The following is a 63447-nucleotide window of genomic DNA, read 5'->3' on the forward strand; positions in this document are numbered from 1 at the left end:
GCTAGGTCTACCTTTCCTTTCCCTTTCCCTTTTCCTCTTTCGTTCCTTCAATGTTCTCTCTTTTCCCTGTTTCTCCCCCTCTTCTCTTCCCTCAGCAGATCTCCCTATTTTGCCCTCTCCATTTTTCTCCTCTCCACTATTTCTTTCTTATCTGTCCCCTTCTTCTCCTGTTCCTTACAGTTCGCACCTCTCTCTTCTCTTCTCCAGTTCATTTTTCCTTTTATTCATTCTTCTTCTTTCCTTCTTTTCCTTTTCCTTTCCCCTTTCCTTTTCCTCTTTCGCTCCTCCAATGTTCTCTCCTTTCCCTGTTTCTCCCCCTCTTCTCTTCCCTCCCCAGATCTCCCTTTCTTCTCCTTTTTTCTCCTATCCTCTCCACTATTTCTTTCTTATCTGTTTCCTTCTTCTCCTGTTCCTTACAGTTCTCATCTCTCTCTGCTTCTCTTCTCCAGTTCGTTTTTCCTTTTCTTCATTCTTCTTCTTTCCTCATTTTCCTTTCTCTCTTCTACTACCCTCCTTTTCTCTTTTTTCCTCTCTCTCTCTTTTTCTCTCTCCTCTTTCTCTCCTCCCCTGCTCCATCTCTTGTTCACTTCTTTTCTTTTCATACATTTTCCTTTCCCTTGTTTTCTCTCCTCTTCTATTCCTTTCATGTCTGTCACTTGCTCTCCATTTCCTGTCCTGTCTCTTACCACCCTCTCCTCTTCCTTCTTCTTCCCTCTTTCTCCTTTATTTCCCTTTCTTACCTCTTTGTCTAACCTCTGCTTCCTTTCACTCCTGTCTTGTGCCTTTCACTCCTCACTTCTTTCTTTCCCTTATTACCTTTCCCCTTCTATTCCTTTCTCTCTACTATGATTCTTTCCTCTACCCTTTCTCTGCCTCTCCTCTTCTCCTCTGTTAAGTCCTCTCCTATCCTCTCTCTTTCCTTTATATCCTTTCCTCTCTCTTTCCTTCATCTCCTCTCCTCACTTTTCCGACCACATTCCATCCTCTTCTCTCATGTATCTTTACTTCCTCTCCTCTGTTTACCTTTCCTCCCCTCTCCTCCCAAATTCCTTCCTCTTCTCCCCCCTCTCTTTCCTTTATCTCCTCTCCTCACATCTCCTCTAACATTTCATCCTCTTCTCCTCTCTCTTTACTTCATTTCTTCTCCTTTCCTCTCTTCTTCTTTTTCTTCCTGTGCACTCCTCTGTAATGTTTTAAATGCTCTCCTTTCAATTTCCTTCCTCTTTTCCCTTCTCTCTTTCCTTCATCTCATCTCCTCACCTTTCCTCCAACATTCCTTCCTCTTTTCTTCTTTATTTCCTTCATCTCCTCCTCTCCTTTCCTCTCCTCCCTTTTATTTCCTCTTCTCTCTTTTCTTCTTCACTTTCCTCTCCTTACCTATCCTCCAACATTCCTTCCTGTTCTCTCTCTTTCCTTCATCTCCTCGTCTCACCTTTTCTCACACTTTCTTTCCTCTCCTCTTTACTTCCTCTCCTCTGCTTTTCTTTCCTTTCCTCCTCTCTCCTCCCAAATTCTTTCCTCTACTCCCTTCTTTCTTTCCTTCATCCCCTCACCTCACCTCTCCCCCATTTTCCTCCATTTTATTTTCTCTCTTTCCTTCATCTCTTCTTCTTTCCTCTCCTCACCTCACCTCTAACATTCCTACCTCTTCTCTTCTCTCTTTCCTTAATTTCCTCTCCTTTCCTCTCTTCTTTTCCTTCCTGTTCACTCCTCTATCATTTTTTTCAACGCATCTCCTTCCCTCCTCTTTCAATTTCCTTATTCTTTTTCCTTTCTCTCTTTCCTTCATCTCCTCTCCTCACCATTCCTCCAGTATTCCTTCCTCCTCCTTTCTCTCCTCTCTTTTCTTCATCTCCCCCCTTTCCTCTCCTCACCTCTCCTCAAACATTCCTTCCTCTTCTCCTCTCTCTTGCCCTTATCTCCTCTCCTTACCTTTTCTCACCTCACCTCACCTCATCTCACCTTTCTTTTCTTTCCTCTTCTCTCTTTTCTTCATCTCCTTTACTTTCCTCTCCTCACCTATCCTCTAACATTGCTTCCTCTTCTCCTCTCTCTTTCTTTAATCTCCTCTCCTTCTCCCCCACTTTCCTTCATCTTCTCTCATCTGTCTTTATTTTCTCTCCTCTGCTTTCCTTTCCTCTCCTCCCAAATTCCTTCCTCTTCTCCCCTCTCTCTTTACTTCTTCTCCTCTCCTCATCTCTTCTCCCATTTTCCTATTTCTTCTCTTTGTTTCCTTTATCTCCTCTCCTCACCTCTCCTCACCTCTCCTCTAACATCCCTTTCTCTTCTCTTCTCTTCTCTTTGCTTCTCTTCTTTTTGCTTCTCTTCACTTCGCTTTTCTTCTCCTCTCTTTATCTCCTCTCATCCCTTTATCTCCTCTCATTTCCACTCCTCATCTTTCCCTAAATATTCTTTCCTCTTCTCTTCTCTCCTCTCCTTCAACATTCCTTCCTCTCCTCTTCTCCATTTCCTTAATTTCTTCTCCTTTCCTCTTCTCATCTCTCCTCCAACATTCTCTCTTTCCTTCACCTCCTTTCCTTCCTTCTTCTTTCCTCATCTCTTTCCTTCATCTCCTCTAGTTTTCTCTCCTTCCTTTTTCCTTTCTCATCTCTCTTTTCTCTTTCCTTCATCTCCCTCCCTCTCTTCCTCTCTCTATCTTCTCTTCTCTCCTTCCACTCACTTCCAGGTCTCCATGTCAAAATGAATCCTGGCTCACCCCAGTCCTAAATGTGGGTGCACATCCTCCATGAAGAGTAGTGAGATATATTGACACCATATGAATGATTTTCAGTACCAGCTAGCAGCTCTTTTCCCAGGTTCATCTTAAGTGCCTTTATGATTGGCAAATTGTTTGAAAAGCCAAGCTTAAATTAGATCTCATCAACAGGCCTTGACGTATGCAATATTTAAGGCACGACAAACATATGGAGCCCACGATGAAAAAAAAAGAAAACCTGTAAAGAAAAGATGGTGTTTATGTAAATCAAGAGAAAATGTACTCGGAAAATGGCAACTAATTACGAAATAGCTGTCAACAAGTTACAGATTTTGCTGTTGTGTTAATAGGAGCCTACAATTTTATCTCCGTGCACTTTATAATTGTGAAAGTGAGCAGCTTGAAGAGACCCTGTCACCAAAATTTGCAAAAAAAAGCACATAAAAATCAAGCATTTTAAATGCTTACTAGCAATGTTTTTCCTTTTTATTAATGATATATTCTCTTGCATCGTGCCTCTAGAAAATTTGACCACTCCCTAGCAGGGGCGGACTGACAACTCATGGGGCCCCCGGGCACTAAGGGATCATGGGGCCCCTGTGTCCTTGCCCAAACTCAAAAAAGCCTATGAAAAAGGTACCAGGGGCATCTCATGGGGCCCCGTACTGACCCCGGGCCCTCGGGCAGTGCCCGCGTTTCCAAATGATCAGTCCGCCCATGCTCCCTAGCATTGTCCCCTCCTAACTGCCATGTTAAAGCTCTTATGAAATGTCTAATTACTGTTTGTGCTGACCCAGCTCCACTGCCCCTCCTTTCTCCTTCCTACATAAACCTCTATGTAGCTGCCGAGGAAAAAGTAACAGTTCTGATTCAGTTGGGGCTGCTGACTTCACATCCAAGATGGCGGCATCCAGTAGCAGCTTTGGGTCTTTTGGATGTGTAAGCAAAGGAAGCTTTTAAAGGCACCTAACATCCATAAAATATGTTAAAATATTTTTATTCACATCCAATGTCCCTGAACTTGCTAGAAAATTTGACCACTTCAAAAGGGTCAGTTCCCTAGTGTAGTGCACCCCTGCAAGAGCCACTTGTGCTGTTCCCCTGGTTAGAGAACTCACAACCAGGCGCACAGCATTTTCTTCACTTTTCCACGGGCTCAGAAGAATAGTCCAGGGGTGTCTTCTTTAGGTTTTATTGGAGCTTAGAACTTGGATGAGGATGAGGAGAGCACTGGATACCACAAAACCGAAGAACTGGACAACTTGAAGACTAACTATCTTGCTGAACTGTGGAAAGGGAATGTCTCACAGAATCTCTATGCTGACGGTGACTGGTAATCCTAGAGACAAAATCTATACACCGAGATTGACTTTCCAGCACGTGGGTTGTTTATTCACACAGCCTCAGTGTAGGCAGGTGCAGTCTACTTTCTCCACTGTAGGTGGCACTCATCGCAGCGGCAATGCAGATGGAGGAGGAAATCCAGAGGAACCTAGTTTCTCTATGGTTTCCTTGGTCACAGGGAGAAAGCTATCCGATTGGATGCTGGAACCCCATGTAACTCTGCAGAGCAAGGGCTAAATGGTTAGCACTTCTGCCTGGCAATAGTAGGGTCATTGGTTCAAATCCCAACAACAACACTACCTGCCTGGTGTTTGAATATTCTTCCTATCAGGGCTGTGGATAAGGGGGTAGCACCAGTCCTCCAGCAGGGGGGCCCAGGTTGAATGGGATGTGGGCAGGGAGGGTGATTAGCACAGTGGGGGGCAATTACAGCCAGCTGATAGTTGGCTTCTTCTCCTCTCCCCTTCAGCTGCAGTAGAGAGAGCCATAGAGGGGATTGATAACACTAATTGCCCCCAACCCCCACACCACACTCATCACCCTCCCTGTGCACAATACATTTCCCCTGGTGCCTAGGCCCCCCACCCTTACAATGCTGCTGACTTCCCTCCTCTTCTTCCCACAAATACACTGCATGCTGTAATAGGATCCTTCAGGATGCAGACTGGAGGAAGGGTTCAGTTACCAGCCCCTTCCTTTCCTGAATGAACATAATGAGTGAACAGTACCCATCGCTCACTGTGTTCATCCATACCTGAAGCAGAGCAAGCTGGGTTTTTTTTGTTGGGGAAGGGGGCTCTGTCAGGTTGGCTGTATGGGGCCCCATGATTTCTAACAGCAGCCATGCTCCCTGTGCCTGTGTGGGTTTCCTCTGGGTACTCCGGTTTCCTCCCACACGCCAAAGACATGCTGGTAGGTTAGCCCACTTTCTCCACTGCAGGTAGCGTTCATTGGGAGGAACCTTGTTGCTCTGTGGTTTCCTCAGTCTCAGGGAGGCAGCCATCTGATTAGATGCTGGCACCCCATGTGATTCTTGTGGCCATTTTGGGTCAGGCAGAGTCTAAGACCCTGGCTCTCATTTTGCATTTTGCTAGTGGTCAGAGCAGGGATAGGTCATCCATCTGTCAGGGACAGTGCTTAGCATCAGGGAAAGGTTTTGGAGGCGTAGGGCCATCCCTCTTGGAATCCTCCCCTATTGGGTGCAGACCGGCCACGTTGCATTAAGCTCCTCAAGACAGACACTGTTGGTACTTTTGGTCTACTACTCTACTACTGCTTTGCTGTTCCCAGTTGGGTTGCTTTTCCACTGGGCCTGCTAGTTTTTGTTGTTGGACTTCTGTTATAATAGATTTTTGATATTGCACCTGGACTCTGTATTTTCTGCTGCCGCATCATGCTGTACCTTCCCAAACAAGATTATCAGTTGCCTCTTGCCGATATCCACCAAGCTCTTCTCAGTGAGGGAGATGTAGACTCACACCACCATAGGACAGCTGGACTCTTTGTCACCAACTTCCCCCTGGCTCTCTCCAGTGAGCTCCTCCAGACCCAACTTGATTCTTCAAGATTGAGAATAGACCCCCCAGCTAAGCCTGAGACCTCGATGTCTTACTGATGGCTCCTTCTAGTGTTCTGCCCAAGGGCACAGCCCCCTGAACAAGGGTCTCCTCCAGCAGGACTGGACCCAGAAACTCTCTCCTTCTGCTTAAGGAGTCAGACAATTTATGAGCTCTCCCACCACCTACTGGGCACACCTCCCCAGGGATTGGCTGGATTCCCATAAAAATTCAGACTGCCCACTCTTCTTCCTACCACTAGAATTTCAGAATCTCCTAGAATACAAGGGAAGTAATCAGAGCAGCAGTCTTTGAGACACTGAGCAGGCCTAAGCAATCAACCCCGATCCACTGACTACAGAAGAGCTAGCTACATTTTCCTAATAGAAAAAAACTGATCATCTGCCCAGGTCTATAACTGGCTTATTAAACAGTGAACATGGAGGGGCGTCACTATGTGGCAATTCAATAATAAAAGGTATCCAGTTCAGCTTGCCAGCCTACCCCAATCTAATCACGGCTATAAACGGCAAGGAACATGGATATATACAACCTTATCAATGAAGGGGGATAAGGAAAGCCAGTTCAAACTGTCAGCCAGTCAGCCAACTATAAAAAACCAAATTAACCTATCTAAAAACATGCGTTTAAAAACAGGGGTTTAGTTAGCACACATTTGCAAATACATACGTAAGCCACAGAGCCGCGCCACGGCACCCTGAGTATCTGTGGTCCTAACTCTATGAATCTAGAGAGTCCTCACAGTGGAGGCACATGCATTTAAATGGATAGAAACAAGGGCAGATAAACTTGAGGGTGCCCCACCCCTCATTAGACAGGTATTAGGAGTGCACCTGACACCCAGCATATAGCACAACGGCAGCCTGGGAGTCCAGCGCACCCACTGAACCTCAGCACATATACAGAAAGAAACTGATCATCTGCCCAGGTCTATAACTGGCTTATTAAACAGTGAACATGGAGGGGCGTCACTATGTGGCAATTCAATAATAAAAGGTATCCAGTTCAGCTTGCCAGCCTACCCCAATCTAATCACGGCTATAAACGGCAAGGAACATGGATATATACAACCTTATCAATGAAGGGGGATAAGGAAAGCCAGTTCAAACTGTCAGCCCCTTCATTGATAAGGTTGTATATATCCATGTTCCTTGCCGTTTATAGCCGTGATTAGATTGGGGTAGGCTGGCAAGCTGAACTGGATACCTTTTATTATTGAATTGCCACATTTTCCTAATAGCCTACTTTACTCTAGGAGGGTGATTACACCAGCATAGACCTCTCCTTTCTGCCATGTCATAGCCCTGTAATCTCTGAAAGTGTCTAATTACTGTCTGTGCTGACCCAGCTTCCTTGCCCCTTAATTCTCAGTTCAGAGTCTGCTGGGGCTGCTGCATTCAAGATGGTGACACCTAGCAGCAGTCTCAGGGCTATTGAATGGCTAAACAATGGAGGATTTTACCCTTTTACTGCCACAGTCAAACACTCTACAGGGGTTTTACTTACTCTCGGTGGCTGCAGTCATCGTGATTGTTTGTAAATCTGACAAGCAAATGTTGGTGATCAGATGGAAGTGATCTGATGGCGGATCGTTTCCACATATCTCGGTAACTGCATCCAGCGCATGTCCATGCCATCTTTTCCAGGCTCCACACGGCTATTGGCAGACCCAGGACTGGCATGACAGGTGCCACTGGGTAGAGGGGGGGGGGGAGAGATTGGCAAATGTCCTTTCACTGATCTCCCTTTTCCTGCTAATGACCTGGAAGCGACGTGTAAAACATCACTTCCAGGTCCTAGTGTCACTTTCCCCAGTGAGCATGGCCGGGGAATGGGGGAGAAACGAATGGGGTGCAATCTGCATTTTAGACCCCTGATTTCTCATTAAAGAGAACCTGTCAACAAATACATCACATAAGTACCTGTTCTCCCTTATGTGATAAAAAAAAAAAAAAATTTAGTAGAACAAAAGAAAAAAAAATAAAAGTGTAAAATATTAAAGTTGCACCCAAGCACTATAAATCCTCTCCCCTAAATGTTTTGAGCCCCTCTCCACTCCCAAATCCACGCATGTACAAACGTAAATGCAAGCATCAAGGGTGCCTAAGCACAAAAACATCAATACGCAAACAATTGAATAACTATAACTTCCCTTCCATTCATTTTAAATTTTGAACAGATTCAATCAAATTGAGTCGATTGGCCAGGGTGGAAAATGATCAATCATCAACACAGATATACGATCATATTTCGATTGATCAAATTAGGAGATCATATTTATTTATTTCAGGTACTTATATAGCGCCATCAATTTACACAGCGCTTTACACATATATATTGTACATTCACATCAGTCCCTCACCCTCAAGGGGTGTGCAATCTAAGGTCCCTAACTCACATCATACATACACATACTAGGGACAATTTAGACAGAAGCCAATTAACCTACCAACATGTCTTTGGAGTGTGGGAGGAAACCGGAGTACCCAGAGGAAACCCACTCAGGCACAGGCAGAACATGCAAACACCAAGCAGGTGGTGCCGTGGTTGGGATTTGAACCGGCGACCCTAGTACTGCCAGGCAGAAGGGCTAACCACTTAGCCACTGTGCTGCCCTGATTTCCACATGGTGGAAACAGAGTCGATAGTTAATTGACAATTGTAAGTTACATTTATTTCTTAACTATCAATCAAAATCAATTTTCCCTGTGTGGCATATCAATTGAATGGGTTGTCAACTATAGATCGATTATTCCTATCAGAAGCCATTGATTATTTGCTGAAATGTCTATGGCCACCATAACTTTTTTTTTTTGGCTACCTCTGGATAAACTATGAATTGAGGGTTCTGTATCTGCAGGTTTTCAATGTACGTATTTATTCTTTTTGTTTCTATGGGTTGAACATGATGAATTTGTGTCTTTTTTTCAACTGAATGGGCTGTCAACTATAGATCGAATATTCCTATCAGAAGCGATCGATCAGAAAAGACATTGATTATTTGCTGAAATGTCTATGGCCACCATAACCTTTTTTTTTGCCTTCCTCTGGATAAATCATGAATTGAGGGTTCTGTATCTGCAGGTTTTCAATGTACGTATTTATTCTATTTGTTTCTATTTGTCGAACTTGATGAATTTGTGTCTTTTTGTCTTTTTTTCAACTGAATGGGTTGTCAACTATAGATCGATTATTCCTGTCAGAAGCAATCGATCAGAAAAGACATTGATTATTTGCTGAAACAACTATGGCCACCATAAGGTTTTTTTTTTTTTTGGCTTCCTCTGGATAAACTATGAATTGAGGGTTCTGTATCTGCAGGTTTTCAATGTACATATTTATTCTTTTTGTTTCTATGTGTTGAACATGATGAATTTGTGTCTTTTTTTCAACTGAATGGGCTGTCAACTATAGATCGAATATTCCTATCAGAAGCGATCGATCAGAAAAGACATTGATTATTTGCTGAAATGTCTATGGCCATCATAACTTTTTTTTTTTTGCCTTCCTCTGGATAAATCATGAATTGAGGGTTCTGTATCTGCAGGTTTTCAATGTACGTATTTATTCTATTTGCTTCTATTGGTCAAACTTGATGAATTTGTGTCTTTTTGTCTTTTTTTCAACTGAATGGGTTGTCAACTATAGATCGATTATTCCTATGAGAAGAGATCGGTCAGAAAAGACATTGATTATTTGCTGAAACGTCTATTGCCACCGTAAGTTTTTTTTTTTTGGCTTCCTCTGGATAAACTATGAATTGAGGGTTCTGTATCTGCAGGTTTTCAATATATGTATTTATTCTTTTTGTTTCTATGGGTTGAACATGATGAATTTGTGTCTTTTTTTTCAACTGAATGGGTTGTCAACTATAGATCGATTATTCCTATCAGAAGCGATTGGTCAGAAAAGACATTGATTATTTGCTGAAACGTCTATGGCCACCCAGGGGCGGAATGACCATTTGGAAACTTGGCCACTGCCCGAGGGCCCAGGGTCAGTAGGTGGCCCTGTGAGATGCCCCTGGTACCTTTTTCATAGGCTTTCTTGAGTTTGTGCAAGGACACAGGGGCCACATGATCCCCTATTGCCCGGGGGCCCCATGAGTTTTCAGTCCGCCCCTGTGACCACCAAAACTAAAAAAAATAAATAAATGTAGTCCATAGCAGGGCTGGACTGACCATTTGGAAACTCGGGCACTGGCCGAGGGCCCGGGGTCAGTAGGGTGCCCCACGAGATGCCCCTGGTACCTTTTTCATAGGCTTTTTTGAGTTTGGGCAAGGACACAGGGGCCCCATGATCCCCTATTGCCTGGGGGCTCCATGAGTTGTCAGTCCGCCCCTGTGACCACCAAAACTTTTTTTTTTCCTTGGCTTCCTCTGGATAAACTATGAATTGAGGGTTCTGTATCTGCAGGTTTTCAATGTACATATTTATTCTTTTTGTTTCTATGGGTTGAACTTGATGAATTTGTGTCTTTTTGTCTTTTTTTTAACTGAATGGGTTGTCAACTATAGATCGAGTATTCCTATCAAAAGCGATCGGTCAGAAAAGACAGATTACACTGTTCAACAAATTTTTATTTTTTGCCAGTTTTGGAAACAAAAGGATCCATTTCTTAATGAATTTCACATTCTGAGTTCAAATATAACAATGAAATTTGTCAATTGGCTCTAGTTTTTCTGTAAACGGAAAGTTTTCTACTATAGGCGTAATGACTACATAATGCACAATAATTATATAGATAGATGTCTTTCCACAAATATAAAGCAAGTGATATTGACTACATAACAGCCTAAATGGCATAATATATTGCATAGGATTACCAAGAAAAATTATAGCCATAAGCTAAGTTGAATCATTTTAATACTTAGGATTCTCACTAGTTTTGTCTTCAGTTTGTGTCGGTTTTGCTTCTCTTGGCTTTTCTCTTGTATTCGAGGAAAGGGCTATCTCTTACAACTGCACGTGACTACACGCTTCAGGTTCTTCCTCACTTGACTCAACCACAAAGGATTCTGGTGCTTTAGGAATTGGTAGCCCCTCTCCATGAGGAACTTGACGTATTGCCGATGGAATATTTGGATAGTGCACAGATAACTTTTTCTTCTTATTTAGCCCTTTTACAATTGGAGGCACCATACAAAAGTAACAATTACTAACATGATCTGTTGGCTCTCTCCAAATCATTGGCACAGCGAAAGGCATAGATGCCTTTTTTCCATTCAACCATTGCTCCAGTGCCGTCCCACAAGAATTGCAGCATATATGTGGTGCCCAGTTCTTGTCCTGGTCTCCTATCTTGCAGCCAAAATACAAGTTGTAGGCTTTCTTAATCATTCCTGTTATCCTCCTTTTTTGTGAGATAAAAGTTATTTCACCGCAGATATAGCAGAAATTATCTGCTTTATTCACACAAGTTCGAGGCATTACTGAGTAGCCTATATAAGCATAAAACGAAATGTAAAGACGCTGTCGAACTACAATCAGCTACAGATACTGCAGCTTTTATGCAGTGAAGTGATGCAATTAAAGGCTAATATTGCATCATCTCAGTATACATGCAATTTTCTATTGGTCACCAGTATCAATTGCGCAATATGCAGCTGAAGTTGCATCATAATTTTGAATGGCTTACGTCATTAGATGGGTGAATATATCATGAAAACTAGAGCCAATCAACATTTTTTAGGGTCATTTTCGTTTTCAGCACCCCAAAATTATGTAAGATTAGCTAATTTTATGCCCAAAACTTTTTACCTGTTGAACGGTGTTATTTGCTGAAACGTCTCTGGCCACCATAAGGTTTTTTTTTTTTTGGCTTCCTCTGGATAAAATATGAATTGAGGGTTCTGTATCTGTAGATTTTCAATGTACGTATTTATTCTATTTGCGTCTATTGGTCGAACTTGATGAAATTGTGTCTTTTTTTCAACTGAATGGGTTATCAACTATAGATCGATTATTCCTATCAGAAGCGATTGGTCAGAAAAGACATCGATTATTTGCTGAAACATCTATGGCCACCATAAGGGTTTTTTTTGGCTTCCTCTGGATAAACTATGAATTGAGGGTTCTGTATCTGCAGGTTTTCAATGTACGTATTTATTCTCTTTCTTTCTATGGGTTGAACTTGATGAATTTGTGTCTTTTTGTCTTTTTTTCAACCTCAGTATGAATTTTAATGCTTACCTTTATAAAAAAAAAAACCCTTTAATACATTTAATACAATAAGTAAGCCATCCGTAATCGTCTCAGTGATCTCCTTGTCGATCAGTGGGGGTGTTAGTGAATATGTCATGTGTGAGTCATCGGAGGTATAATGCGGTTGGAGGCTCAATCTGTTTTTCCTTTTAAGTTTACGAATCATTTAAACCTCCGCACGCCGTGATTTGGGGCCCCTGGGGGATTCTGAGCCGCCTCTGACAGGAGCCGGCCTCATTCGTGCCGAGGTGTCCTTGCTGTGCTGTGCAGCTTGCCTGGGGTCCTCCGAACTGACTCAGCGCTGGCATATGGATTCAGCTCTGTGGCTGCTGGGGGGGGGGGGGGGGATGATGGGATTTTTTTTTTCATTATTTAGGAAGGCACCTTATACATAAAACAATTTTAATTTGTTCATTTAAAGGGAACCTGTCACCTACCAAGGTTCACCTGGTAGGTGACAGGGATGTCAGCTTCCAGCAGCTGCTTCTATTGCAAAGTATTACTATGGACAAGGGGCAGACTGACAACTCATGGTGCCCCCGGGCAACAGGGGATCATGGGGCCCCCGGGCAACAGGGGATCATGGGGCCCCTGTGTCCTTGCCCAAACTCAAAAAAGCCTATGAAAAAGGTACCAGGGGCATCTCGTGGGACCCCCTACTGACCCCGGACCGTCGGCCAGTGCCTGAGTTTCCAAATGGTCAGTCCGCCCCTGCTATGGACTACATTTATTTTTTTTTAGTTTTGGACAGAGTGGAGATGGATTAGAACCCCTGTTTGGTTTTTACTGCTTAAAAAAAAATATACAAAAAAATGAGTGCGCTGTACACTAAATCATAAACAATAATACATCAAATAAATGCCGCTACATGAAAAATGTGCATAAATTAATTGAAATGATATAAGTCCGCATTCATATATTAAATCATTTCAAAGAATCTGGTTTATTGTACTATTTGAATGCAGCAAAGGGACTGATACCCAAGTATTGGAGGAGACGGGAGGTGCCGAAAATAAAGGACTGGGTGGAAAGGGTGGATCAAATATGTAAATTGGAGGAACTTTATCATTTGCATGAAGATAAGATGGAGAGTCCCCATACAAGATGGAACAAATGGGAGGAATTCAAAAAGTCAAGGCTAGCCTTATGCAGGCCATAGACGGGTCAAAAACCAGACGTTTTTTTACTTAAAAAAAAATAAATTTAAAATCAGTCGTTCGATCGGCCGACGTTACCACCAATGGTAAAAAAATCGGCAGATTTTTGTCCCGTCTACGGCCGGCATTTAATTGCTTCTGTCCCTTGCAGAGAGCTCTGCTATTATATTTGACATGAAAAAGTATTGCAGTTGCAACAATGTATTCATTTGTATCCATTTCGGATACAGATGTTTTTATTTGGATACAAATAGATACATTGTTGCAACCACAATACATTTTCATGTCAAATATAATGGCAGACTGGAATTCTTCTTCTTTTTCTTCTTCTTTCTTCTTTTACTTCTTCCTCTTCTTTTTTTCTTCTTTTATCTCTTCTTTCTCCTCTTTTTTCTGCTTCTTCTTTTTCTTTCTTCCTCTTCTTCTTTCTTCTTCCTTCTTCTTCTTCTTCCTCTTCTTCTTTTTTCTTCTTCTTCTTTCTTCCTCTTCTTCTTTCTTCCTCTTCTTCTTTTTTCTTCTTCTTCTTCCTCTTCTTCTTTTTTCTTCTTCTTCTTTCTTCCTCTTCTTCTTTTTCTTCTTCTTCTTTCTTCCTCTTCTTCTTCTTCTTTTTCTTCTTCTTCTTTCTTCCTCTTCTTTTTTCATCTTCTTTTTTCCCCCTTTCCTTTTTTTCTTCTCCTTTCTTCTTCTTCTACTTTTCTTCTTCTTCTTCTTCTTCTTCTTTCTTCCTCTTCTTCTTTTTTCTTCATCTTTTTTCATCCTCTTCTTTTTTCCCCCTTTCCTTTTTTTCTTCTCCTTTCTTCTTCTTCTACTTTTCTTCTTCTTCTTCTTCTTCTGCTTCTTATTTCTTCTTCTTCTTCTTCTTATTTCTTCTTCTTCTTCTTTCGTCTTCTTATTTCTTCTTCTTCTTCTTTCTTCTTCTTCTTTCTTCCTCTTCTTTCTTCTTCTTCTTTCTTCTTCTTCTTCTTTCTTCCTCTTCTTCTTCTTCTTTCTTCCTCTTTTTCTTCTTCTTCTTCTTTTTCTTCTTCTTCTTCTTTCTTCCTCTTCTTTTTTCATCTTCTTTTTTTCCCCCTTTCCTTTTTTTTCTTCTCCTTTCTTTTTCTTCTACTTTTCTTCTTCTTCTTCTTCTTCTTCTTCTTCTTCTTCTTCTTCTTCTTATTTCTTCTTATTTCTTCTTCTTCTTCTTATTTCTTCTTCTTCTTTCTGCTTCTTCTTCTTCTTTCTTCTTCTTCCTCCTCTTTTTTCTTCTTCTTCTTGCAGGTCACGGCTTATGCGCATATTTATTATCAGTAAAACGATCAGCCGATTTCCCCATCATTGCCGAGAAAATCGGTCGATCGTAAAAATCGTCCGTAAATTTTCGAACTTAACCGATAAAAAAAATGTGCCAAAACCCCGAAAAATGGCAGACCAATAAACCCACTAACGGTGCGAAAATCGGCCGATTTTCAACCCGTCTATGGCCTGCATTAGAGGGTATGGGGGATTAACATAGAATAATATGGAAACATATTTTGTAATTATAGGGATTACAATCTCCAGAAATGAACAGGAAAATGCAGAGCAGAAGGGGTTAGAAATTGGATGGGGGGGGGATGGGTGGTATATAGGGAGGGGGAGGGAAGGGATGAAACGATAATTGTTTTGATAATATGCTAAGGTTTTAATGAGTATGTTTGTATAACTTGTTTATCTGAAAAAATGTATAAATATTTAAATAAAAATAAATAAATAAATAAAAGTCCCAAAATCCAATAACACAGTGCTGTGTGGTAAAAAAAAAAATCATCCATAAATCATCCAACGGAAAAAAAAATCAGCCTCTTACCAGACACTTTGATCTCCAATCAAGAGATTAAATGAGAAGATGGTGTTCAGATCCCACACTAACACCCTAGTTATCTGTATCAAGGAGATGAATAGAAGATGAATGGACAACTGCAGGTTCGCTTGAACGAACCCATCACATCAGACAGCTCTCCGCATCACACAAGGAAAGGTTTAAAACAGAAGAAGAAAACTTCATAGTGCAACCCGATAAACCAGCAAATAATTTATTAAAGTATTCCACTTACATAGATAAGGTGCATAAAGGCAGTGTAAACATTTAAAGTTCCCGCTGTGTCAGACCACCGGCCGGAACGTGGTGACGTCACCAGGGGCAGACTGACAACTCATGGGGCCCCCGGGCAATAGGGGATCATGGGGCCCCTGTGTCCTTGCCCAAACTCAAAAAAAGCCTATGAAAAAGGTACCAGGGGCATCTCATGGGGCCCCTTACTGACCCCGGGCCCTCGGGCAGTTCCCGAGTTTCCAAATGATCAGTCCGCCCCTGGATGTCACAGAAAGCTCCCCATGCTGCTGTCTGTGTCCCCATTAGGGAGATTCACCTTCTCTATTTGTTCCGTTATCAAGGAAAATGAAAGAAAATCTCAAATTCTGGGTTGTCACCAGAACAGGAGTAGAAGGTAAATCTTCCAATGGAGACACTAGTGACAGCCAGGGTGACCCCATACTGCTGTCTCTGTCCCCGTTAGGGAGATTCTCCCTATTTGTTCTGTTATCAATGAAAATGAAAGAAAATCTCAAGTTCTGGGTTGTCACCGGAACAGGAATAGAAGGTAAATCTTCCAATGGAGACACTGGTGACAGCCAGGGTGACCCTGTACTGCTGTCTGTGTCCCCATTAGGGAAATTCACCCTCTCCATTTATTCTGTTATCAATGAAAATGAAAGAAAATCTCAAATTCTGGGTTGTCACCGGAACAGGAGTAGAAGGTAAATCTTCCAATGGAGACACTGGTGACAACCAGAAATTTCCCCTGTTTTGGCAATGGGACAGAGAAGGGAAGTTTTCCCAATAGGACACAAAAAACCTGACAGGGGTTATAACTAGGAAAGCATCAATATATTGGCGTCCGAAAAGCATCGGCCGCAAATAGTGTTTTGGCGGCAGGAGAAAAGGTGCGGATAATGGTGCCGATTAGAGATATGCTTGATCATTCAATATTGGGTGTTTTCTGCTGGGTTGATGATGGCATAAGGGGGCGGGGTCACCCAAGTGACATCACCAGATGGCCCCACCCCTTAGCACCCCCCCATGTTGAGGGCATATGTCCTCATATGGTGCAGGAGGGGGCACTCGCTCATCCCCCCCCCCTATCCTGACCTGCCGGGCTGCATGCTCGGATAAGGGTCTGGTATGGACTCTTTGGGGGGGACCGCCACTGTTTTTAAAAAAAATGTTGGCGTGGGGGTTCTCCTCAAAATCCATACCATCTGGTATGGATGCGGTAAGATGCGGTATAGGAGTATGGGATGCGGTAAGATACCGCTTAGTGACTTGTCCCCCGGGGTTGAAATTCACAGTTGAACTTTTGCTAGGTTCGAATGTTCGACCGCGAACTGAACAGGGGGGGTGTTCGGCCCATCACTAGTGCCGAGACATGCAAAGTCACGTCTGCAGCCTCACAGAGATTAATGAAAACTCCTCCTACAAGCTTTAACCAGTGCTCTGCTGGACACTGATAGAAGTCACAAAACTGCTCTAACTGATGATGAGAAAAGGTATTTAGCAGTTTATATAGTAAATGCAGGGTCCGGGGAGAGCAGATATAGTGAATGCAGGGTCCGGGGAGAGCAGATATAGTGAATGCAGGGTCCGGGGAGAGCAGATATAGTGAATGCAGGGTCCGGGGAGAGCAGATATAGTGAATGCAGGGTCCGGGGAGAGCAGATATAGTGAATGCAGGGTCCGGGGAGAGCAGATATAGTGAATGCAGGGTCCGGGGAAAGCAGATATAGTGAATGCAGGATCTGGGGAGACCGGATATAGTGAATGCAGAGTCCGGGGAGACCGGATATAGTGAATGCAGGATCCGGGGAGACCAGATATAATAAATGCAGGGTCCGGGGAGACCAGATATAGTGAATGCAGGGTCCGGGGAGACCGGATATAGTGAATGCAGGGTCCGGGGAGAGCAGATACCGTGAATGCAGGGTCCGGGGAGACCAGATATAGTGAATGCAGGGTCCGGGGAGAGCGGATACAGTGAATGCAGGGTCCGGGGAGAGCGGATATAGTGAATGCAGGGTCCGGGGAGAGCAGATATAGTGAATGCAGGGTCCAGGGAGACCGGATATAGTGAATGCATGGTCTGGGGAGAGCGGATATAGTGAATGCAGGGTCCGGGGAGAGCGGATACAATGAATGCAGGGTCCGGGGAGAGCGGATATAGTGAATGCAGGGTCCGGGGAGAGCGGATATAGTGAATGCAGGGTCCGGGGAGACCAGATATAGTGAATGCAGGGTCCGGGGAGACCGGATATAGTGAATGCAGGGTCCGGGGAGACCGGATATAGTGAATGCAGGGTCCGGGGAGACCGGATATAGTGAATGCAGGGTCCGGGGAGACCGGATATAGTGAATGCAGGGTCCGGGGAGAGCAGATACCGTGAATGCAGGGTCCGGGGAGACCAGATATAGTGAATGCAGGGTCTGGGGAGACCAGATATAGTGAATGCCGGGTCCGGGGATTTGTAACACTTAAAGGCCCTATTCATTCTCGCTTGCGGATTTGTGTGGGTTATTTTCACATGATTCCTTATGATTTCGATGGGTTACCCTATGCATGTTTGTCACCCAAAAGATTCTCCTGCTTCCTTTTCGGTGACAAGCTTCATGCCATTTTTAGTGCGCATTTTACCACGATTACCGCGCAGCAATCAAGGCAAAAATCACATCGCGTTTGGGCTACCATTCAGAACGAATAGCACCCAAATGCGTGTCACATGTTTTGCAGTGAATGCCATCACGATTCCAAATCGCCAAGTGTGCACGGGGCCTAAAGGGTTAGTTCACCTGTACAGAAAATGTGTAATGGGGCTTTAACACCGGATCCCCTCCCCCAAGTCCCTACTGTACTTACCCACCACAATCCTGAGCTGTCAGGGCTTCACCATCCGGGGATTTGAAATCTCTGCTCCTTCCTCTCCTCTCCATCCAGTGCTGCAAGGATGGACCAGACGGATTCTGATTGGTCAGTGCCAAGAAAATTCATTGGGAAAAAAATTAGAACGTTTGCCAGGATTTTATTGCTGTGTGTCCCCATAGGGGATATAGCTTCTCATTTCCTGACTTAGTGACAACTTCCAGCTAAAACAGGAAGCGAGGGGAAACTGTTCAGTGGGGCAAATGGGTCTAATGACTGAACCCTTCCCTGCACTATTATTATACGCAAGAAACAAAATCCTTAGTCCGGGCATTTTCACTTCGATTAAAATGAGGAACTACAAATACTCAAACATTTACAGCATTCTCATGTTAGTATTCGGCCAATTTCTTCTCCTTGCAGTCTGGACATATTACAATTTTTTGGCTACTTTGTAGTTCCAGTTGAATATTCCTGGAGTGATATTGTTGCTTTTAGTACACCGCCATCTAGTGGACTTATAAATGTTTTTTTTTTTGTTTTTTTGTTTTTTTACTATCTTTAACCAAGGTTTCTTTTGGTGGTATTTGATCACCATTGTGGTTTTTTTCAGTTTTTGTGCTATAAACAAAAAAGACAGACAATAAAAAAATAAAATAAAAATTATATATATATAGATATATATGTGTATATATATATATATATATATATATATATATTGTGGGAACTCGCTTCAACGTGGTAGAGCTTTTAAACGCACACAGCTACTCGCTTTCTTTTTCATGGCCTTTTTAGCCCACTTTTATTTAAATGAACGTTCACAACAGAAGTTTCCCACACAGGGGTATCGATCATCCACAAAACAACAGTTCAGCCTCCTGGCTTATACTCAGCTTGCTGTCTGTCTCCTGCAGACTTCTTCAAGACTTATGGCTCGTGCACACAGCTGGCCACTAGCACACAGCTAGACTCTAGCAGCCCCTTGCTGCTTTTGGCTTCCACCTCTCCTAGGTGGAGCCCACCTGACTTCCAGGCAGTGACCTCCTGTCTTCCAAGCGGAGCCCTCCTGACTCCTATCTGCCGGGGTGGAGCCCAGAACCCTGGTCCTGACTCTATGAAGAGGCACACACCTGTGCAATCAGTCTCCTGGCCATTCCCAAAACCTGGTCCCAGGATTGGAGATTTCATCCCTCCCAGATCTCTTTGAAATCTCCAGGTTTCAGATCCCAAAACAGACCTTACAAACAAAGGAGGAAAGTGAAAAGCCACTTTCCTCCGTATCAAACACTTACCCTGGAGCCCCTCAACTTGCCTAGTTGAGAATCCTGGGTGACAGATCGTCACACTGTCACAATATATAGATATATATATGTAGATATGTGTGTGTGTATATATATATATATAGCCTACCCCACCCTCACCTAACAACCGATCTCCTCCACTCCTCCTACCACTCCATCCTCCACAGCCATCTCCTCCTGTACCACTACCCCCTCCCTCCTAGATTGTAAGCTCGCAAGAGCAGGGCCCTCGAACCCCTCGTATATTGTATTGTTACTGTATTGTCATGTACTGTCCCCCACTATAATATACAACGCTGAACAAACCCTTTGGCGCTATATAAATAATGTATAATAATATTATATATAAATGTATTCTGTTACATATTTATAGTAAGAAAAAAAATTATGTAGAAAAGAAAAAAAACCTCAGCGCCCAGGACTCTCTTATTACACACACAATTTCCCGTGAGATGCTGCTGTACACAGGTGCAAAAACCAAAAAAACTTATATCAATAAATACCAGCGCAAACCCACATAATAAATTGCATCACCCAACCTATAAAATTAATACTTAATAAATAACAAACTTAAAAAACTGTGACACAAAACCGCTTTTGTGTTAATGAAATAATAATGAAAAATAAATAAATAAATAAATAAATAAATAATTTTAGAATTAATAAGTCCAGTGACAAAAAAAATCCCAAAGTAGCAGTCCCGTGACAAAATTAATTATATTGTAATTATATTGTAATTTTCATTGGATTCTTCCGTGCCTTTGATCCCTTCACCATCCACCAGTGCAAAACCAACATTAACCGCACTCACCAGATAATGGTGAGTCAAACGCCTTTCAGGGATATTAAGGGCTCCTGGACCCCCTTTACTTTATATAAGACCTCCAAATAATGCCTCCTCTCGGATATGGGTACCTCTTCTGGTTACTCCTCTCACCGAATCCCCCAAGGAAAATCAGGAAGAAGAAAAAACCATAGCGTGATACCGTAGTGGTTTCTCATCAAAAGAATCTCTCCAGACCACTCACATTTTAGCAGGATATAACCCGCATTTTATTGAAACAAAAACAATCTTTCCTTTAAAAACGATCCATTTTTCATGTACAGCAACTTTTGTATAAAGACCCCACAGCCTAGTATACAGCAGGATGGCAGACCTCAGATGCAGACTCATCCAAGGTCTTGATAACGCCCTGTGGGTGGGGAGAAACATGTTGACGCACTTCCGGTTGCCTGTTCTGGCGTCTGACGTCATTTCCGGTGAGTGGAACGCACGCCGAGCGGTGCGTTCCAAGGGGCCATCTTTGCATAGTGGATGATCCTGCGGGGATCGTCGACATGCAACCTATACAGGGTGACACCGGACCCGCTCCAAGAAAAGGTAAGTTGTAAAGAAAGCAGACGATCCCCGCAGGATGGATCGGATCTGCGGATTGAGCATAATGGATCGGAGTCCAATCCATTATGCTCAATCCGCAGATCCGATCCATTCTGCGGGGATCGTTGAAGGGGGTGTCACCAAGTGTTACCGCACCGGGTGACACCAACCCTAGGAATGCCTCTGCATAGTGCATAGTGTGCATAGTGTGAAAATGTCGAAAATCCAGAAAAATGTACATTCACAAAATGCTAGATATGAAACTAGCCTCAGAGACATCTTTTCCACGTTTCATAAAATGTAGGGTAACCCATTAAAATAAATAGGCTGATCTACCTGCGACGCATGGGAATACACAAAAAAGGCAAACTTTCCCATGCTTGGTCACACTTGCAGGCATGAACCAAGCCTAAAACAATTTGCTTGTTCGGTGTCATATTTAGCCATCATTTCATACTGTATATATGAAGCCTTTTACACATCTAACAATTTGTGATCTTCTTGTGCTATCATTGCATATTTTTATTACCGCATTCTATCATATTTTTCTTTTTTGTTATGATTTTTTTGTTATACAAAATTGAAAACATTATATTTTTTTCATTTATTCCATGCATAGTAATTAAATTCTCCTTTTGAGGGGTGCAAAAATCTTTTTTTTATTTTATTTTTTTTTTTAGAATCACCGGTCATTTATTCTCCGTTCTACAAGATCTCAGTGTTGCATAAGACAGAGCTCAGCACTCACTTCCAGAAGTCTGCAGACATGTCCCATTAAATCAACTTTAACCACCTCCAGTATGGGCCAATTCTGACATTTCTCTCATACTTGTAAAAATCAGCATTTTATTTTGCTCAAAAATTACAACCCTCTGACGTTGTGTATTTTTTAAGTAGAGGCCTTGGAGAATATTATGATTGTTGTTGCAAATGTTTATTTTGCATGATATTGGCAGTTTATCAGAGATTTTCAAGAGGAAATACACTTTAATGAATTTTAGCGCACACAAACACAATATAGTACCCAATTTTTTAGTAAAATATCAACATCAGCCTTGGAAGGTTCTCCCCCTTCACTTTTTGCTATTTCGCACTGGGTTAATTCAGCTGGTAATTGAGCGGTCATGCAGCTCTATACAAAGCTTTTACCATAGTAACATTGTACTACTCTGAGGGGTGATCAGGGATTTTTTTTTTCAACTTTGCATTGCAGGTGCAATAAAGGTCATTGCTAGAGATGAGCGAATTATTCAAAAATTCGATTCGGCTGATTCGCCGAATTTCAGGAAGAAATTCGATTCGATGCGAATTTATTCGCTACGAAGTTAACTTATAAAAAGGGTTTCTAGGCTTCAGAGAGCCTTTAAATTAGTGCAGAACACTGTACCTTTAATTTAAATGCCCTTGGAGATGAGGAAGGAGAAGGAGAAGGAAAAGGATGAGAAGAAGGAGAAGGATGAGAAGAAGAAGGATGAGAAGAAGGAGAAGGAGAAGGATGAGAAGAAGGAGAAGGATGAGAAGAAGGAGAAGGAGAAGGAGAAGGAGGAGAAGGAGAAGGAGAAGGAGAAGGATGAGAAGAAGGAGAAGGAGAAGGATGAGAAGATGGAGAAGGAGAAGGATGAGAAGAAGGAGAAGGATGAGAAGAAGGAGAAGGAGAAGGATGAGAAGAAGGAGAAGGATGAGAAGAAGGAGAAGGAGAAGGATGAGAAGAAGGAGAAGGATGAGAAGATGGAGAAGGAGAAGGATGAGAAGAAGGAGAAGGATGAGAAGAAGGAGAAGGAGAAGGATGAGAAGAAGGAGAAGGAGAAGGATGAGAAGAAGGAGAAGGATGAGAAGAAGGAGAAGGATGAGAAGAAGGATGAGAAGAAGGAGAAGGATGAGAAAAAGGATGAGAAGAAGGAGAAGGATGAGAAGAAGGATGAGAAGAAGGAGAAGGATGAGAAGAAGGATGAGAAGAAGGAGAAGGATGAGAAGAAGGATGAGAAGAAGGAGAAGGATGAGAAGAAGGAGAAGGAGAAGGATGAGAAGAAGGAGAAGGATGAGAAGAAGGAGAAGGAGAAGGATGAGAAGAAGGAGAAGGAGAAGGATGAGAAGAAGGAGAAGGAGAAGGATGAGAAGAAGGAGAAGGAGAAGGATGAGAAGATGGAGAAGGAGAAGGATGAGAAGAAGGAGAAGGAGAAGGATGAGAAGAAGGAGAAGGAGAAGGATGAGAAGAAGGAGAAGGATGAGAAGAAGGAGAAGGAGAAGGATGAGAAGAAGGAGAAGGATGAGAAGAAGGAGAAGGAGAAGGATGAGAAGAAGGAGAAGGAGAAGGATGAGAAGATGGAGAAGGATGAGAAGGAGAAGGATGAGAAGAAGGATGAGAAGAAGGAGAAGGATGAGAAGAAGGAGAAGGATGAGAAGAAGGAGAAGGATGAGAAGAAGAAGAAGGATGAGAAGAAGGAGAAGGATGAGAAGAAGGAGAAGGATGAGAAGAAGGAGAAGGATGAGAAGAAGAAGAAGGATGAGAAGAAGAAGAAGGATTAGAAGAAGGAGAATTCCAAGCCGGCAAAAAGTGTATCTGCAGAGCTCCGCTATTTCTTAGGCTATTTCTGACAGTTCTGTGACATTCACTCCATACAGCGGTTGAAACATTGTATCTATTTGTTTCCATAAATGGATCCATTTATGGAAACAAATAGATACAATGTTTCAACCGCTGTATGGAGTGAATGTCACAGAACTGTCAGAAATAGCAGAGCTCTGCAGATACACTTAGCGGAGCTCTGCAGATACACTTTTTGCCGGCTTGGAATTATTCTTATTTTCATCCTACTTCTTCTTCTTCTTCTTCTTCTTCATCCTCATCCTCTTCTTCTTCTTCTGAGGATGAGGATGAAGAAGAAGAAGAAGTAGGATGAAAATAAGATTAATTCCAAGCCGGCAAAAAGTGTATCTGCAGAGCTCCTCTATTCTGCAGATACACTTAGAGGAGCTCTGCAGATACACTTTTTGCCGGCTTGGAATTATTCTTATTTTCATCCTACTTCTTCTTCTTCTTCATCCTCATCCTTTTCTTCTTCTGAGGATGAGGATGAAGAAGAAGAAGAAGAAGTAGGATGAAAATAAGAATTCCAAACCGGCAAAAAGTGTATCTGCAGAGTTCCTCTATTTCTGACAGTTCTCTGACAGCTCCTTCACATGTACAGTGGTTGAAACATCTGTTTCCGAATAAAAACATCTGTATCCTAAATGGAAACAAATAGATACAATGTTTCAACCACTGTACATGTGTTCCTTCTGTCAGAGAACTGTCAGAAATAGCGGAGCTCTCTGCAGGGACACTTTTGCCGGCTGATCGGGAAAAATCCGATTCGCGCACCCGAAGTAGGCAAATATTCGGATTCGACGCGAATCGAATTTTTCCTGAAATTCGTATCGAATTCCGGTTCGCCTGGTTCGATTCGCTCATCTCTAGTCATTGCACCTGCAATGCAGCACTTGCTTTGAACTGTCAGGAATGGGTTAAGTTCATGACAGTTCAAAATACTAGTGATCGGCTACAGCTAATCACATGGTACAGGGTGCTGTCATTGGCCCATGTACCATGTGAGAGCCAATCACAGCTTACTAGGAAGGAAAGCAAAGCTGTTATGAATCAAGTTGATTCATAACAGCTTTGTTGACACTGTGATCACATAGCGATGATCACTGATCCTCGATTACCGGGGTCCACATTCCTCTGTGTCCGATGAACACAGCAGTCGACCGAGTGGGAGCACAGCGCCCCCCTGTGTTAGTATGGCCAGAGCGACATACCAGTATGTCGCTCTGCCTGTGCATGCCGCACTACAACTACTGTGGGCAGTTGGCAAGTGGATATAAAAGATGATGTTACATCAAGTAAATAGATACCTAACATGTCACGCTTTATATGGGACCTATTTGTGTGTTCACATTTGCATGTGAGCATGGGGGGAGCACTTTAAAAATGTGTTTTTAATTTTATTATTTATATAATTTAATTTTCTTTTATACTGTACCGTTTTGAATTAACTTTGTTGCTATCACAAGGGATGAACAACATCCCTTGTGATAGCATGGACCATGGACCATGACAGGTCCTATCCATGGAGAGATCTGGGGTCTATTAGACCCCAGATCTCCCCTCTGCTCTCCAAAGCATCTGATCAAACTGAGATTGGTTTGGTGAGATGCTTTAGCAGCCGGTAACCAGTGGTGTCGCTATGGGGGTGCAGGAGGTGCAGACTGCACCAAGGAGACACCTTCCAGAAGGGTGACACCAATCATGCCATTTACAAGCTGCAGCTGTCATTCTCTCAGGGACCCCTCTGGCAGGACAGCTCTGGATAGAGGGTGGGGCTGCCCAAGTTAACAGCAGGTGATTGGTTTAGGATGCAAGGTGGTCCTAGCAACCAATCACCAGCTTGCAGCTCCCGCCCTCTGTCCAGACCCACTGTGTCTCCAGCCCTCTGCGCTGTCTGTGTAAGGTAAGACAGGATGGGCAATGAGGGGGCAATGTAGGGGTAAGAGCTGAGGACAGTAATGGGGCGTTGTGGGGGGAGGACAGTATTGGGGCGGTATGAGGGGGGAGGGGAGCTGAAGACATTTATGGGGTGCTGTACAGGAAGGGGGCGCTGAGGACAGTAATGAGGCACTTTGGGGGGTGGGGGAATTGAGACCAGTAATGGAGCGCTGTGGGGGGGGGGGGCTGAGGACAGTATTGGGATGCTGTGGGGACAGAGATGCAGACAGTAATAGGGCACTGTGGGGGGGAGCTGCTGACAATAATGGGGCACTGTGGGGGGGAGGAGCTTAGGATAGTAATGGGGCGCTGTGGGGGGGAGGAGCTGCGGACAGTAATGGGGCACTGTGGGGGGGGGAGCTGAGGATAGTAATGGGGTGCTATGGCAGGGAAAGAGTAATAGGGGACACTGAGGACACTAATAGGAGGCTGAAGACATTAATTGGGGGGACTAAGGACAGTAATTGGGGGACTAGGGACAGTAATAGGGGGCTGAGGACAATAATAGGGTCATTGAGGACATTAATGGGGGGAGAGCTGTACCGATGTGCTAGTCTTCTCAGTGCTTTACTGCCTGTCCTGCTGGGGGGGATGACACCATGTTTTACTGTACCAGGTGACACCAACCCTAGTGACACTGCTGGTGGTAACTGCTTATAAACAAACTGAAACCAGAAATGATGAAATCCACGTTGCTTTCGGTTTCTGACATCACAGAGTGTCAGGAACAACAGAAGTTGATCTCTCTGTCTAGGGAATCCAAAGCGGTTGCATCAATACCAGGCTCCCAGGATGGGAGAGCCCTGTAAAGGCATCTGGCAGAGGCAGAAGGGGGGGGGAGGTATCCACCTTCCCCTGAAAGTAAGTGTGATCGAGCAGCTATATAACCACTCATATCACTTTTACTTTGTAGGGAATCACCAGCTCCAAATGATGATATCTTGATCATTGCTGCAGCTGTGATTCCAAAATTCCAGCAAATGCTTTTTAAATGGTTAAAGCAACAGGTTCTCTTTAAAAAAAAAAGCTGGCCTTTGGAGGCATCCACATCAGAACTTAATGGTTTGTCCAAACCCACCTAAAGTGTTAGTTCACCTTCATAGAAAAAAAGAAAAGGAACCATTCACTGTGCAGGCTCTGACCAATCAGAATCACTCTGGTCTGTCCCTGCACAGAGAAGACGGAGAAGAGAAATTCAATCCTTGGACCACAAGACATGTTGCATGGACACTGAGAGCTCATCACCCATGAAGGTAAGTACAGTGGAGACCAGGGGGGTGGGGAGGGTGTCTGGCGTTAGTTCATTTTTTCTATATGACTGCTTTCACACCTAGTCATTTTGAAAACATGGACAGAAACGTACATTTCTGCCCACGTTTTTGGAAACCTGCTACAAATGCAGCAAAACCCGCAATGCGCTTGGGGTGCCAATATTTTTTAATGACCCCCTAAACACAGGTAGTAGTCTGTTGTTCTGTCACATGCTTTTCATTTAAAAAATGCAGCAAAATTCCGATCACAAAATGCATTATTTGGTACTTTGGTGCATTTGTCGCACATAGGGAAGCTCATTCAAGTGGGCTGGGGGACAAACGTAGCAAAAAAACACTAAAATAGCACGACGCATTCCGCAGGTGTGAACGTAAACTGTTGAGAAAAACCCTAAACAGAAAAGCTAATGGGGTTTTAAAGGTACAAAACCATACCAATAAAAGTGAATTGAACAAATATAGGAACAGTAGATAAAATTGAACACCTTTAGGTTAAAAAAAACACCCATAGGTGGAGCATATTCATCAGACATAAACATAGAGAACCATAAAAATAAAATACAGAAAGTGAGACCCGGCCACAGTAACTTGTTGCTGATGTCCTAGACGCAGACGTCATCACGGGTATCAGCCGCAAAACACAGCAGCCATAGCCTTAGAGCCATTCGGCTAAACTGTACTAATAGTGGATAAGATGGTACATGGCTATCAATGGAAACAGATAATTGTATTAATGTTGATATAGGACACCTAAACAGATAGTATCATAGGTGCTGATGAAAGAATAAACATGTAGTTTCCACTTGAAACCATGAAAAGGTACTTTGTTTTGGGAATTCCAACACGTTTAGTGGGACAGAGCCCACTTCTTCAGGGAACAAAACAAAGCATAAATTCCAGTTGATGATACCAACAGAATCTCAGATAGCTCCTGCAAGATTTGGGTCTATCGTATCTGGATGGACAGAGGGGGGCCTCCAACAATCATAAATAATGATCATCGATCAGAAAGAATCCATGTCAAACAGAGTCGTCATTCATTCAATCAGAGATCTATTGGCCAAATGCTACAGACCACCAAGTATAGTAGGGCTCAGATTACTTTCCATCAGTGGAGAAAAGTTTCCAAGGAGGGGGAGGGAAAACCTCAAACCCTCTTCCCCTCTTCCCCTGTGTAATCCAGTGAACGAAAACTGTAACTGATTTTGCTAGGAAACGTGCTGTGCATGTAAGTGTAGCGAAAAAAAAATAGAAGCATGCAAAATAAAAAAAATAAATGGATATATTGGATACTAGTTGCACTTTGGGCCGCTCACCCGCACGCTTGTCACACTATGCTGAATCCCTGTGTCCGTGCGGATGACGCATCTCCACAGGATTGAATAGGACTCCACAGAATTGAATAGGACTCCACAGAATTGAATAGAACTCCACAGAATTGAATAGGACTCCACAGGATTGAATATGACTCCACAGAATTGAATAGGACTCCACAGGATTGAATAGGACTCCACAGAATGTTGATTCAGGCCAAATAAACTCCAGGCGCATTCACGGTGTACAGGCCTCTGCGCCAATGTGAATGAGGCCTAATACCTACAATGTCAGTGTCAGCGGGTAACTGCTGTGGTTGTTGTTAGGCAAAACTGAACGTTCATTTTCTACTAATCAGTGTTAGAAATGGAAGAAAATGTAAAGAAGAAGAATTTATCATGCAGAAGCTATTGTTGTAACCCAACCATGTGTGTAATCTCCTATTAATGGAATGGAAGTTGTTAAAAAAAATGATGGCATAATTACAGCAATGGGGATTAATGAGTACAGCCAGCATTGTGCTGAATGGGCTCATTATTATACACATAGAAGACATCCAACCTTCAACTATTACATTGTATATTCATGTATATTGTGAATTGCCAGTGATTGACGTATGCAGTGCAATGTGTGTCTCTAAAGCTTGAGGTTAGATCCCCATCTGCTGATGTATGCTTGTAATACAGTTTTACTGATTAAATATATTCCATCCTATTCTATATCCTTTGTATGTTGTATTGAAATGGATCCAGGAGTTGGCAAATTCCTTATTCACTGCTCAGGGATTCAGCCTCTAGTAATGAGTTTAGGTAAAAAGAGCTGTGCTCACTAAATAAAATATCTAGGGATATGGACACATTCTGCACTCCACTCTACAGGCTGACAGCCCCACTCTCCTTCTCTCAGAGTGATGGACACATCCTGCACCCCACTCTACAGACTGACAGCCCCACTCTCCTTCCCCCAGAGTGATGGACACATCCTGCACCCCACTCTACAGACTGACAGCCCCACTCTCCTTCCCCCAGAGTGATGGACACATCCTGCACCTCACTCTACAGGCTGACAGCCCCACTCTCCTTCCCCCAGAGTGATGGACACATCCTGCACCTCCCTCTACAGGCTGACAGCCCCACTCTCCTTCCCCCAGAGTGATGGACACATCCCGCACCTCACTCTACAGGTTGACAGCCCCACTCTCCCTTCCCCCAGAGTGATGGACACATCCCGCACCTCACTCTACAGGCTGACAGCCCCACTCTCCTTCCCCCCCAGTGATGGACACATCCCGCACCCCACTCTACAGGCTGACAGCCCCACTCTCCTTCCCCCAGAGTGATGGACACATCCCGCACCCCACTCTACACACTGACAGCCCCACTCTCCTTCCCCCAGAGTGATGGACACATTTTGCACCTCACTCTAAAGACTGACAGCCCCAATCTCCCTTCCCCAGACTGATGGACATATCCTGCACCCCACTCTACAGACTGGCAGCCGCACTCACCTTCAAGTGAGTTAACCGTCCCTGGGAATACCTTGCTGGCCAAAGTTTATGTGTCCGAAGGGGATACTCCTTGACGGAGGAGCTTCATGCTACGGCCAGATAGGAGGTCAGCCTGGACCTATGCTGTAGAGGTCCATCAATGGGAGACCCCGACAGCGGAGTGTAGCGGTTGAGTGATCATGGGGGTGAACTGCAAGATCCTGACTCCAGGACAACAGAAGTTGCTGGAAGACACCCTTTGGGAATTTCAGGAGGCCTTCTTGAGACATGATGAGGACTTCGGGTGTGCCTCCACCATCGAACACGAAATCCCCACCGGCAATGCTGCACTGATCAGGGAACATTACCGGCAAATCCCGCCTAAAATGTACCAGGAGGTGAAGGATATGGTGGCCAGCATGTTGGAAAACCAGGTGATCCAGGAGAGTCAAAGTCCTTGGGCTGCTCCAGTAGTCTTGGTGCAGAAGAAAGATGGGAGTCTCTGTTTCTGCGTGGATTATCGGAAGCTGAATGCCCAGATCATCCGGGATGCCTACTCCCTTCCACGGATTGAGGAATCGTTGTCCGTCCTGAGTCATGTGAAGTTCTTCTCGACTCTTGACCTGACCAGTGGGTATTGGCAGGTATCGGTGGCCAAGAAGGACAAAGCGAAGACGGTCTTCATCCTACCTATGGGTCTCTACGAGTTCAACCGGATGCCATTCGGCCTGTCCAATGCCCCGGGAACATTCCAGCAGTTGATGGAGCACTGTCTGGGAGATCTCAACTTCGAGTCGGTATTGATATACCTGGACGACGTAGTAGTGTTTGGGGCCTCTTTTGAGGATCAGCTCCAGAAACTGTGACAGGTCTTAGGACGGCTGCGAGACCATGGCCTCAAAATCAAGCCCAAGAAGTGCCAACTATTTCGACAGCAGATAGAGTATTTGGGACATTTGGTCACCCAAGAGGGGGTAAAGCCAGCCCTCGACAAGGTGGAGGCCGTCCAGAAGTGGCCCCAGCCAAGTACACTGCAAGAGGTGCGGGCGTTCATTGGACTGGCCGGCTACTACAGGAGGTTTATACCCAAGTTTGCTCATTTGGTGGGCCCGTTAAACGAGTTATTAAGGGGCAATGCAGGGGGCCCGAAGAATCATCCCATCGAGTGGGGACCCCAGCAACAAGGGGCCTTTGAAGCAGTGAAGGGGGCGCCGATCAGTGCCCCGATTCTGGCTTATGCGCGGTTCGACACCCCATTCCTGCTATACACTGACGGAAGTCTACATGGTCTGGGGGCTGTGTTATCCCAAGTCCAGGATGGATGTGAAAGAGTCATTGCCTGTGGCAGCCGGGCTCTGAAGGAGTCAGAGCGCAACCCTGACAACTATAGCTCCTTTAAATTGGAACTACTAGCACTGGTGTGGGCCATGACTGAAAAGTTCGTGGAGTACCTGACCGGTGCAGAGGTGACCGTGATGACGGACAACAACCCATTAGCACATCTGGAAAATGCCAAACTCGGTGTGCTTGAGCAGAGGTGGTTGGCTCGCCTTTCTAAGTACCAATACCGCATTAAGTTCCGGTCAGGTAGGGAGAACGGCAATGCTGACGCACTCTCCCAAGTCCCTGTAGGGTTGTCGGCTCAGAGTGCCGATGAGGAGCTAGAGGACACTGAAACTCCTGACCTTGGTCGATTACCCATGTTCCAGGACATGGCACATTCAAGTGGGCTGGCGTCCGGGATGCCAATGGTGCTGAGAAAGACATTGGCTGATTGGGAGAGGGTCCAGGTTAGCTGCCCGGACCTGTGGAAAGTGAAAGAATGGGTCCGGACCAAGATCTAGCCTTGGTCAGAAGAGCGGGCTTGACTGACTCCCGAGGGCCAAAAGTTGTTGAGGCAGTGGGATAAGCTGTTACCCAGGGCCTCCTGTGTCGGACCATATACTTGCAGTCAGAGTTGCAGTACCGGCGACAGATTGTCATCCCCATGTCATTGGGACCGGAGGCTGCCCGGGAAGCCCATGATAGGGGTGCCCATTTTGGGAGCGATAAAACGTTCAAGTGGCTCCAGCGGCTCGTGTACTGTCCAGATTTGGCAGACATGGTGGCCGAAGGCATGTCTTAAGTGTCGACCCTGCGGGCTGAGTAAGAGTACTGAACAGTGGGCTCCTGTCCAGGCCATCCGGACATCAGCACCCCTAGAGCTCCTTATGATCGATTATGTACAGATTGGGTAGTCTACCTCGGGACACTTGTACTGTCTAGTCATGACAGATCATTTCACAAAGTATGCGGTGGCTGTACCCACCAGAGACCAGACGGCAGAATCGGCCACTGAAGCAGTCTGCAAACACTTTATACAGGTGTTCGGGTGTCCACAGAGAATACATTCAGACCAGGGGGCATGTTTTCAGGGTAATCTAATGAATGAGTTGTACCAACTGTATAGGATCGAACGTTCCCGCACCACCCCGTATCACCCCCAGGGAAACAGGGTGTGCGAGCGGTTCAACCGCACCTTGCTCCAGATGCTGCGGACTCTGGAGGACCGCCAAAAAGCTCAGTGGCCCGAATACCTACCTGAACTGATGTGGGCATATAATAACAGGGTACGCAGTACCACCGGATACTCCCCACATATGCTCATGTTTGGGAGTATCAGGGAGATTGAAGATCTCCACATGCCCGATCTGATGGAGCCACCACCAAGAAAAACTACTGCATGGGTGCAAGAGCACCGCTGCCGGCTGAGAGCGATCCACAAGGTTGTGGGGGAACGCCTTAGACAAGTGGTACACCCCAATCCAAGACCAGTGCAGAAGGAGGGGTATCGAGTAATAGTCAAAGCCAAGCGGCCGTCTGGAAAGTTGGATGGGTGGTGGAAGGCGGTCCCATACACAGTGAAGGGGAGGGTAGACCCTGCCATCCCAGTCTATGAGGTAGAGCCAATAGGGACTGGGGGGCCCTCACAAAACTTGCACTGTAACATGCTGAGGCGTTGTAATTTTGATGAACCAGTGTGCGTGGAGGAGATGGCTCCTCCTGCTCAGAGTACAGAGGAAATCTCCTTAGAGGAGGGGGAGGAATGGTGGGTTGTCCCTGCCCCGGTACCCACAGAGGCTCCAACCATAGCAAGTTTGCCACCTCTAGTGGGGTTTCATGTGAGATTGGGAAACAGCTCTCATTGTTTGAATACTGCTTGTGTGGAGTAAATTAAATGTTTTTACTGGCATTCTGCAGTTTAGCCACAAGATGTCACTGTTTTTCTAACACAGCCTCAGACTGCATAGCTATTTCTATATTCATGAAGAGGTGGAGTTTTCACACAGAGTTGAGAGAGAACAGGAAGAAGAGAGAGCAGACATGTTCTGGAGAATGGTGAATGAGGGGGGCCGAGTGAGCTGAGAATCTGATGACATTCAGGTGTGAGAGCATCCCTCCGTAACCAGAGCTGCAGCTAAGTGAAGCTGATGAGATTACTGCCAGGAAGCTGATGAGATTGCTGCCAGGAAGCTGATGAGATTGCTGCCAGGAATGCTGATGAGAGCAGAGGAACTAAGCAACATATACTGCGATACCGCATGCTTGTTGGAGAGACATTTGTTCTGTTCAGAATCACCAGTGGATGAAAAGTAGACCCGTTTCGGTAAGATCGTGCACGCACCTCATTTCAGTGTTGGCGCCTTGAGACTGAGTCCAGGCCTATAGTTAGCTAGTTAGGGTCTCTGTTTGTGTCAGGCCACAAGTGTTGTTACTGGTCATTGGAAGGACTCCACAACTTAAAGTGACATTTCACATTGGAGAGCTGATAAAATCCCACAAACTCAAGCCAGACTGGCATTTTGCTCAGAAGGAATACTCAGGCACGTGCTACAGGACCAGTTATGGGAGAGGGAATACTGTAGATTTATGCAAGATTGTAAGCTGTTGTGCTGCACTGCAGGCTAGCCCATACCGTACACCCATACACTGATTCCTGCTCTTTTAGGGTAATAACAGGTAAGGTGTGGCAGCTTAGTTGTGCCCCCCAGTAGGTAAATTACTACTCTTTCTACCTTCATCATCAGAAGGCACCTGTGCAGCACAAGGGTCTCAGCCTTTGGGCTGGGTGTATGTAAATATATTGTATATTCCAGCATTTGTGGTTGTGTTTATTTGCCACATCTAAATAAAATTCTGTTGTGGCAAAAGCTGGTGTTGGTGTTGCTTTCCTCGTTCGTGACTTCACTGTATCCTGGGGAGCCCACCCCGGTACAGGGCCTACAAGCACATCAAAGAAAGCCTGTAAACTGCCTCGTGCAGGCAGATGAATTACATTGTTCATGTCCACACCATTTAATTTATAGGGGTAGAGATGTGGGGAGGACTTTTCCCCCTTGGCCAATTACCTTTGGGATTGGTAGCCCAGCATGGTGTAAGGGAAGTTCTAAATTCTGAAGTGGATGTATGGTATATGGGCCAGCCAGTTGCGATGGCTGGGTCAGAATTTGGATTTAGGATAGGCAGGGTCCATATAACTGTATATTCAGCCCCGAGTTGATTGTATAAGACCAGGACATGCCATATGACTTGTAATATGAATACAGTTCATAGTTTGTATTATGAGTAACTCATGTCCCCATATTTTGGATTCTATGAGAGATGAAAACATATTCATTTGATCTCTCACAGATGACTAATGATCTCAGACATTGTGGTGCCCCAATATGGAATGGGGCAAAATTATGGGCCAAATGGTAAGTGGTTAAAGAGAAGTATGGCCAAAGCTTTTTTTGGCCATACTTCTCTTACTATTGCTCCTCTGTGACCCAGAAGGACATCAAGGAGCTACTCCAGGCTCTGGAAGGATCCTAACCATATTATTAGGACACACCCAGCTGCCATATTGACAGCTGGCTCCAGCTCTCAGTGCACGGCTGAGAGCCACAGCCAGCAGTGCTCATCCCCTCTCAAGCCCGGAACTCCAGTGAGTGAAGGAGGGGCAGAGCAGAGAGCGGTGACTGACAGTCACTGCACTCTGCTCATAACTCCTAACAAAAAACTGAGCAATCAGCTGTCATGTGATCACTCAGTTCTTGGGCTCTGAGCCAACGGGGTACAGCTGCAGCATTGACGTATGTATGCTTTTTTGTGTACCCCAAACTTTAACAAATCTTGGGATATCAGCCACACAAGGAGTGCCTTGTTTTCAGTGAGTGTGTCTTGTGTGTATACTGTGTGTATGTATATATATATGTATGTATGTGTACAGTATGTATGTAGGTATGTAGATATATAGATATGCAGGTATGTAGATATGTAGATATATAGATATGTATGTATGTAGATATGTATGTATAGAGATTTATTGTTTAAAATATTAATACATATTGAAAACTTTATTTACATGAAGTCAATATCTTCTACATGTGTATCTAAAAAACCCCCAAAACAATCCAATATCATACTTTAAGTACAAGACAGATGTAACCTGAAATGTGGCTAATCGATAGACTCATAGAATGTTTCATTACGTGGAGCCGGTCGGTGCTTTATTCTGTGCAGGTAGATTCCCAGAGCGATGGTGATGATGACAAGGACAGCAAGAGCAACTCCTCCACCGATATACAGGGCGAGCTTCGATATCTTCCCTCTGCACCGGTTGTCTGTGTATAAATAGAGGTCTGCCCCGGGACAACTGGTGATATAAAGTACTGTTTCACTCTCAATTTTTGAAAATGACATTGATATCTATAGAGAAAGCAACATTAGGGTGGAAAAAGCTGGTTTATAAAATTGAACTGTGGCTGGCAGGTCCCCTAGAGGACTTGCCAGAATGTACACTATTTAGGTTTGGTTCACATCTGTGCGGGTGGTTCCCTGCAGATCAGCATGAAAATCCGTGCAGCCGCACCACCCGCACAGAGAAATGGGGACCCGCGGGAGGGTGCCATTAGTTCTAATGGCACGCCGCCCGCACTGGAAGACGCAACCATACTGGGAACCGAGGTTCCCGTGTGGGCTGCGTTTTCAGAAGAAGGGCAGGGACTTCTTCCCTGCATGTCCCAGGCACGGGAGTCCATTCAAATGAATGGGCTCTCGTGCCTGCGCAAAATGTGGCCCGCACGGCCGCAAATATGTGAACCAGAGCTAAAGGAACAGACATCTGTGAGGCTGAGGTAGTTACCTATACTGGCCTACAGCTGAACTTCTCAGAGTTTAGGTTCATTCATTTTCCATAATACTTACCGTAATGAAGTTACCATCCTACAGAGTGGTCACAAAAATGTACAAGAAGATAAAAGAAGATACCCCTCATAGACCAAACACAACGTTATTACATGGTCCAGCAGGCTAGTAGGACACATGAAGCCACCCAGGAGAAATATACATCCATGTACACTCACCGGCCACTTTATTAGGTCCGCCTTGCTAGTACCGGGTTGGACCCCCTTTTGTCTTTAGAACTGCCTGAATTCTTCATGGCATAGATTCAACAAGGTGTTGGGATTATTATAAGCACTATCCTGCTGGAAGTAGCCATCAGATGATGGGTACACTGTAGTTATAAAGGGATGTCCATTCTCCTCTGACCTCTGACATCAACAAGACATTTTCATCCACACAACTGCCGCTCACTGGATATTTCCTCTTTTTCGGACCATTCTCTGGAAACCCTACAGATGGTTGTGCAGAAAAATCCCAGTAGATCAGCAGTTTTTGAAATACTCAGACCGCCCATCTGGCACCAACAACCATGCCACATTCAAAGTCACCTAAATCCTCTTTCTTCCCCATTCTGATGCTCAGTTTGAACTTCAGCAAGTCTTCCTCACCGCATCTAGATGTCTAAATGCATTGGGTTGCTGCCATGTGATTGGCTGATTAGCAATTTGTCTTACCAAGCAATTGAACAGGTGCACCTAATAAAGTGGCCGGTGAATGTTTATTAAAGTGTTACTAAACCCACACTGACATAGAGACATTTTTATTCCTCCTGTCCACTGACATAGGGGCATTTATATTCCTCCTGGCCACTGACATAGAGACATTTTTATTCCTCCTGGCCACTGACATAGAGACATTTTTATTCCTCCTGTCCACTGACATAGGGGCATTTTTATTCCTCCTGGCCACTGACATAGAGACATTTTTATTCCTCCTGGCCACTGACATAGAGACATTTTTATTCCTCCTGGCCACTGACATAGAGACATTTTTATTCCTCCTGTCCACTGACATAGGGGCATTTTTATTCCTCGTGGCCACTGACATAGGGCAATTTTTTTACTCCCACTGATCACAGATGATGGGACATTTTGTACTCTCATTGAACACCAATGTAGAGCATTTTTATGCCCAGTGATTTCTTTGATGGGGCATTTTTGTACTCCTACTTAGTATAGTCCAGCCCCCAAACCATGTGACAATCAGTAATTTGGCCTCTTGTTTAACATGTTAGGGGGCCTTTTCTGTAGACCAACTTAAAACTGAACTCTGGTCTAAAACAATACTGAACAGACGCCTGTGTATTCCTGCTTAAAGTGGTGATATGTCTAAACATTTTACCTTAAATTATTCTCTGCATGAAGTAAAAAAAAATGCCCCACTACCTGTCCTACCCCACTTTGTGTGTTTGTGCCCAGAATCCAGACTTTTAGAGTGACCCTGTCACCACAGGGTCACTTACAAAAAAACCCCCAGCCCTGCTGAAAAAGTAGCACTGTACTTACCTTTCTGGTTGCCTGTGTCCTTAAACACTGCCAGTAAAGTATTAAATACCGGCTCCCCCACTATGTGCAATGACTCCTCCTGGTAGCTGGTAAGTCCTATAATAACTTATGATCTGATGTGGTGGGAGCAGGGGCGGACTGACCATTTGGAAACTCCATGCAGGCTCCATCTTCGCAACATTGCCAAGATACGTACCTTCCTCACCATTGACACCACCAAACTTCTAGTACACTCCCTCATCATCTCACGCCTTGACTACTGCAACTCTCTTCTCACTGGCCTACCCAAGTGCAGGCTCTCCCCGCTCCAGACCATCCTGAACTCAGCGGCTAGACTCATCCACCTCACCACCCGCTCCACCTCTGCCACCCCCCTCTGCCACTCCCTCCACTGGCTCCCGATTGCCCAACGCATCAAATTTAAACTCCTAACCCTGACCTACAAAGCCGTTCACAACACTGCCCCTGACTACCTCACCAACCTGATCCCCAAGTACCGCCCTACCCGTACCCTTCGCTCCTCACAGGACCTCCTTCTATCCTGCTCCCTGGTCTCCTCCTCCCATGCACGACTGCAGGACTTCTCCAGGTCCTCCCCCATCCTCTGGAACTCACTGCCCCAATCCATCCGACTGTCGCCTTCCCTCCTCACATTCAGGCGCTCCCTCAAAACCCATCTCTTCAGGGAAGCCTACCCCACCTTCACCTAACGGCCATTCTCCCTCTTTCCTCCCACCCCTCATTCCCCTCAGCCACTTCATTCCCCTCAGCCACTTCCTACTGTACCTTTACCCCCTCTCACCTAGATTGTAAGCTCGAAAGAGTAGGGCCCTCTTACCCCTCGTACGTTGTTTGTTGTTGTTGTACTGTGCCATGTATTGTCCCCCCTCTATTGTACAGCGCTGAGCAAACCCTTTGGCGCTATATAAACTCGTAGTAATAATAATAATAATAATAACACGGGCACTGCCCGAGGGCCCGGGGTCAGTAGGAGGCCCCATGAGATGCCCCTGGTACCTTTTTCATAGGCTTTTTTGAGTTTGGGCAAGGACACAGGGGCCCCATGATCCCCTATTGCCCGGGGGCCCCATGAGTTGTCAGTCCGCCCCTGGGTGGGAGGGGTAGGTTTTCACATTCCCAGAGGAAGAGAGCTGGAGAGCAGTGAAGTTGTGGTGTTTCAAGACACACTCTGCTGGAAAAGTAAGCATAATGCCTTTTACATACCTGGTTATTTTTTTTTTATTACCCCATGCTCTCATTTTAAGGCTTTGCAAGTGCTTTTTGAGTGAGTTGGATGGTTACTTAATACTTACAAGCACTGGGGGCCAATAACCTGGAGTTGACACGTGCCCCCATTACAGTGGAAATAATTTGGAGACATTAGATCACAATGAGACACACAGACTACACCATCTGAAGTCAATAGTGGAGAGTAGAATTCCTGATATCCATCTGGAACAACATTTCTACAGATATCTGGAGAGAAAGAAGACACCACAAGTAACACCTCTGACATTTGACATTTGTGCATACAGGTTGTATACAAGAAAGTGAAGCACTTTAAATACCTTCCAAGAGGTTTGGAAAAGACATCCCAACAATGACGAAGCGCGTTGTGGCTGATTCTATAAATGAGGAACACAAAATAGTGCTGTTAGCATTTAAAAAACATTAATGCAATATTGGACATTGAGATATATATATATATATATATATAAATATATATATATATGCACTGTATATACATGGATTACATTATATTGTGTTTAATTTTATTGTATTTTTCACCAGCAAGCCATTTATGAGGCTATATTTAACCACTGACTGCAATATCCCAAATTTACAGTATAAAGGTGTCTGTGTATAAAATGTTCATTGTGTGGAGGTGACAAAAATGCGCACATACATTTAGATGGAAAATCGCTGTATTTTCTCATATATATATAGACACCCGCACGCACACGCACACGCACACACACACACGCACACGTTAGCACTTCCGCCTGGCAGTACTCGGGTCATTGGTTCAAATCCCAACCATGGCACCACCTGACTGGAATTTACATGTTCTCCCTGTGCCTGTGTGGGTTTCCTCCGGGTACTCTGGTTTCCTCCCACACTCCAAAGACATGCTGGTAGGTTAATTGGATCCTGTCTAAATTGTCCCTAGTATGTGTATGTATGAATGTGAGTTAGGGACCTTAGATTGTACACCCCTTGAGGGTTAGGGACTGATGTGAATGTACAATATATATGTAAAGCGCTGCGTAAATTGATGGCGCTATATAAGTACCTGAAATAAATAAAATCCTATGTTGTTAGCACCACCTAGTGGAAATCATGCATTTTTTTTCCTTATTGAGCTATTTAAGGATAAAAATGCATTATGGCCACTAGGTGGCGCTGACGAAATGGCGATATAGGAACTACATATATTAGAGAAAATACAGTGATTTCGGACCTCAATATATAAAGATGTCGATGTATAAAACACACGATGAGTAGATATGACAAATCTGCACATTTAGAATGAAAATTGATGTATTTACTCTAATATGAGTAGTTCCTATATTGTCAGTGTTTTGTTATGTTTTTGAGGTTGTATTCGACATGTGCAAAGAGAGAACACACAAATACTTATGAGTATAATATTTATTAAAAGTAATGAAAAATACAGATAAAGAAAATATAACAAGAATACTTAACAAAAGATGCTGTTTCTGCCACGGGTCCCTCCAATTATCTGGCACGGCACACAGGTGACTACAGACCAGGGGCGGACTGACCATTTGGAAACTCAGGCACTGCCCGAGGTCAGTAGGGGGCCCCATGAGATGCCCTTGGTACCTTTTTCATAGGCTTTGTTGAGCTTGGGCAAGGACACGGGCCCCATGATCCCCTATTGCCCGGGGGCCCCATGAGTTGGCAGTCCACCCCTGCTACAGACGCATGCTTAATGCAGCTTTGAGACACAACAAATATTTCCAGTCTAGCTGTGTGTTATGCACTGGACTTGTGTATAACAAATCGACAACCTGCCCCCCCCCCTTGCAAACAGCATGATGACTTTCTAAGTAGAATGGCACATTCCTGAAAGGAGAGCAGTTGTCTGACTTGTCCATATAGCCACATTCCTTTGTTATTCAAGGTAATCAGACTTTGCCCTCGTATAGCCTTTTAACCAAGGCTTGGAGGGATTCTTAAACATTTGTGAGGCCAATAATAATAAGGAAATATGTAACTTGCAGTTTTCCAACCAGTCAGTGCCACCTAGAATGCATTTTTTGCCCATAAATACCTAAATCAGGATAAAAGCACATTAAGGCCACTAGGTGGTGCTGACAATTCTGGAACTACAGTGCAGGAAATGCGTATTTGATCCCCGGCTGATTTTGAATGTTTGCCCCTCACAAAGAAATGATCGGTCTAAAAATCAAATGTTCGGTGTATTGTAACACTGAGAGACAGAATAGCAACAAAAAATTCACAGAAATGATCTATAGGTCAGCCTACAGCTGACCTAAAGGAGCTTCACTCGCACATCCCCATCCACACCTGAAAGAGTGAACCGACGCGGACCTATTTCCACGCTGTTGAGCCCAGCAGATGATCTCGGCCTGGTGAGGCCTACCACCGCCTACCATGACGCGACCCTGCCCGGACCTGAAGCCCATCTGTCTACCCCCCGTGAGTACAGCCAGCGTGGGAGAGGGCCCGTCTGCCGATTCTGTGATCCCCCAGTCCCTACTACACCCATCTCCCACAGCGGATGCCCACCCCTCACAATCTTTTCTAAATCTCATCTCCACCACCTGGGAAACACTTCCACAGCTGACGTCCACCCCTCATCTCCTCAAGCCAAACCTCACCCTACAATCTGGGACTTGCACAAACTGGAACTTGTAGCTTGAATACAACCATGCTACTACCCCCCTGTCCCGGCTCTGGGTGCCATGGATCCCCTGGGACTAGTACTACCCTTGTCCACAACTTATCTAACTGACCTCAACCCATCCTGAACCTAAGCATGAGAACTCTAGCTGCAGGAAGATACAACAACGAGATACTCTACTGCACACTAGACTATCTGCAATCAAGCACCCTGAGAAACTTTCCACCACACTTGACCGCCACTCCGTATACCTTCCTAAAATGCCTCCTTTACTCCTCATACTCCTCGCCTCCGTTCCCAAAATCTTTTTTCTATATCCCTCTGCTCCTCCCAAACAACTGTACATCGCACCTTCACTGCTTCCATCTCCCTACTACGGCTCTCACCACCTCCTCTTGATACTTCACTCTCCCACTGATCCGAACGCCATCACTGGTAGACATACGCGCTCTTGTACATCCCGCTCCCATGCCACCTTTCTCACCCTTTTTCTTCTCCTAACCACTGGGGACATCTCCCCGAACCCTGGCCCACACACAAGACACCCTCTTACTTCCACGAACTGCCGCAACCCCCTCAATCTAATACCTGTCCCTTTGCTCCCCAAAACCACCTTCCCGTTTTCATGTGCACTCTTGAACGCCCGATCGGTTTGCAGCAAACTCACCGCCATCCACGACCTCTTTGTCTCCCACTCCCTTAACCTCCTAGCGATCACCGAAACCTGGATCCAAGCTACTGACTCCACCTCCCCTGCGGCACTCTCCTATGGAGGTCTTATCTGGACCCACTCACCCACACCCAGCGGTCGAAAAGTTGGTGGTGTTGGTATGCTCCTTTCACCGCAGAGCACCTTCCAAATCCTCCCAAACCCTCCCTCTCTATCCTTCTCCTCCTTCGAGGCCCACTGCATCTGGCTATTCTCTCCAATACACAAATACACTGAGTTAACTCACTATTTCTGATCCTGTACACTGTGGTTTTTACAATAAACAAAACTTTAAGGGCTACAACGACGGTGCAGATCACTTTTATTGATATTACTACGGCTGTGAGATTGCAGATCGGGCACCCATGAGCTCTATTGATGCTGGATTGATTGGGCAGCAGCACTAAACATTACTTTTTTATTGCACTTGCCATTAACCCCTACCTTAACATGACTATTCTCTTGCTTATTCCCTAGTGCAGGGGTTAACCAAACTATGGCCCTCTAGCTGTTGAAGTACTACAAGTCCCATCATGCCTCTGCCTCTGGGAGTCTTGACTGTGGCTGTCAGAGTCTTGCAAGGCCTCATGACACTTGAAATTGCTCAACACCTGGAGGGCCATAGTTTGGAGACCCCTGCCCTAGTGTTACAGTCTTTACACCGTAGCTTTTCTGTCCTCCATCATCAATAGGTGGGGAGATCCTGAGGGCTGCAACCTGGTACCAGTCTTCAGCAAAGAGCTCTAGGGACCATTGCAGCTTCTACATAGTTACATCTGGTTGAAAAAAGACACAAGTCCATCCAGTTCATCCAATGGAAAAAACACACAAACACAAATAGAAAACCTTCATATACACAATCCTATACCAACAGTTGATCCAGAGGAAGGCAAAAACACCCCATTAAGCATCATCCAGGATGCTCCTGCAGGGGAAAAAAATTCCTTCCTGACCCCCAAAGAGTCAAGCAGATATTCCCTGGATCAAGTTTACTTATAAATATTACTTCAATTAAAGGATACGTTCACCTTTTGGACAAAAATAATAAATGCACATTTTTTTGCAGGTAAAAAGTGTGCATTTATTATTATTGTCCAAAGAAGCCTGGTAAGCATTGCACCAGTGATCAGTAGATCACTGATGCAATGCAGGTCTCCTGCAGACCTGTCAGAATATCTGTTGTACGGGATATACGAGCAAGCAGATATACTGACAGGAAACTTCATTGAAAACTACAAGCCCACAGCCGCTAAGGCTGTCTGGACTTGTAGTTCATTCATTCACGGAAGTCCATGAATGAATGATATGGCCGTGTGTGTGGAGCTCCGCACAGCCATGCTTTTTTAAAATCTGACAGATACTACGGGGAACTTCTCCCCTTACTATCTGTCAGAGGGAGGGGGGCGGCAGGAGCGGCTGTAGCTATGGGAACATGTTACATGTTCCACCCTAAAAACGAGTGGAGCAGGTAACATGTTCTCGAAGGTGAACTTATCCTTTAAGGAAAAACAAACATTGGACCGCAGTCCACGTACTTTATAAGCACACCAAATCTATTAAAAATGATCACAATCTTTAATATTGCACAATTAAAAATTCATTAAGATCACATTAAAAATAAAATGTGGTAGCATCCTGCACCCTAATGTCATTTATGGTGGTGGCCCCCCACTATAATAAGAGCATACAGTGTGCAAATCAATAATACATGATACAGATATAATTTATCCAGGGGTTACCACCACCATTTACATAGAGCTCAACATGTTTCGCATATATCGCTGCTACAGGAGCAAAGGTGCAAAGATCGGACTGCTACATGTAGCATCAGCAAGGGGAGATCCCAAAATTGGTATGCCACAAAGACCAGCTCGGTCCTCCAAGGGCAAAAGAGATAAACTTCAGTTATGTATCAAGAAAGGAGGGGGGAGGAGAAAAAAGGGGCAGCGGTCACTTCTGTCTATATATAAAAAGTCTTTCAGAGAAACATCTCAGCACATTTGAACCACCACAGAAAGACCACTGGCTCTTATACAAGGACCATCAAGGACGCATACACATAGTTAGGGCTTGATAGACTGGGGGTCCATATAGACAAATAAACTAGTACACTGTAAAGGTACAAGGTTCATTCCTCCGGGTATCTGTGTAACACAAAGAGTATCCTGGGATCCCCCAGATAAAGTCCATGGACCACAGTTCAATGTTTTGTTTTTTTTAGTTGATCTGATTCTAGGATGGGACATGTTGATATCAGTTAACGAGCCTGGGGTTTTCTTTTTTTTTTTCTTCCACCCTCCCATGTCTCATTTCCATTTTTTTAAATTAACTAAATATTCGTACCCAGTTATATTCTGTGTATCTAGGAAAAAATCCAGGCCTTTTTTAAAACAATCTACTAAGCTGGCCAGAACCAGCTCTTGAGGGAGTCTATTCCACATTTTCACAGCTCTTACTGTGAAGAAACCTTTCCGTGTTTAGAGGTTAAGTCTCTTTTCCAGACGTAAAGAGCGCCCCCTTGTCCTCTGTGATGACCTTAAGGTGAAAAACTCTACACCGAGTTCATTATATGAACCACTTGTTTATTTATACATGGTGATTATATCCCCCCTTATATATTATACATGGTGATCATATCCCCCCTTATGTATTATACATGGAGATCATATCCCCCCTTATATATTATACATGGAGATCATATCCCCCCTTATGTATATACATGGTGATCATATCCCCCTTATATATTATACATGGAGATCATATCCCCCCTTATGTATATACATGGTGATCATATCCCCCTTATATATTATACATGGTGATCATATCCCCCCTTATGTATTATACATGGAGATCATATCCCCCCTTATGTATTATACATGGAGATCATATCCCCCCCTTATGTATTATACATGGAGATCATATCCCCCCCTTATGTATTATACATGGAGATCATATCCCCCCCTTATGTATTATACATGGAGATCATATCCCCCCTTATGTATTATACATGGAGATCATATCCCCCTTATGTATTATACATGGTGATCATATCCCCCCTTATGTATTATACATGGAGATCATATCCCCCCTTATGTATTATACATGGAGATCATATCCCCCCTTATGTATTATACATGGAGATCATATCCCCCTTATGTATTATACATGGAGATCATATCCCCCCTTATGTATTATACATGGTGATCCTATCCCCCCCTTATGTATTATACATGGAGATCATATCCCCCTTATGTATTATACATGGTGATCATATCCCCCCTTATGTATTATACATGGAGATCATATCCCCCCTTATGTATTATACATGGAGATCATATCCCCCCTTATGTATTATACATGGAGATCATATCCCCCTTATGTATTATACATGGAGATCATATCCCCCCTTATGTATTATACATGGTGATCCTATCCCCCCCTTATGTATTATACATGGAGATCATATCCCCCTTATGTATTATACATGGTGATCATATCCCCCTGATGTATTATACATGGAGATCATATCCCCCCTTATGTATTATACATGGAGATCATATCCCCCTTATGTATTATACATGGAGATCATATCCCCCCTTATGTATTATACATGGAGATCATATCCCCCCTTATGTATTATACATGGAGATCATATCCCCCTTATGTATTATACATGGAGATCATATCCCCCCCTTATGTATTATACATGGAGATCATATCCCCCCTTATGTATTATACATGGAGATCATATCCCCCTTATGTATTATACATGGTGATCATATCCCCCCTTATGTATTATACATGGAGATCATATCCCCCCTTATGTATTATACATGGAGATCATATCCCCCCCTTATGTATTATACATGGAGATCATATCCCCCTTATGTATTATACATGGAGATCATATCCCCCCTTATGTATTATACATGGTGATCCTATCCCCCCCTTATGTATTATACATGGAGATCATATCCCCCTTATGTATTATACATGGAGATCATATCCCCCCTTATGTATTATACATGGAGATCATATCCCCCCTTATGTATTATACATGGTGATCATATCCCCCCTTATGTATTATACATGGAGATCACATCCCCCTTATGTATTATACATGGAGATCATATCCCCCCCTTATGTATTATACATGTTGATCATACCCCCCCTTATGTATTATACATGGAGATCATATCCCCCCTTATGTATTATACATGGAGATCATATCCCCCCTTATGTATTATACATGGAGATCATATCCCCCTTATGTATTATACATGGAGATCATATCCCCCCCTTATGTATTATACATGGAGATCATATCCCCCCTTATGTATTATACATGGTGATCATATCCCCCCTTATGTATTATACATGGTGATCATATCCCCCCTTATGTATTATACATGGAGATCATATCCCCCTTATGTATTATACATGGTGATCATATCCCCCCTTATGTATTATACATGGAGATCATATCCCCCTTATGTATTATACATGGAGATCATATCCCCCCTTATGTATTATACATGGAGATCATATCCCCCCTTATGTATTATACATGGAGATCATATCCCCCTTATGTATTATACATGGAGATCATATCCCCCCTTATGTATTATACATGGAGATCATACCCCCCCCTTATGTATTATACATGGAGATCATATCCCCCCTTATGTATTATACATGGAGATCATATCCCCCTTATGTATTATGCATGGAGATCATATCCCCCCTTATGTATTATACATGGAGATCATATCCCCCCTTATGTATTATACATGGAGATCATATCCCCCCTTATGTATTATACATGGAGATCACATCCCCCCTTATGTATTATACATGGAGATCATATCCCCCCCTTATGTATTATACATGTTGATCATACCCCCCCTTATGTATTATACATGGAGATCATATCCCCCCTTATGTTTTATACATGGAGATCATATCCCCCCTTATGTATTATACATGGAGATCATATCCCCCTTATGTATTATACATGGTAATCATATCCCCCCTTAATCTCCTCTTCTCAAGAGAGAATACATTCAGTTCCTCTAATCTTTCCTCATAGCTGATCTCCTCCATGCCTCTTATCAGTTTAGTAGCCCTTCTCTACACTTTCTCCAGTTCCCCAATATCCTCCTGGGGAATTTACACCATCAGTAGCTCTTGTGAAGACCAGTTGGTGCTTAGACTCTGTGCCTGGGGTATCACATAATTTTATCATCATCCACAGGTATGAGGTTCGGGTTCAGGTCTGCTGTGTGTTTTGAGGAAAACCCCACCAGTTTGCAGTTTGCAAACCTGGCAAACTAATTCAGATGTTTGCTTGCCCAAATGCATTGTAATGATGATCCACTGTAAGGGAGGGGAGCAGAGCAAAGAAATTGTGCCCCCACTTCCTGTACCAGATCAGGCCACTTGCCTTTTAACATTGGTGGGATACTTTGGAAAGGGAAGGGGATAGTCTCCTTTTTTAGAGCCAGTCTTAAAGAAGAAGGACAAGGGCCTCTTCCCCAACTCCAATGTCCCATGATGGGGGAAATATAGGGGGGGGGCTTATTGTGGAGTCTGGAAGCCCCCAGATATCCATTCCCACCCAGGAGAATGAGATACAAGAGTGCATCATCATTGGGACAACAGTGATTTTCAAGGTTAGAGACTTGTCTGCTCGCTCTTTCAAGGTATTCCCCAATGTTGAAAGGCATGTGGCCTGGTCTGGTACATTAAGGGGGGGGGGGGTGCACGCCCCCCCTTTATTGTCTGCCTAAGCTGAATGCCTATAAAAGGATCTGGGTGAAATAATAACAGGAACCCCGTACTGTTTTTTCCACATTTTTAAATTAAAGTGGCTTTACACATTTAGGCGGGATACTTCTGAACGATGGAAATTGACTGCTGGAAAACGTAGGTAAAAAAATGTCTGTTTAGTCACGTTTGCATACCATGTTTATGCACGTTTATGTGCATTTGCATTTAGAAGCATTTTTTAAAGATAAGCACAGGAGAACCTCCCAAATGCCCAGAATGCACTGAAAAGTGGTAAATTATTAACTATTTCAGACTGTTTCACAGAAATACAGAGAGTAGAAGCAGAGATAGCAGTATGTGTTGACATTAGCTTAGGTGTGAGTTGCTCATTAACATTTCTTTTGTTATCAAGGGTGGGAAAGGTGTCTGGTGGCGGGAGTCATTAAGGTCACCTGGCAGGGGGTCTTCAGGAGGAATTTGAGATGTGAATGGTCATTAACGTATCTTTTGTTTCCAAGGATGGGAGAGGTCTGAGGTGTGAATTGGTTATTAACATATCTTTTGTTTCCAAGGGTGGGAGAGGTCTGAGGTGTGAATTGGTCATTACAATGTGTGTAAGCTTGGTAGGAACATCCTGTGTGCAGTCTTTTGTCCATCTGAACACCTTGAAAACGCTTTGCATGCATTTTTCATGATAAAAAAAGGCTCTGGACAGCATTGGGAACTGGAAGAGTTAAAAGAAAATTGCAAAGTCTTATAAACGCGATTTGCCACATTTAGCCGCGTTTACAAGCGTTTGAAACACTGATAAAATTGACTGCTGAAAGCAAGTTTTCTGCGTTCAAAAAAACAACTGTAAACTCAACTGCCTGTAAATGACTGTAAGCGACGATGTGTACATGGACACATAGGGAAACATTAGGGAGAGATCAGGAGCTGCTGAAAAAAAAAAACGCTGAACAGTTCCTAAATGTGAGTTTATCAGCTGCAGTGTACATGAGCCCTTACTTTAAAAAATGACAGGAAAAAACAACATAGAGTTCCCCTATTAGAATTCCACCCATACTTTCATCCAGGCATGCGTCCAGGGTGGACAGGAAAGAAGGTTACAAGCAGGGGCGGACTGACCATTCGAGCACTCGGGCACTGCTCGAGGGCCCGGGGTCAGTAGGGAGCCCCATGAAATTCCCCTGGTACCTTTCATAGGCTTTTTTGGGTGTTTTTTGAGTGTGGGCAAGGACACTGGGGCCCCATGATCCCCTATTGCCCGGGGGCCCCCTGAGTTGTCAGTCCGCCCCTGGTTGCAAGCATTCAAATCTCCCTCTCTCCTGAAACTGGGATGGTACTTTACATGGGGAGGGTGTAAAAGCCTCCCCCCTAGCTCTGAGGAAGGGGGTTTATCTCCCAGAACGCATCAGCTTATCCCTATCAAGGGTACAGCGTTGTATTGACTGTCACTGCGGACCACATATTCTGCTTTTAATTTCCGTTGGTCTGTGAGTATACATCCATTTGTCTATTAACAAAAATGTGGTGTACCACGGTAATGCACGATGAGAGTGCGCCCTTGTCTGCTTTTGTTAATTTAAGCACTTCAGTGTGAAATGCATAAACATGTTTATAACCTCTTGTTGTTTTTGTATTTGATATTTTTTCCATAAACTTCCTGACCCTTTCATATGCTACTTCCGTACTTCAGGTACTTCAACCTCCCTGGTGGTCTAACTAATCAATATTTTTGAATATCAAAAGCGGTACATTGTTTTGCATGGAAATTAGTTGTTTTATATTGTATGGCCTGTAATTCTTAGGAATAACTTACTTAAATCTGTCCAAACAAGAATTTAGTAAACATTCCGGGTATGATAAAGCTTGAAACATGAAATCATAAATAATAGATATTATAATAAATAATTATAAAAAATAATAATAATAAATTTAATTCAATAATATAATCAAACCAAAAACACTGAAATTTGAAATAGAGCGCCAAGTTCGCACATCGCTGAGCTCAGTCGCAGAATCGTTTTCAGTGTCTGATGATGAATTTCCCCCACGGATCATTTTCACTCAATTCTGCAAGTGGTTCTGATTTACTATCGCTGTTCTCTAGCCGGTCTAAAACCGCTTTTGACCTAAAGGGACGCTTTTTGGACGCCATGGACGTTTCTCAGTTTCCAGGCAGAAAGAACAGTAAAAATGCAGGCAGGGCGCAGGACAAAGCGCTAAGGACAACATTTTGGTGAAGTGGTTTGATACAATAATGTAATACTAACAGATTACAATGTATTGTGTGTATGTCATATTTTACTTTTTTAAATCTCCCGCCGGTTCTACCCCCCTACGTCCCGACGCTCACAGGGAAGGGAACCCGTGAGAAGGATGCCGGCACAATGGGAACACATCGGCCGGAGGACACAGCGGGAGGACATCGTGGGATTGCAGGACAAGGTAAGGATCGGGGGATCTCAGGAGAAGCATTACAATGTAATCTCGAGTGTGGCTCGGGGTTAATGCTTTTGGTACTGTAAATTAACCCTAAGTTACACTCGGGATTACCGCTTTAGGGTGCACTAAAAAAGCGCAACTCTTTGTTCTGAATGCTACAGAGGCTAGCATCAGCAAATGGCTTCCATGTTCATATTCCTACAGCTATAATCAATACTAGGTCACAGGTCTGTGACCGGGAAGCAGATTGGTGAAACCGTTATTTTACACACCTTTACAGCTTTACAACTACAGTGCATTCAGAAAGTATTCACAGCGCTTAACTTTTGCCACATTTTGTTATGCTACAGCCTTATTCCAAAATGGATTAAATTATTTTTTTTCCTCAACATCCTACAAACAATACCCCATAATGACAACATGAAAGAAGTTTGTTTTGAAATCTTTGCAATTTCCTAAAAATAAAAAATGAAAAGAACCACATGTACATACGTATTCACACTCTTTGCCATGACACTCAAAATTGATCTCTGGTGCATCCTGTTCCCACTGATCATCCTTGAGATGTTTCCACAACTTGATTGGAGTCCACTTGTGGGAAATTCAGTGGATTGGACATGATTAGGAAAGGCATAAACCTGTCTATATAAGCTCCCACAGTTAACAGTGCATGTCAGAGCGCAAACCAAGCCATGAAGTCCAAGGAATTGTCCATAGACCTCCGAGACAGGATTGTATCAAGGCATAGATCTGGGGAAGGGTACAGAAAATTTCTGCAGCATTGAAGGTCCCAATGAGCACAGTGGCCTCCGTCATCTGTAAATGGAAGAAGTTTGGAACCACCAGGAATCTTCCTAGAGTGGGCCAAAATGAACGATGGAGGGAGAAGGGCCTTAGCCAGGGTGGTAACCAAGCACCCGATGGTCACTCTAAAAGAGCTCCAGTGTTTCTCTGTGGAGAGAGAAGAACCTTCCAGAAGAACAACCATCTCTGCAGCACTCCACTAATCAGGCCTGTATGGTAGAGTGGTCAGACAGAAGCCATTCCTCAGTAAAAGGCAAATGGCAGCCCGCCTGGAGTTTGCCAAAAGGCACCTGAGGGACTCTCATACCATGAGAAACAAATCTCTCTGGTCTGATGAAACAAAGATTGAACTCTTTGGCCTTAATGCCAAGCATCATGTCTGGAGGAAACCAGATGCCGCTCACCACTTGGCCAATGCCATCCATACAGTGAAGCATGGTGGTGGCAGCATCATGCTGTGGGTATGTTTTTCAGTGGTAGGAACTGGGAGGATAGTCAGGATCGAAGGAAAGATGAATGCAGCAATGTGCAGAGACATCCTTGATGAAAACCTGTTCCGGAGCGCTCTGGACCTTAGACTGGGGCGACGGTTCATCTTTCAACAGGATAACGACCCTAAGCACACAGCCCACATAACAAAGGAGCGGCTATGGGCCAACTCTGTGAATGTCCTAGACTGGCCCAGCCAGAGCCCAGACTTGAACCCAATTGAATATCTCTGGAGAGATCTGAAATTGGCTGTACACTGACGCTCCCCATCCATCCTGATGGAGCTTGAGAGGTCCTGCAAAGAAGAATGGGAGAAATTGCCCAAAAATAGGTGTGCCAAGCTTGTAGCATCATACTCAAAACGACTTGAGGCTGGAATTGGTGCTAAAGGGGCTTCAACAAAGTATTGAGCAAAGGCTGTGAATACTTATGTACATGCCTTTTTATTTTTCGTTTTTTATTTTTAGTAAATTGCTAAGATTTCCAAACTAACATCTTTCACATTGTCATTATGGGGTATTGTTTGCAGAATGTTGAGGATAAAAATGAATTTAATCCATTTTGGAATAAGGTTGTAACATAACAAAATGTGGAAAAAGTTAAGCACTGTGAATACTTTCTGGGTGCACTGTATGTAACTGGAGAAAAACAGTACAGACTACTACTTACCTATACTAGATGTTTTGATTGAAGTAATGGTGGTAGTAGTTGGTATAGCAGTGGTCAATGTGGTAGAGGGTGTATTAGTTGTTTCAGATTGTATTCCTGTGGTTTCTTTGGTCTCAGGTGATGTAGGTATATCCGTAATCATGTCCACTATGGCAGTATGAGCAGGTACGGCTGTTCCAATAGTGGTTGTATTCTGGAGAAAGGTTGGAGTTACAGCCATTCCCTTTTGTACTGAAAGAACACAAAGATTTTTTTGTAGGACAGGAAGTTCAATTAGTTTTCATTTTCAGAAAACAAAGTGCTAAATAATATTTCTAAGAAGATGTTGGCCTATTGTTTTTTTTAAGTGGTGAAGTGATAAAACTAACACATTTTATTACTATATGAAGTTACAAATTGTATTACATGCAATGGTCATTGTTGTTTGCTACCTTTCCTGCTCTGCTTTACCAAACATCCTCTGGTATGTAGCATGAGAAGGTCTAAAATTTTGGTGGCAGCTCCCATTGAGTTATCCTCGAGTTAGGGTTCAAAGCAATGATTGATTAGCAGAAACAAGAATGGTTCTATATAGTTTAACCCTTTGAGGAACAAGGGACGTATTTGTCCCATGTTTTTAATTGCGTGTATCATCTGATTAAGAACTTAAAACTCTTCTTTTTTTTTTGGTTTGAGTCAAACCAAACAACAAACAACAAATGGATCTAGCTTTTTGCCAATTATTTCATGAAATGGCTTAGTTACAGCAACTGAAGTGTACGAACTTTAAAAACAAAAAAGTTGATTCTTTTGGCGTTCCAAAATCTTACAGTCCTCAAAGGGTTAATGAAAGAACAGGCAGGCAGTGGTGGATTATAATATGAGGGTCTGGGTCCAGAGCCCAAACTTCAAGGGGTTACTATGTCTGCCAAGTGGCCAAGTATATATATCTACCACAGGAGGTAGGTCTCTGAACAAGGCTGCAGCCACCTAGATTTCCTTATCCTCCTGCACTGGGGCAGTTCAATGCCGGCATTGTCTTTGAGATTGGAGCAGGGGCGGACTGACCATTTGAACACTTGGGCACTGCCCGAGGGCCCAGGGTCAGTAGGGGGCCCCATGAAATGCCCTTGGTACCTTTCAGAGGCTTTTTCTGGGTGTGGTTTGAGTGTGGGGGCGAGGACACAGGGGTCCCATGATCCCCTATTGCCCAGGTGCCCCATGAGTTGGCAGTCCGCCCCTGTTAGCTTGTAAGCTAGGTGTCTCATCACACAGCGGAAGCAAAAGAATGTAACATCACTTCCACTTTCTATGTGAAACATGTCACTTTCACACCTGCAAATCAAGTTGTGTTTCCATTTGTTTGTTTAACCACCAGGGCAGGACTAACCATTGGAGCACTCGGGCACTGCCCAAGGGCCCAGGGTCAGTAGGGGGCCCCATGAGATGCCCTTGGTACCTTTCAGAGGATTTTTTGGGTGTGGTTTGAGTGTGGGCAAGGACACAGGGGCCCCATGATCCCCTATTGCCCAGGGCCCCATGATCCCCTATTGCCCGGGGCCCCATGAGTTGTCAGTCCGCCCCTGGATAGGAGGTGAACTACGGACAATATGACATAAACAGAAAATAAAATCCTGATATGGGAGTAAGTTCTTCCTCACTCAATCCAAAAGAACGTAACTTAGTTGTTGATATTGATGTCATGTAGTGTTGAGTATGTTAAAAAGCATAGATGTAAATAATCCCTAAAGATTTTCCCTTCCTCTTGAATGGTATAGTGTCTCTACAACTCTTTGGATTAAGTGTAGGATCCTTTTAGAAGTCTTCAGCTGCTTTGCAAAGGTGATGTCTTAGCTTATTCTACAACTATGAACAGAATATGTAGTCATTGCCTTTGTGTGGACATGTAGAAGAGAAACTGAGTACTGTAAAAACAACTTTATTATGTACCATTTAAATTATATTTCACATTAACATTAGAATTTATTCTCCACATAGGGGATCACAGCATGCAAAGATCCCAATTACAGTTCACATGTGGAACCCTTCTTGGGAATCCTTCTTCAGAACCACATGTGACAGAATCTTAAAATAGAAGGACCAACTTCTCAATGGTGAACCATCCAGACCCAATGGAATTAAGTCACCAAAAATACAGTATGGTAGTCAAGAGGGAGAAAGAAGGGAGGATGAGGGGTAAAGGAGGGTCAGGAGGAGAAGAGATATATTTGTAGACAGTATTGCCAAGAAAACCTGCAGTCTAAACCTTTTAGATATAATACCAGAGTAAGAGTTAAATTGTAATGCCTTGCGCATCAACCCAGCAATTCCACATTTTATAGAATTTATGGGGACAATTCCTACTAGCATAAGTAAGCTTATACTGAGGTAAAATTCTATTTATAGCTGGTATTTATTTATAGCAGGTGGAGCAGAGGACTTCAATTTCAGGAGAATAGCCTTTCATGTCTAGTGGACAAGACAGTTAAGTTAGGTGTTTTGCTGACTATCTTTAAAATTTGCTTTGGATCCTTTCTGCATGCTTTGATTTAACCTAACACTGTAAGGGACTGTGTTTATGGGCATCAGGCTTGTGTCGATGTCATCAGTTTGAGACGCTTCAGAAATCATTCAGATTTTATTGACCAGTATATATGACTTGCAATTGACCTACAGTGCCTTGAAAAAGTATTCATATCCTTTGAAATTTTCCACATTTTGCCATGTTACAACCAAAAACGTAAATGTATTTTATTGAGATTTTATGTGATAGACCAACACAAAGTGGCACATAATTGTGAAGTGGAAGGAAAATGAGAAATGGTTTTCAAAATTTTTTACAAATGAATATCTGAAAAGTGTGGCGTACATTTGTATTCAGCCCCCTTTACTCTGATAGCCCTAACTAAAATCTAGTGGAACGAATTGCCTTCAGAAGTCACTTAATTAGTAAATAGAGTCCACCTGTGTGTAATTTAATCTCAGTATAAATACAGCTGTTCTGTGAAGCACGAGAGGTTAGTTAGAGAACATTATTCAACAAACAACTTTATGGAGGCCAAGGAACACACCAGACAGGTCAGGGATATAGTTGTGAAGTTTAAAGCAGGATTAGGTTATAGAAAAAATCCCAAGCGTTGAACATCTCACGGAGCACTGTTCAATCCATCATCTGGAAATGGAAAGAGAATGGCACAACTGCAAACCTACCAAGACATGGCCGTCCACCAAATTTCACAGCCCGGGCAAGGAGAGCATTCATCAGAGAAGCAGCCAAGAGGTCCATGGGAACTCTGGAGGAGCTGCAGAGATCCACAGCTCAGAGAGGAGAATCTGTCCACAGGACAACTATTAGTTGTGCACTCCACAAATGTGGCCTTTATGGAAGAGTGGCAAGCAGAAAGCCGTTGTTGAAAGACAGCCATAAGTAGTCCCATTTGCAGTTTGTAAGAAGCCACGTGGGGGACACAGCAAACATGTGGAAGAAGGTGCTCTGGTCAGATGAGACCAAAATTGAACTTTTTTGGCCTAAAAGCAAAATGCTATTTGTGGTGGAAAACTAACACTGCACATCACCCTGAACACACCATCCCCACTGTGAAACGTGGTGGCAGCATCATGTTGTCAGGATGCTTTTCTTCAGCAGGGATAGGGAAGCTGGTCAGAGTTGATGGGAAAATGGATGGAGCCAAACACGGGGCAATCTTAGAAGTAAACATGGTTCACCTTTCAGCAGGACACTGGCCCTAAACATACAACCAGAGCTACAATGAAATGGTTTAGATCAAAGAATGGTCAGAATGGCCCAGTCACAGTCCAGACCTAAATCCAATTGAGAATCTGTGGCAAAAATTTCACTTGCTGTTCACAGACACTCTCCATTCAATCTTAGAGAGCCTGAGCTATTTTACAAAGAAGAATGGGCAAAAATTTCATTCGCATATTTTTTGTAAAAATTTTTGAAAACCATTTCTCATTTTCCTTCCAATTCACAATTATGTGCCACTTTGTGTTGGTCCATCACATAAAATCCCAATAAAATACATTTCCGTTTTTGGTTGTAACATGACAAAATGTGGAAAATTTCATGGGGTATGAATAAATACTTTTTCAAGGCACTGTACTTTTCGACTTGCGGGATTTGCATTACCAATCTCTTGTATAGGAATGTAAAACCCATTAGAAATGAACAAATGCCCGTCTACCAGGCTCTAACTATATAACACTGTAACGAATGTGGCAAGTTTCACAATAAAATGTTGCAAGAACATGCCAGCCCAGCTTCTTCTAAGAATGTTGAATGTTGTATAGACTTAAAGTGCCACTCAACCCCAGACACCGCATTCACTATATCTGGTCTCCCCAGACCCTGCATTCACTATATCTGGTCTACCCGGACCCCGCATTCACTATATCTGGTCTCCCCGGACCCTGCATTCACTATATCTGTTCTCCCCGGGCCCTGCAATCACTATATCTGATCTCCCCGGGCCCTGCAATCACTATATCTGATCTCCCCGGACCCTGCATTCACTATATTCAGTCTCCCAGGACCCCGCATTCACTATATCTAGTCTCCCAGGACCCTGCATTCACTATATCTGGTCTCCCCAGACCCTGCATTCACTATATCTGTTCTCCCCGGGCCCTGCATTCACTATATCTGATCTCCCCGGACCCTGCATTCACTATATCCAGTCTCCCAGGACCCCGGATTCACTATATCTGGTCTCCCCAGACCCTGCATTCACTATATCTGGTCTCCCAGGACCCTGCATTCACTATATCTGGTCTCCCCGGACCCCGCATTCACTATATCTGTTCTCCCCGGGCCCTGCATTCACTATATCTGATCTCCCCGGACCCTGCATTCACTATATCCAGTCTCCCAGGACCCTGCATTCACTATATCTGGTCTCCCAGGACCCTGCATTCACTATATCTGGTCTCCCCGGACCCCGCATTCACTATATCTGTTCTCCCCGGACCCTGCATTCCGTATATCTGGTCTTCCCGGACCCTGCATTCACTATATCCGGTCTCCCCGGGCCCTGCATTCACTATATCTGATCTCCCGGACCCTGCATTCACTACATCCGGTCTCCCCGGGCCCTGCATTCACTATATCCGGTCTCCCCGGACCCTGCATTCGCTATATCTGATCTCCCGGACCCTGCCTTCACTATATCCGGTCTCCCTGGACCCTGCATTCACTATATCTGGTCTCCCCGGACCCTGCATTCACTATATCTGGTCTCCCTGGACCCTGCATTCACTATACCTGCTCTCCCACAGTACACAGAACATGGAAATGGAATTATTTTAGTAAATATAAACTGCTAAATACCTTTTCTCATCAGCAGTATATAGCAGTCTTGTGACCTCTATCAGTGTCCAGCAGGACACTGGTTAAAACTTGCAGGAGGAGTTTTCATTCTCCTCTGATTGTCCTGAGAGGCTTCATGACCCCTGACCCTCTGTCTAGACAGTGCTGATTGGCCCTGTGCTGATCACATGCACCCTCCCATCCAAAAACGCTCTAGCAATACACACCAAACTGAGAATGTGCAGAATGCCTCCTAGAGCTCTGTATTATCAGCATATGGATTGAGGACAGTGTAAGAAAGGGAAGACAGGATCAAACAGCCTTTTTACACAATACGCAGGATTAAACCCTTAGGTTCTACAGTGAGTATAACAAGCATGCTTTACTGCATATATAGACTGATTTTACTGTTGTAGGTTTAGTAACACTTTAACTTAATTTATTTTTTAAAAAATACACTAAAACTACATTAATTTGTGTTTTATTTTATCTGCCTGAACTCAGGCTTCGAAAACAGAATTTAAAGTAAATCTTCATTATCAACAGAAAAGATGCAGATTACATAGTTAGTCTGGCTGAAAAAAGACAAAAGTCCATCCAGTTCAACCATAAAAAAAAAACAAGTTATAGTCCTTTACCCACAGTTGATCCAGAGGAAGGCAAAAAAACAGCAAAGCGTGATCCAATTTGCTCCTGCAGGGGAACAAATTCCTTCCTGATCCCCCGAGAGGCAATCGGATATTCCCTGGATCAATTTTACCTATAAATGTTATATCCAGTTATATTCTGTGTATCTAAAAAAGAATCCAGGACTTTTTTAAAGCAATCCACTGAGCTGGCCATAAACCAACTCTTGAGGGAGTCTATTCCACATTTTCACAGCTCTCACTGTGAAGAAACCTTTCTGTGTTTGGAGATTACATTTCTTTCCCTCCAGATGTAAAGAGTGTCCCCTTGTCCTCTGTGATGACCTCAGGGGGAATAACTCTACACCGAGTTCACTATATGAACCACTGATGTATTTATACATGGAGATCATATCCATCCCCTTATGTATTATACATGGAGATCATATCCCCCCTTATGTATTATACATGGAGATCATATCCCCCCTTATGTATTATACATGGAGATCATATTCCCCCTTATGTATTATACATGGAGATCATATCCCCCCTTATGTATTATACATGGAGATCATATCCCCCCTTATGTATTATACATGGAGATCATATCCCCCCTTATGTATTATACATGGAGATCATATCCCCCCCTTATGTATTATACATGGAGATCATATCCCCCCCTTATGTACTATACATGGAGATCATATCCCCCCTTATGTATTATACATGGAGATCATATCCCCCCCTTATGTATTATACATGGATATCATATCCCCCCCTTATGTATTATACATGGAGATCATATCCCCCCTTATGTATTATACATGGAGATCATATCCCCCCTTATGTATTATACATGGAGATCATATCCCCCCTTATGTATTATACATGGAGATCATATCCCCCCTTATGTATTATACATGGTGATCATATCCCCCCTTATGTATTATACATGGAGATCATATCCCCCCTTATGTATTATACATGGAGATCATATCCCCCTTATGTGGTATACATGGTGATCATTCTCCCCCCCCCCCTTATGTATTATACATGGAGATCATATCCCCCCTTATGTATTATACATGGAGATCATATCCCCCCTTATGTATTATACATGGAGATCATATTCCCCCTTATGTATTATACATGGAGATCATATCCCCCCTTATGTATTATACATGGAGATCATATCCCCCCCTTATGTATTATACATGGAGATCATATCCCCCCCTTATGTATTATACATGGAGATCATATCCCCCCCTTATGTACTATACATGGAGATCATATCCCCCCTTATGTATTATACATGGAGATCATATCCCCCCCTTATGTATTATACATGGATATCATATCCCCCCCTTATGTATTATACATGGAGATCATATCCCCCCTTATGTATTATACATGGAGATCATATCCCCCCTTATGTATTATACATGGAGATCATATCCCCCCTTATGTATTATACATGGAGATCATATCCCCCCTTATGTATTATACATGGTGATCATATCCCCCCCTTATGTATTATACATGGTGATCATATCCCCCCTTATGTATTATACATGGAGATCATATCCCCCTTATGTGGTATACATGGTGATCATTCTCCCCCCCCCCTTATGTATTATACATGGAGATCATATCCCCCCTTATGTATTATACATGGAGATCATATCCCCCCTTATGTATTATACATGGAGATCATATCCCCCTTATGTGGTATACATGGTGATCATTCTCCCCCCCCCCCCTTATGTATTATACATGGAGATCATATCCCCCCTTATGTATTATACATGGAGATCATATCCCCCCTTATGTATTATACATGGAGATCATATCCCCCCTTATGTATTATACATGGAGATCATATCCCCCCTTATGTATTATACATGGAGATCATATCCCCCCTTATGTATTATACATGGAGATCATATCCCCCCTTATGTATTATACATGGAGATCATATCCCCCCCTTATGTATTATACATGGAGATCATATCCCCCCTTATGTATTATACATGGAGATCATATCCCCCCTTATGTTTTATACATGGAGATCATATCCCCCCATATGTATTATACATGGAGATCATATCCCCCCATATGTATTATACATGGAGATCATATCCCCCCTTATGTATTATACATGGAGATCATATCCCCCCCTTATGTATTATACATGGAGATCATATCCCCCCTTATGTATTATACATGGAGATCATATCCCCCCTTATGTATTATACATGGAGATCATATCCCCCTTATGTATTATACATGGAGATCATATCCCCCTTATGTATTATACATGGAGATCATATCCCCCTTATGTATTATACATGGAGATCATATCCCCCCTTATGTATTATACATGGTGATCATATCCCTCCTTATGTATTATACATGGAGATCATATCCCCCCTTATGTATTATACATGGAGATCATATCCCCCTTAATCTCCTCTTCTCAAGAGAGAATAAATTCAGTTCCTCTAATGTTTCCTCATAGCTGAGCTCCTCCATGCTTCTTATCAGTTTGGTTGCCCTTCTCTGTACTGTCTCCAGTTCCCCAATGTTCTTTCTGGGAATTAGTGCCCAGAAGAGCAGATTAAAAAAGCAAAATATATGCTTCTAACCTTTTTACTCATAACAATTCATTCATTAATCATAAACAAAATTGGGGGAGATTTACTAAAACTGGAGCACACAAAATCTGGTGCAGCCGTGCGTAATACCCAATCAACTTCTAACTTCAGCTTGTTCAATTCAACTTTGACAATAAAACCTGGAAGCTGATTGGTTGCTATACACATTCTGTGTGCACCAGTTTTAGTAAATCCCCCCATTGAGTCTAATGGAAGACTTACCAGCTGTTACTATCAGAATAGGGAGTAATACTTCGCTAGTCTTCATTTTCATAGCCCCGAGGGTAGGACCGATGTGAGATTCACACACAAGGATATGCTGAAATCTATTTCCAGCCCGGCCACTGCAGATACTTAAAGGTTGTTTTATTACCATCTCATGTAAATATTATGTAAATCACACACTAAAGGTCTAAGTCTGACAAGGAAAAGGACATTTTATTGTATTTTTATGATGTTCTATTCCCATCACCCAAGAACTAATCAAACTAAAAAACTAATCCAACTAAAAAAAATGACCTTTGTTTTGCACCATTGTCTAGAAGGCGCTTCATCTACCCAACAGCGTCTACCCTGCGTACTAAGCAGGGGCAGAATCCACACAGACCTTTTTTACAAAGTTTTTACTTATGCAGGCCAGGCGGGTCGAAAATTGGTCAATTTTTCATCCGAAAAGAAATCGTCCGATTTTCGCACCGTTAGTGGGTTAATTGGTCAGCCGTTTTTTGGGGTTTTGGCACTTTTTTTTATTGGTAAAGTTGGAAAATTTGCGGCTGATTTTGATGATCGGCTGATTTTCCCAGCAATGATGGGCAAATCGGCCGACCCTTTTACCAATAAAAAATCTGCGCATGAGCCGTGACCTGCAAGAAGAAGAAAAACAAGAAGAAGAAGAAGTAAAAGAAGAAAAAGAAAAAGAAGAAGAAAAAGAAAAGAAAAAGAATTCCAGTCCGCTATTATATTTTATATGAAAAGTCTTGCGATTGCAACAATGTATCTATTTGTATCCGAATAAAAATATCTGTATACGAAATGGATACAAATGGATACATTGTTGCAACCACAAGACTTTTTCATTTAAAATATAATACGGGAGCTCTCTGCAGGAACAGAAGTAAAAATGTCGGCCGTAGACGGGACGAAAATTAGCTGATTTTTTTACCGTTGGTGGTAACGTCAGCTGATTGAAATACCGATTTTTTTTTTTTTTTTAAATGGCCAATTTTCGACCCGTCTATGGCCTGCATTAGGCTGGCCATACACGACTCAGTTTTTTTCTTCTTTCAACCAGCACGATGAATGAAAAAAAGTGACTCGTACATTCATGGCATATGGAGGAATCCTCCCCGCTGTGTTTTTGTATTCTGACAACAGGGAGGGAGACTTCCCCACCATCAAAATATATTGATCAGCGCTGCAGTCAATAGCCTGCAGCACAGATTGAGCAAAAAAAAAAAAATACAGACAGGGTGGATGAACAGGAAAGTACACTGGTAGATCAACTTCTGTTCAACCATAGTGGGCACACATCATCGAAATTCAGCCCAGCCCCTGCTGAACCAGCCAAATATCAATCCATGTATGGCCAGCTTTGGTCTTCAATAGAGATGAGCGAATCGAAGTATCCGAAGTGGAATTCGAGTCGAATATCGGAAAAATTTAGATTCGTGCCGAATCCGAAAAATAGCCTAATTCGGACGCGCGAATCGAAATTTTTCAGAAAATGGCGGCTGACATGTGCGGCGACGGAGCGGGGATGTCTGGGAAGGCGCGCAGACAAGGCGCGCTGACCCATAATGCATTCCTCAACTACATGTGATCGCATCAGCCTATCAGCAGCCAGCCAGCCAGCACTGTGTAATGGTCGAGCTATAAATAGCGGCCATTTTGGAATTCTTCATTTGCCTGCAGTTATTGAACAGAGGCAGACCGCTCTGTACTAGGGACAGGGACAGAGTTAGGGCCACAGAAACGATAATTGGGGACAGAGAAAAGTTACTTAGGGACAGAGAACCATTACTCAGGGACACAGACTTGTTAATGAGGGCCACAGAATCGTTATTTAGGGACAAAGAAACGCTAGTTAGGGCCACAGAATTCATAATCAGGGACAGACAGAATTGTTACTCAGTGCCAGAGAATTGTTACTTAGGGCCACAGAAACGTTATTAGGGCCACAGAATTGTTACTCAGGGACAGACAGAATTGTTACTGAGTGCCAGAGAATTGTTACTCAGGGACAGACAGAATTGTTACTGAGTGCTAGAGAATTGTTACTTAGGGCCACAGAAACTTTAATTAGGGCCACAGAATTTTTACTCAGGGACAGACAGAATTGTTACTGAGTGCCAGAGAATTGTTACTCAGGGACAGACAGAATTGTTACTGAGTGCCAGAGAATTGTTACTTAGGGCCACAGAAACTTTACTTAGGGCCACAGAATTGTTACTCGCACAGACACAGAATTGTTACTCGCACAGACACAGAACTGTTACTGAGGGCCACAGAACTGTTACTTAGGGCCACAGAATTGTTACTCGCACAGACACAGAATTGTTACTCAGGGCCACAGAACTGTTACTTAGGGACAAAGAAACGCTAGTTAGGACCACAGAATTCATACTCAGGGACAGACAGAATTGTTACTGAGTGCCAGAGAATTGTTACTCAGGGACAGACAGAATTGTTACGGAGTGCCAGAGAATTGTTACTCAGGGCCACAGAAACTTTACTTAGGGCCACAGAATTTTTACTCAGGGACAGACAGAATTGTTACTCAGTGCCAGAGAATTGTTACTCAGGGACAGACAGAATTGTTACGGAGTGCCAGAGAATTGTTACTCAGGGCCACAGAAACTTTACTTAGGGCCACAGAATTTTTACTCAGGGACAGACAGAATTGTTACTGAGTGCCAGAGAATTGTTACTCAGGGACAGACAGAATTGTTACGGAGTGCCAGAGAATTGTTACTTAGGGCCACAGAAACTTTACTTAGGGCCACAGAATTGTTACTCGCACAGACACAGAATTGTTACTCGCACAGACACAGAACTGTTACTGAGGGCCACAGAAACTTTACTTAGGGACAAAGAAACGCTAGTTAGGGCCACGGAATTCATACTCAGGGACAGACAGAATTGTTACGGAGTGCCAGAGAATTGTTACTCA

General features: G+C 43.6%; 1 protein-coding gene across 1 annotated transcript; it reads right to left on the reverse strand.

The window, feature by feature from the left end:
- Positions 1–34564: 34564 nt before the first annotated feature.
- On the reverse strand, positions 34565–60609 carry LOC149434918 (uncharacterized). Its single transcript, XM_089663222.1, has 5 exons — positions 60501–60609; positions 51694–51924; positions 38482–38538; positions 38227–38389; positions 34565–34878 (listed from the first exon to the last, which is right to left on the reverse strand). Exons 1-5 carry the CDS (start codon positions 60550–60552, stop codon positions 34683–34685), a joined length of 699 nt encoding a protein of 232 aa, XP_089519348.1. The 5' UTR covers positions 60553–60609; the 3' UTR covers positions 34565–34682.
- Positions 60610–63447: the final 2838 nt, after the last annotated feature.

The sequence above is a fragment of the Staurois parvus genome, unplaced genomic scaffold, assembly GCF_062004578.1.
Source record: "Staurois parvus isolate SC_StPar_1 unplaced genomic scaffold, SC_StPar_1.0 ptg001642l, whole genome shotgun sequence".
Classification (NCBI taxonomy): domain Eukaryota; kingdom Metazoa; phylum Chordata; class Amphibia; order Anura; family Ranidae; genus Staurois; species Staurois parvus.

Coding starts and splice junctions, on each gene's coding strand:
- LOC149434918 (XM_089663222.1), bottom strand. CDS start 60,552: ATGAAAATGAAGACTAGCGAAGTATTACTCCCTATTCTGATAGTAACA. Junction 38,539..51,693: donor AATCAAAACATCTAGTATAG/GTAAGTAGTAGT, acceptor CCTCATTTATAG/AATCAGCCACAACGCGCTTC. Junction 38,390..38,481: donor TTTTCCAAACCTCTTGGAAG/GTATTTAAAGTG, acceptor CTTTCTCTCCAG/ATATCTGTAGAAATGTTGTT.